The following is a 72,089-nucleotide window of genomic DNA, read 5'->3' on the forward strand; positions in this document are numbered from 1 at the left end:
AATGAATTTTTAAAGTTGTTACATTTGTAACAAGGGAAATAACTTGTGGCTAGTTCAATTGAGCAGTGACACATTTTTTGGCAGAAATCCCAGAAATCAATTAGGACTTAAAATCTAACCCTTTGAATACTGGTACATTGATGAGTATTTGCTAATTTTATTGAACTATGATTCATGCACATATTATCTAACTGTTGGAATCAACTCACGTTGGCTTCGGGCATCTGGGGAACACAGTGTGATTATTATGGTATACCCCATGTTTATGGATATCAGGTTATAACCTCAGTGAAAATATACGATCAAAGCAAATGTAAAGCAAATTTTTAGCCGTCATAAGGCATCAAATCACAAATGAGGATTTATTAAAATAAATCAAAAGCAGTGGTATGGGGATATCCAAGGCAATTTAGCAGTTTGTACATGGAGTGGTTGGATAAAATAACTGAATGTTTATTTAGGAAACCCTATCATCTGAGCTTTCATTGATTAACCTGAAAACTGGTGGACTTTGTGGAATCATGAATAAGTGGGTGTGTTAGTGTGTGTGCGTGCGTGTGTCTTTGGATATGTTAGTATATGTGTTAGTTTGAGTATCTAGGTATGTTTGTGTGGGTGTCTGGGACTGCATGTTAGGGACAAGTGTCTGTGTGTGTTAGTGCTGAGTTTCTAAATGTGCGTTTTAGTGTCTAGTTGTGTTGGTGTGAGTGCTTGTGTGTGTGTGTGTTAGTGTGAGTGTCCCTCCGAGGTTAGGCTTTGGACCCACCATTGGAGTGGTGGAGTGAAATTTAGCAAACATCGTCTCTCCATCCTCCTGGGCTGTATGAGATTTGACACTTCCCCATTATGCAACTTGGGGAAAAACTGAGGTTTCGGCCCTTGAAACCTCACAGTATTGGAAAAAAAAATTTGTAACAATAATAATTCCTCTCAACTTAACACAAAGCCTTAAATTAAGTCTTTTTGTAGATCTGATATATTCATCAGATCTACTTTCTACCTTTTTCTAAATGGCTAATAATTCAGCTAACACATTGTTCATGAAAAATGTAAAAAATCTCCGTTTTTTGTAAGTACCGTATATTAATATTGTACAGTCTAAAGAAAGAGAGAAAAAACATGTCATATCTTCATCTCTTTATGTTAAAGAAAATAAAGAAAATAATCACAAAGAATGGTAAAACCTAAAGCTAAAACAGCAATTTCATGCATCTGGGGTGGTATTGAGTTTCAGAATGTAAGCATACTGCCATCTAGTGGTTTGATGAAAAATAACCATTATCTAAAGGAACTAACATTTAAACACCGTTTAACGGCTAACTTAAATGCGCCAAACTATACAAAAATAAATTGAATTTTGGAGAAGTGGCAGGAGTGGAAGAAGAAATGTTAAGATTTGATAAATGTGCGTAAATCTAAAGTGACAACACGATAAAGGGACTTTAAATTATTTCTGAGGACTGAAAGGAAAAAGCGTCACAGGGTGCTGGGTTGTATAGCAAGAGACATTAGTAGTAGGAAGAGGGTGGCGTTCTGACACTTTACAGATCTCTGGTCAGACCTCACCTAGAGTATTACGTACAGGTCTGGAGACCCCAACTCCAGAAGGATACTGAAAGATTTCAGATGAACGATACTAAAATGGTAAATAGTTTGCAGGATACAAAAGACTAAGTGAAAGAGTAAGGGAAAGGAAAGACTAAGGGAACTCAATTTGTACGGCTTGAGGAAAGTAAGAGGGGAGATGTGATATGAAAATTTACATGAGGAAAATGTATTCAAGCAGGAGAATTGTTGGAAGAAGAGGTCATAATCTAAAACTAGAAGTTAAGAAGCTTAGATACAATGTAAAGGAGTTTTACCTTACTGAGATGGTGTAGATAAGTGAAACAGCCTTCCAGCCGATGTGGTAGCCATTACCAGGTTCAGGTTATGAAATGAAATATGCGATACATAATGCCCAGTGGCCCCAAAATAAAAACTATAACAGAAATATGCATATTCTCTCCATAATCATAATAAAGTCAAATAAACAAATGGTTGCTTAGATGCAATGATTAAGCAGGCGATTTACCTGTAGCATATACTCCACCTCAGGTGTATTATTCCCAAGAGCGCATACAGTGTTCTTCTCAAACGTAGCTGTATGACAATTCAGAAACCTAGATTTGGGACAATCATAACCTTTTCCTCACATTCATGAATGTATCAAATATCAGCCATTCCCTCGATAGAGGAGGAAACCTTACATGATGGATTATGCCTTTTCTTGTTTAGATTGTAAGCTCCTTGCAACAGGGATCCTAGCGATTGTATGAATGCATATTGTATGCATTGTATTACCTGTTCTATGATCTGTTTAATCACAGCCCTTTACTGTCGGGGCTACATCCACAAAAATAATATGATTTTGAATTCCCTGACTGCAGCTCCTTACATAAAGGGATTTGAATTTATCAGGTTTCGCTGATTTTCTTTCACAGCTTGCTCACGTAAGTACACAAAAATAATGTGTACTTTATAAACACAGAGGCTCAGTACGTATCGCAACACGGCACCGGCAGACTGAAGTTGTAAGCTGTTATAGCAACCAAATTTTTGTATTTTAAAAAATAAATAAAAAAATACAATTTGGTGAGTTCCCTTTACTAAAAAGAACTATGAAGCAGTTCTAATTTCCATCACCTCCTTTAATAGGGGCTTCATTTAACATACACGGGGTCTACATGATGGACTCCTTCCCACTCTCTCAATCTATAGCATTCTCCCTCATTATAAAACAATAGTGGGCACCCGTGTTTTATTTGTTATGATTATTGTTTAATGATAAGGGTGTCTACTCTCTTTGTAGTTTCCTTCGACATCCAATCTGAATGCAACACCTAGCAAAAAAGTCAAAAAAGAAAATAATAAAGCAGGAGGTTGACACGCGGTTGAGAAACAGTTTGGTTCCTGGGGCAACCCAGTCACATGGTGTCCTATATTAATGTATACATATATATATATATATATCAACACGCTATGATTAAGAGCTGACACAGCATAGAACTGTGCTAGAAGCCCGTTAAGCCAAATTCTTTATAACCCCCCTTCCTTGAATAGTGCAATGTGATCATTATGATGGTATACAAGAATTATGCGACCCAGATCTTATTGCAATAAAAACTTCATGTATAGAATAAAAAAACATAACTAATGTATAGTGCAGTTGGGTCACTTACACTTATGTCAATAAGTCCTAAAAAGTAAATTTACAATTTATCCGGTGACGTCACAGAACACTAAATAAATAAATACACAATAATGCTCAAAAAATGCCTTGCATTTAGATGCCACTTCAGATAAGAGTTTATTTTGAGGACTGGCACTTTTGAGATGATCTTAACAAGAAGTAAACAGTAGGCCTGTACATTCTGATTCATACGAGCTGCAAATGTACAGAATTTTGGTAAATTTGGCGATTCGTACAAAGATAATAGGGACATACCCATCCCCCATGAATAGGAGGAAAATAGGGAAAAGCTCAATTTTCAGCTGAAATTTGTAAAATGGTGGTGCTTGAAGTGACGTCTTCGCCCCGACCCCCCCCCCCCGAGTATTTTCTTAATTTAGAATGTTTCATAAGACTAGAATTTTATCTATACATTTTTACTGTGATTTGTATGGATACAAATTATATTTCATACCAAATTCCTTGAAAAAGTTTCATTACTGTTTTGGTCAAATTAAAAACCTTAACTAATTCTGTAAACATTTAGTTTCTCTTGCAAAATTGCTATGAATTTCGTATTTCCAAGAACAGGAATAAGGCATTCAATGTAGATGTATTAGTACATTCTATAGACTTCAATTGCTGTTCTTTTGATAGAAGCTGACCTGGCCGTAATGAATGGAGAGCTCTTGGCTTCTGATAAAAGATATTCGTAATCCTATTATGATAATAGCCGATGTTGAATAACAGAGTTTATGGCGGTTACAAATGTAACAAAGAGCCATAGACTAAGAACGTTAGCCTATGAATGAACAAAGATGCAGCATTTCAGTAAAAAGATCGGATTTCTAAGGTATCATCAAATATTCCATCCCATAGCACCCATTCTACTCCAAAAGGTTAATTGGGGACCTCCACTACAAAGCTTCAATTCAGCAACAACATCCAGATTTCTTTTCCTAGCAGACGCAGATCAAACCAACATTTCTGTCTTTTATTCTCTGTAGATTATATATTAGTCTCTGCAGTACTCAATTAAAAGTACTTTTTACTTTTGTTACTTTTATTTTATTTTTTGTAGATACTGGAGCATTATTTCCCTAAAAGAAATCGAACAATAGCATCCAGTGAAAGTCTACTAGAAGGCGTTACAATTTCATTCATAATCCCATTTTCTGCTGCTTTTATACAGAATATTGTGATTTTAATGGCTGTACAATGTTGTAATTCACTCACACCCAGATATCATTCTGCGCTGCTATAAAAAGGACACCGAATGAGGCATTTGGGTCCCAAAGAGGAGCTGTCCTTCCTAGATAGGGACACATTTTTAACTGTCCCTATAAGAGCTGCCAGTAGGATAACAGCGCTACGGAATTTGATGGCGCTATATAAAACAATAAATAATAATAATAAGTTCTGCACCATGTGGCTTTTTCACCTCTCGTGTAATACACCTTAACTCCCACTAGATTGTAAGCTCATTTGAGCAGGGCCCTCCTCACCTGTCAAGTTGTTTTTATATTTGTTATGTCCTGTTCACCCATTGTACAGTGATATGGAATATGACGGCTTTAAATAAAACAATACAAAATAATAATGTAGAGAAAAGTAATTTAGTTTTTCTCCTTAATGCTCCATGTCCCTTAAAAATTGTGTTTAAAAGTTTATTGAAATAATACAGTCCTTTCATTCCTCCGAAACTCCTTCCTTACATCACCGGCAGCCACCCCACCTGCCATTCATGCTCATGCTTTGAAACAGCAATGCTTCACAGATGCACATTACACAGTGATGGTCAGTGGGTGTGATTGATAGGTGTGATGAGAGTTATTAGATCAGCTCAAAGTTAACACTCTGTCTGTAATAGCAATGAAGACAGACAGGATTTTTAACATGAAAATGCAGCAAAACTGTTATTTAAAAAAGGAATCGGCTTATGTAATATTCATTCCATATTAGTACATAAAAAAAATTAAATATCCGCATACATTTGTTTTCTGACATAGGAAAACTCAGGGCCGTAGGCGGCCATTTATTTTGCCCATATGGAATAATGAATTTAAATGAAACAGTTGCCGCCATAGAAATTATATTTGAGTTTTACAATATAATTGTAGGCTGCAATATGTGGCCTGTGTCACATACAGCATACGACAAAAAAAAAAAGAATACATACAATGTATTATGGTTTGTTTAAGTTATTACACTTTTTATTTTTTGTTATTTGATTTTGTTGTATGCAAAAGCGATTTAGCTGATAGAGACCGTCCGTCTGCATTAAAAATAAATTCTCACATAACGAGTTTGTAATTACAAATCTATGGCTGTCTGTACATCAGCTTGCAAAGCAAATTTAAGATCTAATTGGCATGCACAGGGCCACAGTACTAAATAATATATAATATATATAGTTTTTAGTTTTTTCTCTCCAGTACTTTGTGATACAGCTCACAGCAGCGCCTTGTTTACCTGTATTGTAAGTAATTATTCCACTCGACATGTTTACGTAAGAATGAAAGATCTCGCATGATTATCTCATTTCTTTGATTCTTGATCATTTTACACGAATCCTTGTTCTCTTCCAGGAATTCAAATATTAACGAGAAAGGGGTTGTGCTTGAATTGGCCACGTGAGCCGGTGAACAGGTAGATGAATTGCTTTCAGCAAACAAAGGCTGATTTAATTTAAAGACCATCCTCCGGCTTTGAGTCTGTTTTTGCTCACTTTCCAGACAATCAGCAGGGGGGAAACTACCGGCTCTAAATCGAGGAGGAATAATGAATTGAACCAGAGCTTGTAGCTATCTCTGAAAGTTATACTGTAGGCAAAGTGCGCCTTACGGCAAAGAACACCTGAAGAATACCCTTCAGACTATGGTGGATCTTTTTCATCTGGCAATTATTTGTTTCCTAAGTGTTACCTTTAATTTCCCAGAATGAGGGGAGTAGAAAAGGCTTGCCTGGTAGGCGACAAAGCAACGAAGATGTATTCCTTAACTAAAAACAGGTAAGTATTTTTATGATTACCGATTGTAGATAGAGAAGCTGATTAAGATAAAGAAACACGGTGGAATGAAATCTAACAAAACTGGTAAATACTTTATATGTTCCAACAACTCAAATACTCCCTGAGTTAATATGTGGCCGAATACGCACGACAAAATTACTCAGAAATATATATATATATATATATTATCTGAGAATGAATATACGGCTGAATACGCACGACAAAATTACTCAGAAACAGAACATTTTATAGAGAATTAATCCATATATCTCATATATATATATATTATCCCTACAAAAAAGTACATTCATGCCAGGGGCACAGTGACACATGATTCTAGAACCACAATAAAATAAGGTGCTGATTGAAAATTAATAGTTTAACTTTTAGTTTATGGAATGCTGTTTTATTCAAGTGCTAATCATTTAAAAATAACAATCATGGAAATATTTATGGTGGAGACCCTTTTACGTAATAAAAAATACCCCGAGTGAGATCCAGAAAGAAGGAAAGATGAAGAGAAAAAGGACAGAGCTATAGTGGTGCCCAGCTATGTATTTCACTCATAACGTATTATAAATACAAACCTTATATAAATGTATATTATTATCATTATTATTATATTTTATTTATATAGCGCCAACAATTTACGCAGCTCTTCTTGCAACTCATATTTAAGGATTTGACAAAGCTAGAATTCAATTTGGTAAGGAATATATATCGATATTTGATATTTGATAAAGATTGCAATCTAGAGGGAATGGGATGAAGAAACATAAGGTATGGAGAAAGGGGATAGATAGTGTAGGTATGAGCTTTATTCTACTTTAACCAAACATGCTTTAAAGTCTCCTTGCACATTAAATGATGCATTACACAGGGCCAGCTCAGCCATCCATTGTGGACAATCTTGCTTATGTTGCCTCCTCATAATGAATAGTGAAAGAGAGAGTTAAAACCATAACTCTACTGCATACTTTAGGGAATAAAACCTATAAAGTCAAATAAACGGATGAGAACTCAAAGGTCTGATCTCCCCAACCGTCCCTCCTAGACTATGGAGAACTATGAGCAGAAGGCACAGACTTTGTGGTGTGCTGTACATGGCCCTACTCATTCTTAAATCACAAAGTACACATGTATACACACACACACACTATCTCTCTCCAACCACTAACCAGAGGCTCACTCCTGACACTCCAACACCATACAATGACACACACTCACATGTTAATGCTATAAAACTAACACACACTCACGTTAACACCATACACTAACCATACCATACACTAACACCATATGATGACACACATACACTCATGCTAACATAATACACTAGCCCCTACCCACACACACTAACACCAAATACTTACACACACATGCTAACCACACACACGCTAATACCATACACTAACACACATGCTCCACACACTAACTCACACTTACACATACAAAACCACACTCACTCTAAGACCATACACTTAAAGATACATGCATACACATATACCCACTCACTTTTAACATCGTACAGTTACACATATATACATGAACACACTTTACCACCATACAGTTGCACATACCTACTGTACATACACACCCAACCATACATGTACACACACACATATACACACACTCTCTAACATCTAACATACACACACTTACACATACATAGGCACACTTACTAACACCATACACTTAAACCTACATACATACACACTCACTGACTCAACAATACACAGAACTAACGCTCCCTCTCATGTTGGAGATGATGGAGGTGATGGCTCCCTTGAAATATATAGATACATACACAAAGTACAAGCTACTTTTCTGAATTTTAAGGCTGTGATTTAAATCAAATGTTCAGGTTGTAACTAGTTGTGTATACACCTCGATCAACTATACAGACCTCATTTGTATAGGGAAATTGCCAAGTTTTATAATAAATGAACAAAAAATGTTGTACTGTCACAAGTATAGCAATTATATCAGATGCAAATGGTCTTAAAAGTAAATAGGATAATAAAACCCATACCTTTGCGTACCAGAGTAACTATGTTTCTTCAATAATTAGGCTAAATCACGCTACCACTGCTCTGTCAAACAAACATTTTCTCAATAGATTTATTTGTACTTTTTACCATATACTGTCTTTCAAAAATCTAATTATAATAACGACCACAACTATACTGGAATGGCGTGTTTATCTATCCAAACACACAAGCTCTGACTTTGATGTTGATAGGACTCTTAGTACGGTAACGTCTTCCTATTTCAGTGTTCTCCTTAAGAATTCTCAGAACAGAACATATTTTATCTGGAAGCTATTAAGCAGATCTGCCCAACAATAAGATGTAATAAATTAACACTATGGTCTGTTGAAACCAATTAGAGCTCCCCCCCCCCTCATAATTGAAGACGTAATATGTTTGCGCGTTCGCATTTCCTAAACTCTAATAGTATGCATTATTCTTTTTTACATATCTGTAATTCTTAACGAGGGACTTCACAAGGCTTCACAATGTTAATTATTGACGCTGATTGACTTTCCATTGCTTCCTGATTACATTTAACGTTTGATTTATTCACCAGCATGTAAACCAGACATTTTGCTTTTTTGGAAGGATGCCTAGGTACTGCAGCAGCAAAGGACTTTCACACTATTGTCTTTCATTTCTTTTGTTGAATTAATATTGTTAATTCAGTTGGTAAAGTACATTGGAGAGTTATTACAGGGCCAAACGAATGGCTATTTAGAAGACAGATCCTGCCTTGATGTTCTGTAGAGACTTTATAAACAGGCTGAACTTAGGCAAAAGGTTTTTTTTTCCCCAATCAGAATCTTGGTTTATTCACCCATTGAATGTTCAATTTTTAATGATGATTTGCTCTGAAATGAATATTTAATTTGTTATAGCAGAAAACGTAGCAGAGGACATTGCTCGGTCACTAGAACAGTAATTAGGTACAGTATTTATTTACATGGCTTGGAGAAGTCAATCTGTATTATATGGTACAGGTTAATAAGGTGTGGCATGTAAAAAGTCTGGATTCTACTGTCTTTGAGAGCATCTGATTAGGGTTCATATTTTTGTCCCTCTATCGTGTTACGTTGTGCTTCCAGCGCTATCTTCCCAAAAACTGTTGTGATGCCTCTGGGTTGTGGTGCTGGATGCATGGAACAGTTTCCAGCAGAAGTTGTAGAGGTTGATACAGTTAGGAAACTAAAACGTGGATGGGATAGGCATATGGCAGATCTTAAATCTAAGACATGACCAAGGACAAAGTAAGGTTTGAGTTTTTATGGCAGGCAGAGAAAATGACTCGCAAGGCTCTAAAAAGTTATATATAAAGAGTAATTCTGGTGCAAAAATTATTATGAATCCATTAGCAGAAATTGCTTATGGCTACACAACAGTTTTGTCATTTTGTTCTCCTTTGCACCAGAACCGCTCCTCATACTGAAATCCTTTGTTTCTAGATGGGCCATCAACAATGGGACACCAATAGAGGCAGCAGATGGTGTAGTTAAGACAGTTATTTAAACCTTATGAAAACAAATTGCTAATTTGTCTGGTGAGAATATGTATTGTGCAACAAAATGTTAGTACATAAAATAGGCAGGGATGATTCTTGGCTTTTATGACTCCTAAGTAATTATTTATTTCAGGGATCCACCTCTACCACAAATGATTTAATTATACACAAGCTAGGGAAATCAATACATAAATGTAGTTGTTTTGTTATAACAAATCGATTGCATTGATAACATTTGATCTTTTAATGGAATCGCTATACATTAATGCAGGGGCCATGTGGTCACGATTTGTGCAAACTTGGGCACCTCCCAAGGGTGGTCCGCTGAGAGCTCTCCGTCTCCTGCTCCTTATAGGAGGGAGGAAGGGGCTGTGGATGAGACAAGGGCACCAAGCAGTCTTAAAAAGGGGCGGAAAATAAGTCCAACCTGGGCAGCGAATAAGCCAATTGGAGCAGGGAGTAGGAGTAACCTGGGTGGAGAGTGGGTTGAGACCAAATAATACCTCACTGCCCACAAATAGTTCTCAGGTTTTATGTGATTGCTGCACCTATGATTTAACTTATGGTCCTGCCTAAACACATCATCGCCTTTCACTGTGTAAAACGAATAACTATTTAGCATTGGAATCCAGATGTACCTTCACCTTCACCTCTAGAAAACAGCCTCAGTCCTTTCTTCACTGAACCTCTCTGCATGTCCTGAATGCCCATAACATTGCTTTCTCGTGTGAAACACAAACAGGGAGACACATCCTTGGGGAGAAAAACACATTTTCAACTCATTTAAAATTAATCTAAAAGCAAGTGTGTTTTTCTTTAAAATCTAAACACAGTCAAATAAATATGTTAGAACTGCAATATAAAGAAATGTACCTTTTGCTTTGTAATTATTCTCCAGGAGTTTCTTTAATAAAAAAATTGAAATCTCCCTTAATGGAAAAAGCATTCTAAATAAATATAGGTATATATTTCCATACATACAGAATATAAGTCTGTGTATTTCAGTAACTAGGAATACCACTTAATTGACATAGTAATAAATGCTACAGGTTTCGGCTATAAAATTCTTGATTGAATTATTATTATTAGAAATGTATGTGTTATGATGAGTATATTGGTTTGTTGCTCTTGAAATTACCCAAATGGTGTCAATATTTTAAATCTTTTACTTATTCATTGGTTTTTTTTTGTCTTATTTGTGCGTCTAGTGGAGAACTGGGTAATTTTAGTAAAGAGAAACTCCAGGAAGAAGAGAATCCTCATTTAAGTAACATTTACCATTGTCATAACAATAACACCAAAGCCTATGAGGCCAGACAGACGGAACAGAAACTTGCCAAGAAAAAACTCTACATAGCGGCAGCAATTTGTCTCACCTTTATAGGTGCAGAGATTACAGGTAAGCTTCCTGATATTATTTTGAGCATCGCTTTCCTTTTTTTGTTTGGTCCAACCAAGAATTCACCCCTTACCATATCTACAAATATGTTGAGCCCTCTCTTATGTTATTTTACCTATTATCTAGTCAAAGTTTATCTCCATCGATGATTATCTGGGTTAATATAACTTAATACATAATTATAAGCTTATTTATCTTTAGAGCCTATTTGTTCACCACAGATGCGTAGCTTCAGATTTAACCATGTTGATTTTCACCTTTACTGGACTATTCCCTATTTCTGTCCAAGTAGTAATGGAGACAAAAAAATATAAGAGTTTAGGATTGTCTAACTCTTGATCCAACAGTCAATGGCTGTGCTAATTTATACACAGTATCCATACACTAAAAAACCTTAATATTTCTTCTTCTGCAATTTGTCAAGTATAAAAAAAGCCTCCATGCTCCACAAGACCCAACATAGCCTAGAACATACAGTGTCTGTGGAACTTCTAGGGCAGTAAGCCAAATACATCCATTTTCTTGGAACCAAAAGGGTTAATCCTGTTAGTCAGTAGGAGCATTATATAATGTGTTTGGCCGCTCTCCACACATGAGCCCTATATGTAGTTTAAGGTTTAAACTGGGCTCCAGAGGGAAGATGTTAGAGACATGAGACCATGAGACAGGGATGCAGAGATGTTGACCCTGGTACCCTGGTCACAGGGGCAGTTCCTGCCTCTCCAGCAGTCATGCCACCACTTAGAGATACGTAATATTTAGTATTTAAATACATATTAATAAGATAAAGCAGCATTACAGGTCCCCCAAGTATGAAATCCTTGCAGCAGAGTTTGTGCGTGATGCTATCATAATTTAAAATGCAAACACCTACTTTGATACAATTTCTTTAAACAGGATCTAAATAATCATAAAAAAATTAATATACCAGCTAGCTAATTATACTTTTAAATTTACCACCATCAATCTAGGCATAAAAAAGTGATCCTTAATTAGTTCAACAGCAATATATCTTAGCAGAAAGGAAATAATAAAGGTAATTATATAAGAAGACAAAATCAACAATAAGCAGACCACAAGAATGAAGATAGAATCCAAATTGGGAAGGATGCAAATAGTGCATCATTTTTAAAAACACCCTAGGAAAATAAATATGTGGGAAGAATGACTAAGATAACTAACTGAAGTCGGTAAATATCAGAAAATAAAGAAATAATGAATTGCAGTAGAATTTAGAGACGATGGGAACTCATGAGGTTGGGCTCTCAAACCATTTCAACAAAATGGCTAGTAGCCTTATGCCTAACAACAAGACACGGTTCAAAGGTGACAATTTATTGTCGTCAATGATGAAATGATCTGCAGGATGCAATTTTGATCAACCTGACTCATTTGGAAAGATTATGGTCAGAGAAGGGCTTATTAGGTCAATTAAGGTACTGTATATTAAGGGACAGAGGGCCACCAAAAGTTCCTTACATTACATACATGGTAAGTGTCTGGATTTAACAACTAACTACTAACAAAACTACAAAAAAAACCAAAAAAACTTTGCTTTGACTCCAAACTATTTCATTATGGCCTACAGATACATTTTGTATGAATATTCTCTTCCATAAATTGTTGCCTTTTGATAAAGTGCTGCTCACCTTTGATTGCATAAGATTTTTCTGTTTACTTTGTTTGGAGGAGAAGACAGATAACATCAGGACATGACATTGAGTGATATGCTAATTCTGTCATGTTTTCCCACAGCTCTATGCTTTTAAACAGCCCCTTAGTTTTAAGCCAGACGTCTCAAAATATTTACTTTTATTGAAAAAAAAAATAATTGGAATTAGTTAATTATAAAAGCTGTGAAGAAATCAATCTGTCTTTGAATAAATTAAACTCTGTATTTTAAGTTGACTTTTTCTTTTTCTCAGTCACTTTGCTATTCTTCTATTCAAATCCTTTTCTTCTTTTATACACAATTATATGAACTTCGCTAAGCTTTGAAAAAGACAGAAGGTTTGGTTTAATATAAAAATCCAAATGAAATAAAATCTCATACTAGATGCCAGTACATGTCTAGATCAGAGGACATTACGTAGTTATATTCATACCTGGGAACTTCTGGGCTCTGGGTATGTCTGGTAGTTTGAGGGTTCTGCGCAGTATCTTAGCTGTTTGCACTCTTCTGGACATTGTGTTCCTGGGATCTGTTGGAGTCACTCTCCCAGCTTAGGAGTCACAGCCCCGAGTGCTCCTATGACCGCTGGGACCACTTTGGCCTTCACTCTCCACATCTTCTCTAGTTCTTCTTTAAGGCCCTGGTACTTATCCATACTACTTCTTTCTAATGTTGCTGTTCACTTGGCACCACTAGATCTATCACCATCGCTGTCTTCTTGTCTAGCGCCACAATGTCCGGTTGATTGGCCGGTACTAGCTTGTCCGTCTGGATCTGAAAGTCCCACAGGATTTTAGCCGTGCTATTCTCCACAACCATCTGTGGAATCTTCAATTTGGACTTGGGAGGGTATATTTTTTCCACCGTATAGATGTTCCTGTACACAATGCCAGGAACATCTGTACAGTCTATGTGCTAAACCCTCCACAGTATTGAGATCATGGAAGCCCCTGGTTTCAGATCTTGGGGCTCAACCCCTTGCTAGCTGTATCTTGGGAAAGAACTTCTGTGGTGTGTGCTCCTGGTTGTGACAATTGAAATGGGACATCTAAAATGTAAAATAAAAATACAAAGTACTCCCACAGTGCCTGACCGACTGGTTTCAATATTATTCAGTTGAATGTTTATATTTTTATATAGCGCTATCACATTTCGCTGTACAAAGGGTAGACAGGACATAACAAATAGTATAAAGCATAACAAGATGACATACAGAAACATCAGTTGAAGAGGGCCCTGCTCAAATGGGCTTACAATCTAGTGGGGGATACAGTGTATATACAGTATATATATTTTATATACATTCAATTTTGTTAAGGTTAAAATGTAGGATCATAGGTTAAACCGTTTAGTAGTGTACTGCAATTTTTTACCGCGCTTTAGATAAAGGGTTTTTGGCCGTGTCTATTAAAACATCATAAACATTGCTCAGGATAGACACAGCTACAGATAATCCGGTGGGGAGATGCTGGTTGGCTCTTTGTGGAGCGGAGATAATCCCGATGCGCACTTTCTGACGCTTTTAATCCTACTATTGTAATTCTATTCAACTGTAAAGGTAAGGAAGGAATTTAAAGTTTACGCTGGCACATAAAGAAAGAATGAAGAGTCTATAAGAAATAAAAATAACCATGTTGTATAACAAATAGTAGCTGAATAGTTATTTAAAAAGCTGTAGCGTGTCCCTGTGTAAACATTGGCGGCTCAGGGTCACGAGGGTTTCTGCTGATTGCTTGATTTTAACTAGTTTTATTGGAATTTCTCTTTTATATACCCTCCCAACTCCCTGCTCTGCTTAAAGGTACAGTCCACTCTATCACAAACACAAATCATCCACCAAATCCACACCAATGGGTGAGTAAAAAAAGGGCTAAATAATAAGCTTAACGCTTAATGCATTTCACACATAAGTGTTTAATCATAAGCTTAACGCGTTTCACACATAAATCTTTAATCATAAGGTTAATGCATATCACACATAGGTAATCATGAGCTTAGCGCTTAACGCGTTTCACACATAACTGCTTAATCATAACCCTAACGCTTAACGCGTTTCACACATAAATCTTTAATCATAAGGTTAATGCATATCACACATAGGTAATCATGAGCTTAGCGCTTAACGCGTTTCACACATAACTGCTTAATCATAACCCTAACGCTTAACGCGTTTCACACATACGTGTTTAATCATAAAGCGTGTGCAGTTTTTGTCATGTTGTTGATTTGGTGGATGATTTGTGAATGCGCAGTGTTGCTGGCCCATTGGATTTGTGTATTGGTTTGGAGGGTCTGATTCCACCCGGAGGACATTTCTGTGGGCCTGCTGTCCGAGCTTAAGTGGGAGCGAGCTGGCGTACGTAGACCACAGGAGTCTGGAGTCTTTAAGTTGTTTACAGTCAACTCTAAATAAATAAATGGAAAAACATGTCAGATATTGACTCATTTTCTATGACCAGCTCATCAACTACTAGCGCCGTACAAGCCACAAGCAGCCATGGTTGGCCTCGCCAAGTCAGAAGATGGCCACATGGATTATCTGGAATAAAACTGCCAACACGCTCAGCCAGTCAGCAGGGGTGGCCTGAAATCTGCGGCTCTTCAGAATGACTGTTACACCTAGCCATAGACAACTGATTACGGCCCACCCTGGAGTCACGGACTCTCGAATCATTCTGCAATCTTGTTCTGCAATCTTTTCTTGTGCCGTGGAAATGACAGATTCAAGTAAATCTCTGGCTGCTTCGCAGACTCTCTGCTATAAATTAAGATGCTTTTCCTGGCATTTCCTCCGCTGTATGCACTTTATTTTTCATTTCAGGGGGTTATATCGCTGGCAGTCTCGCCGTGGTAACAGATGCGGCTCATCTTTTAGTGGATTTGTCTAGTTTTCTCATCAGTCTCTGCTCTCTGTGGTTGTCGTCTAAGCCTGCGACAAGGAAGCTCACTTTTGGGTGGTATAGAGCAGGTAACACATTATTGTCATTTGACACAAGACTACACAACACTCCGTCTTCGGAATTCTGCCTTTACATAGTGCTGAAAACAATTCTATCAATTCTTCACGTTATTATATTTAACAAGATATAAGATTATTTGAAGGCAAATCTCGTTCAACTCCCATTGTATTAAATATTTTTAGCTACAAATATCATTGATATATTATTATTATTATTATATTTTATTTATAAAGCGCCAACATATTATAAAGATATTATTATCTATATTATATATTATTATATATATAAAGAGCAAGGATTTTTCTGAATCCAATACATAACACAGAAGACACAATCCAACTCAATCTTTTGTTTTTTTTGGATAACAACATTTCATAGTGTGATTTAATAGTTGAATTTTTTGACAGTTTACCCACGTTCACTCAACGATGAGTAGAGATGGGATAGAATTCCCTCTTTCCAAACCAAAATGGCATTTTTACAATAGTTTAGGATATTAAGGGTAACGGCAGTTTTTACTTCTTACGTGTGCATGGTGTGCGCACGTTTATACACAAATACGCACACAAATATCTTACAAAATTATTCATTTAAAGTGGGCTGAAATTCTAAAAAAAAAAAGCTTAGCATTCCTCAGATGAATTTACCAGGCAAAATATACCAAATAGTACCTACGTCTTCTTGTGAGATATCAATGTGCGGCGAAAATCATAAAAAATGAATATCTAACTAATTTCTCATTCCTAGAAATTGTTGGTGCCTTAATTTCTATGTTCACTATCTGGTTGGTCACCGGAGTATTATTATATCTGGCGTGTGAGAGAATAATGCATCCCGATTACAAGATTGATGGAACAGTTATGCTACTGACCTCAGTCTGTGCGTTAGTGGCTAATTTAATGTAAGTATAAACGATTTTGGGTTGTTTCAGGTTTGTCATAATTGGAGTTATGTATAACCGAGTGTCTGTAAGTCTGAATAAAAGTTTTTTTTATTGGACACATGATGTATAATTCCCACTTCCTATCACGAGACAGGGTCAGACGAAATAAGCTACTTAGCAGAGAAAGCTTTTACTTCTAAAACGCAGATTCACAGAGAAAAGAGAAGGTAACCTGATGTTTCCTGAGCCCTTCATTGTGTTTTCTTTCTAGCCTAGCCCTGATTTTACACCACAGCGGACATGGTCACAGCCACATGGGAAGTCAACAAACTCAACATGAACATATGGGGTCTGACTACAAGCCTCAGACTAACGCAAGTATACGGGCAGCGTTCATACACGTCATCGGGGACCTGTTTCAGAGTATCAGCGTGCTAATCAGTGCTCTTATAATATACTTCAAGGTGAGCATTAAAGTCCATGCCATTCATGTTGACCCAAATGTTAAAGATTCCAATTATAGACTAGGCCCTCCATGGCGATCAACAAAAAGATCTTTCAATGATGACTTCAAATGAAGCATCGTATCAATATAAGGGAGACATCAGTATATATTTTGGTATGGATCCATACAGTAACAGGGGCACAGAGATCATTGCTAATGAATCACAACATATTCCGTTCACCATTTCTGTTTTAAATTTGGCTACAGGGCTAGGAAGCCTCAGCGTGTAAATAAGCTTTTTTATGAGACCTTTACGACCAAAATTCCATTCCCCTGGAGTCTCCCAATGTTTAACTATTACACGGTGCTATCTTTTCTGCCCTCAAAACAAATATATTGTATAACATGAAGGTTTTTTTGCTTTGTAGCCACAATACAAGATAGCCGATTCCATCTGCACCTTTATATTTTCTGCTTTCGTTCTGGCGACCACCATCACAGTCCTAAGGGATGTTTTGGTTATCTTAATGGAAGGTACGTATCACCTTAATGATGCTGCTGCTGCCTTGGTAATACGTGTCACAATTAATTACTTTCTACAAAATGATGCTGCGTGACAATCTACAGCGTTCCCCCCCACCAAAAAAAAAACGTAACGCGGGAGAGAGTAAATATAAGGGAATTAACTTCCTTTGGGCCATTAGAAGGAGCATTTTAAACATTTTAAACAATTAACTCGTTTTATTCATTCCTCTGAAGGTTTCATCACATTAGACAACAGGCGCTTTTTTCAGTTTCTATGGCAACAGCCTATCAGTACCTACTTCTGTGTCACATGACAGCTAAGTGTTCCTGGCTAAAATTATGAGCCAACATTCTATATTATTAAAGATTTCTTTCTGTGAACGGTTTAGACATTTATGACATTGTATGAGGAATGATGTTTGTACTGCTGCATTTAGTTACCAAATTATATTTAATTTAGCAGAGTAGGTGGAACAGCATCTTTAAATACAATTTAAACACACAGGCCTTAAACGCAAAATTTTGTCCTTTTTTTAACTTGTTATATTCAACAATTGAATGCTAATTAATAAATGCAATTATTCCCTGTGAAACGTCCCTTTAAACAAATAAGATCTACATCTAAAGACCTCATTTGTGTTCAGATTGTGTCTTTCTGTTCCATACGCTGTCCGAAGAGGCACCTATGTAATATAATACTGTCCCTTTAAATATTCCGCTAGGTATAAGAGAAAACTGAGATATTGTTTTCCTTGACGACGTATCTCGAGTATTTCTGACTATTGTTCAATATTGCCAGTAGAAAAGTCTGAATCAAAAAAACCCCAATAGGTGTGTTTATTTAATTCTAGAACCACCAGCACTTTCTTATTAAAGGATTCTCCTTCATATCGCGGTATAAACAGGTAATTTACTTGTAGCTAGAGGCGCACACAATGGGGTTATATCATGCAGGGTTTTCATTTTACACAAAGAATGCACAACATATCCAATTTGGTTACAATGCGGCTCTGCCTCGGAATTATAGCTATCGTTTTTGGGACCAACAAAGGCTTTGCAACAGTCTTATTGTTCCTAATAACAGAGATCCACTTCTATTTTCTGACAGTGTTTTATTAATGAAATGATGGCATTCCTGTTAAAAGCCCTCCTTCGTTTCTCGTAGGTACTCCACGGGGCTTTAATTATGGTGCGTTGAAACAGAGCATTCTGGCGGTGGAAGGGGTTAAATCAGTTCACAGCCTGCATCTTTGGGCTTTAACAATGAACCAAGTAATTCTTTCAGTCCATGTTGCCACAGGTCAGTAAATGTATGAGTGCATGGAACAAAAGTTCAATTGTTACACAATAAAGACCGCTTTATGTTCTTTGACATGAATGCTTACCTGTCATTCCATCATACAGCAGCCTTCATCAAAATATGCTTCCACGCTGCAACCAGCATCTCAGCTTGGGGATTTTTCTATCAGAAAATACAATGACCCAAGTTTTGAGTGACCTATCTGTCACTGCGGAAAAATAAAACCCCTATTGCTTGCAAACCATCACTCATGTATTCTGTACGTAAGAGGCTTTTAGGAGTCTGAAAAAAAGTAACCCCTTAGCTTACAGCGAGGCACCGTCTGGCCGCGGCAAAAACAGAAAGTTTATTTTCAAACCCAAACTATAGAAGACAGTGATACTCTAAAAAGAGTGTCCGTCTGACACTTAGACTGTACATTTAATGAGATCAAACATCTCTTTAAGGTTTATCTCACTTTTAAAAAAATAATTATGCCATTTTTTTCTACCAAGTTGCCTCTGAATTTGTTTAAAAAATCTAGAAAAGGGCATTTTTGTTTGGTTAAAAAAAATGTAAATGGCTGACTGGCACCTAGCTAAGATCCCAAAGTGAACAGATGGGGGGGCTGTGGATTGAAGTGGTCTTATCACTATAGCAAGCCACCAATCAGCAGGATGATTGTTGCAATGGCGATTACTCCCCTTTTAGAGCTAGGCAATAATAATAATTTATAGGGTATTTCTATGTTTCGCACAAAAAGTCTCTGAAGCCTGGCAGAGAAAAGTGAGACAATGTAGTAAATGACTCCTTGGGACAGCCATGTAAAACTTTGAGTACGTTTTCTGCTTCAAGTAACAAAAACCTACGTGGCTAGATGCACAATTTCTACTTCCCTTAGTATAAGCCCCGAACTCGATCTAGGAATGTGTAGTAGTCCATGTGTTTGCTGACCAGAGTTTTTAGGAATTTGTAGGTTATCAGGAACGCTCCTGACAATTTTTTATGTTTTTTATGTTTTTTTTTTACAGAAAAATCAAATGATTTCAGTAGAATATTGAAGGAAGTTACACAAAGTGTCTTCGACTATTTTCCATTTCACTCGGTCACCATTCAAGTAGAACCGGTGGAGGAACAGATCCACGACTGCATGTTCTGCTACGAGCCAGATGAATGAATCAATGACTTTCTATCCAACCTCCAACATCAAATGAGAAATCATATACAAAATATACAATTTTCCAGATCAGGGGAACTTTTGTGCAAATGAAACCTGGTCATTCTGATATAATATATCTCACAATGTCACTTGCCAGTTTTGGGAAGGATGTTGACCTTGAGAGAAGCTTTGACCATAAGTGGAATTTGCGCAGAGAACTACCTGCTGTTTAGCTTTGACATTCTTTGAATGCAAACCTACAGTAATGGGTAGCTAGGCGTCCATGTTTGTGGTTGGCATGAAGGCACTTTTATCTTAGATATCAAGTTTTCAGTAACTGTCACACACTCCATTTACAAAGATGGTTGGAAGGCTTCAACACAATCACCAAAGGACATTTTCACTGGAATGAAACATCCTGCTGTCTGAGGTCTTTGGATTGTGACCTGTGAAGCGGGGCTGTTGTTTGTGCTACAAAGCTATATATAATGCTATAGAATCGCCACATTCCTGAATGTATTTTTCTTTCTTCTAAATCCACATCACGTTTCATATCATTCTATGTTACCTATTTACTTCCTACCTTTGCCTCACTGATGTTTTTATGTCACCTCCCTCTATTCTACCTCTTCATCCCACCATCACTATCCCACATTCCAATTTGTCATCTTTTTCTTTGCCTTTATCCAACTTCCTTCCTCCCTCCCACAAATCTGTTTTCATCTTCCGTTTCCTTACCTTTATCCAACTGCCTGTCTCCAATAATTTCTTCCATCTTTATTGTCCTTTCCATCTACGTCTCTCTCACTCAAATAAATATATATCTGTTTCCCATCTTAAATGATATCCCCCTTCCTTACTTAATTTATCCCCCATCTGTATATTCACATATGTTTTATTCAGCCCCTCTGTATAACATTGAGAAATCTATTGTTTACCACAAGGCGGTATGGCAAGGACTTAACATCAAAGTCAAGTAGATTGGGATACGATCATAGAGCTTAATTACATACACATAGATTCTGAAAACAGAACACGAGGCTATTTAATTCTACAACCTTCCTTCTAATTTATTTTTAACTTTCATGTCCTACTTACATAAACTCTTTCACCCTCGTGGCTGGTCTGGGAATGAAAAGCAGTCCTGGATATATTTTACTGCGTGGTCCAGCTCTTGCGTCCACACTCAACACCCCTTATACATACCTTCCTGAGCCGCACTATTTGCCATCTAAATAGCTATAAATAGTTATTTATAAAATTATATTAAATTGTTCCAGGATATCAACAAAAAGCCTTCCTGTGCCATATTTGCCCCCCGAAACAGTTGGCATGTGCCATTTTTGCCCACAAACAGGCGGGCTGTCCCATCTTTGCACCCTCAACCACACACAAACACTCACACATCCATATCCATGCTAACACACACACAATTCACTCATTCATTCACCTGCATTTACCTTACCTGCAACGTTTACTATGTGAGCAACCTCTTTTTTATTGCCCCGGGGAAGCGGGAAAGCTGTGCAAACTTGCAACCCCTACAACCGTTGTTACGCCGCTGTCCTCATTAATAACATTCTTTCCTCGGCTGGCAAATGCATTGCTCAGCGATCAGAGCCTTGGATCTTACTAGATTCATGCCACAGCATTCACCTCCGTTTCATTATTGCTCCTACTCATGTTTCTACGTTGTTCCTTTCTAAATTATCTTCACGTCAACCTTTAATTTATACAAATGAATTCCCATCTTGGAGCTTCTTTCCACGAACTTACCTTTTTAATTATGCCATCTTCTCTTTGTTTGTTTAATCTCCCCATCTGTTTCTTCCTACTGCTACACACCAACCATTAATCGCTTTCATGTACCAAACCCATCGAACTCCATTTCATTCCTCAACATACTTATTTTCATCCAGTGATATTACCTTGTTGGACCATGTTTTACAAGAAACAATAATACACAATATATTATTATGTACTAGTCTATTATGCTAGAGGGTAAATGATAATCCCACAGCCACCCAAAAATCATCTATACTATTTTTCAGTTTTACCATATGTTAAATTTTGCCTTTTATAGTCTTATTTTTCCTTTTTAGTTCTTTCCTAACTCAATTTTTCCGACATCCAAGCTGCCTATCAAGTTCTTGTTGTATGTGCATATTACAAAGCTCACAATACACCGTGTTTTGCAAGATAAACAAGTATTTTCAGAAACACATTTGCACTTTATATACAGATGAGGTATTCAAAAAGATCACATTTTCTAAAATATTATGTTTTTTGCAGTCCATTACAGAAAACAAACCACCGTAATGGCGTCCATAGCAAAAACATATACGAGGAACTCACTTTATATGCATACCTGCAAACTTCCGGGTTGTGGTTATCCACAGATTGACTTTAGTGAGCGTGGGCTGGAAGGCAAATGGGTGAGGAGTCGTTGTGGCCAAATGCCATTGCCCTTCCCTGACTCTGAGACCCAGGGAAGCAGAGCTTCTCCAAGAGACTCCTAGGGAGTTACCAAGTACGGTTATACGTATACATGGGGACAGCCATTTCAACTTCCTGCTCTTAGGATTTGAATGATTATTCCTCCCCATTAACAAAACCCCATTCTATAGGTAGTTTTAATAAATTGATTTACTGATGCGAAACACTGTCCTGGAATAATTTTCCCTTTAATAGTGAATAAGGTAGAACATGCTAAGACACATAGCACATTTCCATATAGTGTTTTGCTCTGACAGTCATAGGATATAATACTGGGGTACTGTAATACTACCGTATTATACTACCGTATTATTCTACTATAACAGACCGTACCGAATTTCTGTGCATTGTACTAATATTATAAATATAAAAGGATTTGATGATCATCCAAATTATTCTGCTTTGATAACCTGAGTATTCCAGCGATGTTTTGTTCTGATGGCATCGTAATATAAAAGACTACGTTAACTGACAAGCACAGCGTTTAATAACTGGATTTGTACTAATTAAGTACCTGTTATGTACAATTGACTTTGTATGTGAAATAGTTTGAAAATTACTACTAACTTATTAAGATATAACACTTTTTTTTTACTAATCCTATTAGAATTTTGTGATTTTCCTGTTTTTTTTTAAAAATGTTTATTTTTTAATGTTTAAAATTCAAAGCATACAAAAAAGTAAATGAAATACAATTTAAAAAAAAGTTGTGCTGGGTCTTATAATTTTGCGGAGTGCCGATTTTAAGGATATCCTTGTATATGCCTAATTAAAGGGGAACCGCCACTGAATATAGCACTAAACAGCATCTATCACTTGTATTCATATTTTGTATTATTTAATCCTTTTAAATTCAAGTCTGGATAAGGATCATACAAACTTTGGACTCTACCTGCATTATTTTAGCATGTTGCACATGAGCCTCTGGTGTTATTATTATTAATTATTGTTTTATATAGCACCACCATATTCCGTAGCGCTGTACAATGGGTTGACAGGACATAACAAGTAGTATGTAACATAACAATTTGACTTACAGAAACAAGAGGTAAGGAGGGCCCGGCTCAAATGAGCTTACAATTTAAAAAATATTTACCAACTATAAAGCTATTTACACATTATATTACATTATATTTTTAGATGCAATAAAAAAAAAAAAAAGATGCAACATTTTAAACCATGTGATGAGACAGAAAGATAGCAGCTCCCATATACCTCACATACAGTAGTAACTTTTATATTATACAACAAAAAGATGATTAATATGTTGTAAATGAATATAAGATGGAGTTCAGAGAGTTGCTGTTAATGCAAAGATCTCCAACTGGACAAAGGTGGTAAGTGTAGCTGCTTTGGGTTCTGTCCTAGACCGACTGTTATTTAATGCCTTTATTAATGATCCTGCTGTAGATAAGTACAATGTTTGGAGATTATACAAAATTAGTTAAGGTAATACAGTATGAAATTAATGTTATTTACCTTTACGCCAGGCCCGGACTGGGACAAAAAATAGGCCCGGGCATTTAAGCCTGAGCAGCCCATTTTTATTTATTTATCTATTGTTAAAGCCCACCCTTCATGTACCATCTTTGCATTTCCCCAAATCACTTAAACATTCATGATAGACACAAACACTCACTCACTCATTCACACAAATAATTAGCACATATTCATTAATGCAGTCTCACAAATCATTCAAGCAATTTATCCACACATGAATTCATTCACACTACCCCCTCTCCCCAGCCCCTTCTTATCTGCCCCTTCTATGTTCCCCCTTATCACTATGTACCCCCTTCCCCATTTCTCAATATGTACCCCCTCTCACTATCTATCCCCTCTACCCCTTTCTATCTAACCCCTCTCCCCCCTCTGCCCCTTCTCACTGCACCCCCCTCCCTTACCCTACTTACCTTGGTGCCGGAGTAAGCAGCAACTGCGACCGGGTCCGCCACTCTAAGGGGCCGGGCAGCCCCCACCAGGGCCGGCCTTAGGGGTGCGCGGCCGCACAGGACTTAAATTAAAACATTGGGGGGTTTTTTTGGTTTTTTTTAACTTTATTTAACATCCTCCATGTTAAATAAAGTTAAACAAACTTTATTTAACATGAAGGATGTTAAATAAAGTAAACAAAAAAAACCTCTGATGTTTTAATTTAAGCCCTGTGCGGCCGCACACCCCTAAGGCCGGCCCTGGTTGGGGCTGCCCGGCCCCCTAGAGTGGCGGACACGGTCGCAGTTGCTGCGGGCTTAAGGAGCAGGTGCCCGGTGGGCCCGATGGCTTTACACAGATTTGGTCAAATTGGAGGACTGACCAACTAAGAGATGGATAGGATTTAACGTTCACAAATGCAAAGTTATGCATTATGGGGAAAAATAATGTTAAAATTATACCTTAAATGGGGTGTGTTGGAGTAATCATTAAATGAGGACTTGAGAGTAATTGTAGACAATAAAAGTCAACAGTGTTCAATTTCAGTCAGCTACTACAAGGTCCAGAAAGATATTATCATATATAGAGGGACTGACTATTGACTCACATGAAAAAACATATGCTCGCCTAGAATATGCAGAACAAGTCTGGGCATCTGTTGTTCTTTAAAAAACGACATTATGGAGCTCTAAAAGGGACAGAGGTGGCTACAAAGTTAATAAGGGGAATAGAACACCTTGGTTATGAAGAAAAGCTAGAGAAGTTGAATTTATTTACACTAGAAAAAAGTCATCTTTATAGGAGATACGATATCATAAAGCCAATACATACGGGGACAATACCAGCCGCTCTCCGATGACCTGTTTACTAATACTACTGAGTAACGGGCCATCCATTCAGACTCGAAGAAATACATTTTCATCTAAAGCAGCGAAAAGGGTTCTTTATAGAAAGGACAATAAAGATGTGGAGTCCACTAGCTACATAGATGCCTTTGAATATGAGATGGAGGACTTTTAGCAAAAAAGAATATACATGGAGATATTTGTTTATAAGGACAGAATTCCTTGGGATCCCACGGAGAAATTAGATGCAATTTTGGAATCAAGAATAAGTTTTTCCCCTTTTTGAGGAATGATTGGAAATCGCTTCAATGTGGGGTTTTTGCCTTTTGGATTAACAACAAAGGATGAACTTGATGATCTTTTTTAAATCTAAATTACCTAATGTCCTAATTTTTCTGCAAACAATTTGCTGGACTGCTTAGGCCTACAGGATCCAAACAGATATCAGTAAAAAAACTTTACTCTTCCCTAATAAGACACCAGACACAAATATGTGGGCAAGGGCTTGGCCACAGCTTTTCTGAACAAATATTCACCGCCAGGCCAACTTGAGGACATTAACCACCTGCCAGCTGATGGCTGATGTAGCACAGGAGGCAGTTACACCCAACGAATACACCAAGAGCTTCAAACCAATGTCCGCAGTTACGGATACCATATTGTAGCAGCCTCTCGCAGACCCTGACGGACCTTGCACATGCGCGAGCCACTCCTATGATAGCCGACCAATTACTCCTGTGGCAGTATACGCATGTGCAGGCCATTTCTCTGCCTGGGGCCTATTTTAGGGCTCCTTAGCTGTCCACTAACTGCTTGTCAAAGAGATTCATAGCTTGTTCTCTGGACTCTGCATGTGTTTCAGTTATCCTGTTTGTTCTGGTTCTGACCTCGGCTACGTCTCACGGCTATCCTGACTTCACCTGTCCTCGACCTCGGCTACGTCTCACGGCTATCCTGACTTCACCTATCCTCGACCTCGGCTATGTCTCACGGCTATCCTGACTTCACCTATCCTCGACCTCGGCTACGTCTCACGTCTACCCTGACTTCGCCAATCCTTGACCTCGGCTTCGTTTGTGGACTGCTGTACCCGTGTCCCAGACGCCTGTTCTGGTTCGTGTCTGGGTTCTGCACTGTGGATCCCCAGCTACTGATCCTGACTGTTCCTGACCATTACACCATATAGTCCTCTTAGGCGCTGTCAAGGGTGACCACAAACCGCAGCTGTGACAAAACTGAATATTAATCCATGTTAATCACCAGAGGTGCCACTCCGGGCACGAGAGTGGGAAAGCTTCAGATGTTCCCCCTGCCTGATTCTGGTTGAAAAGGAAGTAAGAAGGTGCCACCTCTGTTTATATACCTGCTTGATACAAAGTTGTAAACAAGGCCAATGAATAAGGGGAACACAAAGCATTCCTGCATAGGCCAGCATTCATATCCCCTTCCCCATTGGTGCAGGGGGCTCATTCTTTACCTTACAAAGTACTTTAAAGTACATTCTTTGTATTCTTTCTCTAGTGTCGGGGCTGTAAACTGTCCCTTTAAGCAAAGTGCCTTCCTGTGCAATTGGTTTGATCTCAGCTATTATATAGGTCTATTATATAAAAGCACATTCGAAAGTAACTTCCAGAGAGAAGCTTAGGCACTGAATCAAGAACATGTTACTTTTATTAATGGCCACTATAACTAGAAAAGTCCCGGAACAGAGATGGAACGTATCAGCTAAATCATTATACTGTCACCATCACAAGGTCAAAACAAAATTGCCTTAAAAATATCTGATATTGGACACCAAAGCATCGCCAAAGTCATTAGTCAGCTTGATTTACTCTAGGTCAACAATTCTTTTTAGTTAACAGCAAAGCAGTATCTAAAGTATCTAATTTAACTCAGCATATCGCCCGTGCAGGTGTTTTATCTAAATAGATTTAGTGAACTGTGCTTTGTAGATCAGATGATCTGTTCTTTGTTGAGGTCTGTCTGTACATTTTTAAAGGGAGCGTTGAAGCAAAAATGACGGTCACAGTTCGCGTGAAAATATGCCATTTGTAGTGAGCAAAATGAAAGCTGTTTCTACCTGACATTATTTTTTTTAATTTATTTTTCCCCAGAAAACAAAGCTGTCCCTGATAGCTGAATCCTCTTATGTTTGGATCAATCCTATATGTTTGAATCCTATATGTTTGGATCAAGAGAAATAGAAATATATGTGACAGTATAAAAAACACTTTTAATAAAATCACAACTGTCAGTCTAAGACAAAAAACTAGAATATATATATATATATATATCTTATATATATATATTATCAAATATATTTTTAGATGACATGACAATTTTAAAACATGTGATGCAACAGAAAGATAGCAGCTCCCATTTACCTCACAAGGTAATGTTTATATTATTCAAAACAAACAAAAACATGTTACTATGTTGGAAATGAATATAAGACAGAGTTTTTCTTCTTCATGATCTTCTATCTTTTATCTTCTTCCTTTCCCTCTTCTCTTCTATATTGAATCTGCTATCTTCAATTTTTTATCTTTGTCTGCATCTCCACGGACATAACATTACCTGTCATCATTTTGACCTAAGTTGAACTCAGGGCGATATGGTGGCGCAACCGGTGACATCCTCTCCCCAATACTCCAATCGCTGCCAGTTTGGGGAAGTTCCCGCAGGGTTATGTCTGTGGAGATGCAGACGAAGATAAAAGATAGCAGATTGACACCACTAGACACCAGGGAGTCTGGAGCACGCAGGTAAGTCTGGGGGGACAGAGTGGCATTTCAGTGGGGCAGAGTAGCATATAGAGGGGTATAAGGCATATCTGGGGGGCAGAGTAGCATATTTGGAGGGGCACAATGGCCAGCCTGGGGACAAGCTGTGCATAACTGGGAGTCAGATGTGCATAACTGGGGGGCAAGTTGGCAAATAAAGGAAATAAAAACAAGAAATGCATTTTTCCCAAACATGGTTTTCATTAAATATGAAAAATAGTTTACATGTAAATTAATATTTACTGGTAAAACTTTTTTCCTACAGGGTATAATCAAATTTTGGGGGGTCGTCTTATAATCAGGGTCGTCTTATACCGCAATGCTAAGCACAGCAGTCCTATAAGGCCTTGTGGGTCAGAATTAAACAGATCACCTATAATTGCTTTCTCAACAACTGAAGAACAATGGCCTGGCAGATTACAAAAAAAGTTTCATGCAGAAGCGCCTTGCAGGGCACGGGGAGGTTGGGAAACATTATATTTTAATAGCTATCCACTTAGCAACATACTAAATGAAGAAATGTGTAAGCACTAGGTTACTGTACATCTGTTCCATGTTCAATTATAAGAAAGCTACTTATGCTCCACCGAGCAGCCAGAAGAAACTGATTGACATTTAACTCATGCCAGACTATTGTCCTTGGTTAATGGCCCATTGAAACGTGATGCAGGACAATCATAATAAAGAGTCTTTGACCTCAGGTAACAACGTTCTAGAACAGGTTTTTTTTTTCGTTTTGGTTTTTATTTAGAATAATGACTACAGCATAATCCGTAAAATCCAAAGAATACAAAGAAAACCTAGTGGCATTTAATAGAAGACATGTCTTCAAGCTCATGGACACTCAAGGAATGATCAACACTATTCCTAAATAATTTAGATAATGCTATTAAAAAGAGTCATTAAAAAATAATAGGGTACAGTGTTTCCAATCGTCTTAATATCACCCAGTTGTGTTTATGAGCTCACTAGCGCCCCCAGTGAGCTGCCAACCAGCTAAAGATAATCCTCATATATTAATCAGCATTCTATTATTAACAAGTAAAATGGTTTGATAATGTATCATTTTCCCTGGGATCACGTAATTGTTTCAATGATATTTAAAATCCAATTATCATTATGCTACAAATTTTATAGGCTACATGTAAAACTGCAAGTAGACACTCGCAATTGCCCCTGTTGCCAGTCCCCCTGAAATGGGCCACATTTTAGATGCAGTGTTAACCAAACAAAAAATAAAGTTTTTATTCTGTTTCAGTAATGAAGCAAAATGAGGGATTTAGAGGAGAAAGGGTCCATAATAGGCACTAGCCCAGTGGGAAGCAAGTGGGCAGAGATAAGTGCAAGCTACTCTGAATACATGACTTTACAAAGGTGAGATAGTGTATGACTATAAGAATGAATGTGTATGACTAGAAGAATGAAAGAGTGTATGGTGTTAGAGTGGCTGTGAATTAGTAAGTGGTGTTAGGGTGTGTGTGTGTGTGGGGGCATGTGTTTGTAAATGTATGGTGCTAGAGTATGTGTGCTAGATCAAGTTTGTGTTTTAATGTGTTTGTGTCTTTGTTTTGCTGTGTGTGTGGGGGGTTTGTGAGTTTTAGCTGCCAGTAACCCTGGTTTGACTGTAACTCCGTTATCTTTAGCCAGCCAGAAGATTGCTTACAATATTGGTAGCTGGCATTTAACCACAGTTGGAATCAGAAAATCCTTTGACTATTTGTACACGATTGTAGTCAGTTGTAGGAGTTGTAGTCAGCCAAAAACAGCTAGAAAACCTCAGGTAGCCCAAACTTGTCAAAAGACATGTTACCTTACAATAAATCAAAAGGCTTTATACCCACTTTACTGAATCAAAATTGAAGAGATAGATCAATTCTGCACTGTGAAAAACTGTTTCCCCTTAAGCACATAACTCAATAACTAATTATATTTGTATTTACAGTCTCATTTTATTCAGTTATTTAATCTCCCACATTATTTAATACTTGATTTGCTTTTTTTTTGTGAATCGGTGTTAAATCACACAAGATACTTTGCTGAAAGTGAATATTTCATTTTGTTTGTTTATTTTAAGCAATATAATCTAAATCTGAACCTCAGGAAATCAATAACTCATTTTTAGGACATTCCGAGTGTATCATACACATCAGATAAACCATCATTTACTGAGCCTGTGAGCTAATATCTGAGACAGAACATCACAATGGGGAGCGTTTGTACAGGCAGCAGATTCTGTACGAGTGTCTGTGTGTTTGTTTTCTTGCTGCAAATCAGTAGGAGATAAGCTTTAGTTTAGCAGAAACCAATCTCTTGATTACGCACAAATTATGTACTAATATATCCCATCTGCGGTTCTTTAATTACAATCGTGACACCGTGCCCCCCTCCCTCGACAAAACAAGAAGGTTTAAGAATTTTTTTCCTAGAGAACTAGTAGCTTCAAATCAACTCGGCAAGACTATAAAACTGAAAGATTTTTTACATTTTCTCATTGAATCAGACCAATGTTTATTTAGTGACATATTCTAGCCAAGGCCTGGGGCGGCATGTCTAAGAGAGCGGAAGCCCCTCTTCTGTATGACAGTTGCCCTTTTGGCTTCCTGTAGTGCCACTGTGGAACAGTGATGTCCTCAGCCGGTCCACTTATACTTCCCCCTGGCTTCCTGCTTCCTTAAAAGGCAGAGCACCAGGATATGATGTCATATCCCGGCACTCCGCAGAAAAGACGGCAGCAAGGATGGTGGCACTAAATATGACCTTAGTCACCTTATAAAGTAATGGAATGATCCTGCTGATGATCATTTCTTCACTCTATGGAGCTTGGCGAGGCTCTTTGTGACCCTGATGCTCGTACAGTAACTAAGGGTGATAGTGAAAGGAATAGAGCCATAGCTTGCTACCAGGACTACCAAGGCAGTTAATTGGTAAATGAAATAACCATTGACTAAATGACATTGCATTGATTTCAACAGAGACACAATGAAATATTTTTGTAGATGACGTGAATGACATCCATTACAAAGCAGCCCATGGTGCCAGGTAGGGCCCATGGAAAAATTGAGGCAATGGCATTGGCCACAGCAAGCATAATACTACCAGATTATTCAATCTGGCCTTCTTATGTTGTGAATTAGGAACGAGATGTATGAGGGGAGGGAGGGACTGGTTCCCAGCCTAAGGCCCACTTAAACATGAAATTCCAGTGCCAGTCAGGGTTACCATTGTGGACAGCCAGGCAGCATGTATGGCAGCATTTGTATTGTCTGTGCCTAGGACAGACCTCTTTTCATGCATCATCCCAGAGCTAACATCGTTGTCTCAGATTCCTGCACAATAAACTTTGTCAGGTCCATAATTTCCTATCCAGGCTTTTCTTTGCTATCTAATTTCTGTAACAAAAATATACAGCACATGTCACAAATGCACTGTTATCATAGCCAAATCCTCTAAAGCCACTCAAAAAAACGAAAGCTTTTATAAATTATTGATTGCATGTCAACAAGTGCATCTTCACATCACATAATATTTGAATGAGTCCAGATATAACATTACTTAGTATCGCACATAATTAGATACATCCAGAAGTGGTGCTCATTGAAGACCTGCAATGTCACTGTTTGACATCATAATGACATGGTAACCTACGCCGCTAATTGCTCCAAGGGCTCTGACTCTAACTGGAGAGGGTGAAGTGCTCTGCTATATATATATATATATATAATAAGTCCTGTTACTGCTCGTGTCTCTCTGATTCTTACTCACCATATCCTATTTTATAAAAAAAACATAGGGCATAGATCTACCCAACTATACCCAAAATGAAGAGAACACATAAGGTTTTCGTAATAGAGCCAATGCTGCTCTTTCATACGGTAGATACCGGTCCACCAGTGCCATCCACTGTGTAATTGCCCTCTACCCTTTACCAGCCCTCCCCTTTATCGAATTTGAGGTAAATTTAAATCAATATGATCATTCATTCTAATCTGTAGTTACTATGAAAGGCAGATACGGACTGGTCATCAGGCTTCTGGGGAACATCCTGGTGGCCGCCATTGCTCCATATGCTCACCTGGATATGGCCAGCCACAATGCTCACAAGATACATGAGCATAAAAACGTAATGTGCAGCCCCTCATATCCAGCCTTGGGCTGTGCTTATGTCTTTTGGCAGCTACCAGCGTTAGTGTCATGGCCTTTTTGCCATCCCCAGACGGGGAGTTTTGTTTGTTTCAACTATAGTTTTAACAACAACCTTCCAGTTCAAGTCAATTCTGTATTTACCATAAAACAGACTACATAAAAGTGACTAGAGCACCATGTTTTATGGATGCTACATGAGGCGAAGGGAAGGGACTTCAGTGGTGTCTTCACCCACACCAGCCCATGCTTTATCTTGATTAAGTCCCAATTCCTCACCATAACCGTCTTCTGTTCACCACCAATTTACTTACTACAATTAAAGGTTAGCCCTGTCCCTTCAAATTATCCATTGTAAGGTCAGACAGCTCACATCCAAATAATTTGTCATCAGCATTCTTTCGGTGATTTAGCAAACTGAAATAACGCCATCTTGGATCCCACAGAACCTTCTTGGCCTGTCCATCTTTTAAATGAAGTCATATTCCAGTTGTGTCCTCACAAGAAGCACACCAGAGCAGAGGGAGAGGAGAGAAAAAACTATGTCATATAAATGATGTGTCCTCTAACGGATGCCGCTAGATTCCAAGAGAAATAATATCCTGTGGTACTTGAAGCAGCGTTTTGTAATTACTGTTTTACAATAAACCTCACGCTTTTTTCAAAAAACAATGGAGAGTGTGTTATTGTTTGTAACGACTGTGTTTGAGGTGATACTTTGTTTCCTGAAAGCCATGCAACGATAATAAGTTACAGATTTGTATGCGATTTCTTCAAGAACCACGGGTAATTATCGCTCTCGGGCAACGTCTGCTTGTCAGGTGCGTGCTTTTGTATAAACTGATTAATGGCTTCAGGTGTGATTTGAGTTTATCCATGGATTTAGTTATTTTCCTCCACTGGAATAAGGCTCCTCCTGGCTGGAGAGGACCATCCTTTTACGTAAAGGAATCTATGCCAGGGTTGTGATGATTTATTACACTCTTAATCCCAACTTCCAAATGTTTATTTTTGAAAAATTACTACAATACAAAAAGTACGTATTACAGGACGTGATAATATTTAATAATTTAAATAACATAAAAATAGCAAGAATGTTAATTTCTCCACTCTCAGGGACATTAAACTGCAGCAAGACAGCACCAAATAAAACATAGGGGGATATGTAAAAAAACATGTTTAAAAGTGGTCTACCCCAGCAACGAATGGAATGGTCCAATACGTTTGACCATTCTATTGGTTGCTATGGCGACAAGGTAATTTTTCAAGTTTTGCACCAGAATCCCATTTTAAGCCCAATATTTTCCCTGAACTCAGCTGTGGATAAGCTTCCCGTAATAGCTTCCCATGCATAATATTTTTCACCGTCCCCTATTGTAACAGCGCTACTGAACCTGCTGGCGCTATAAAAAAAAACGAATGGAATGTAACGTAAATTTTAATTCACGTATTTGTGTTTCCTATAGGCACAGACTCGGAGCGCATTCATTTTCGGATACAATTATGTTGGTGTAGATGCACCTGCTGGAAGCGTTCATCATAACACGTTCCCGGAAGTGCACGCTATTTCGCCAGCAGATGTTTGTCCTGTATGTCTCAATTTATTTCTAGATGCCTCCAGTGATTGAATCAACCTCATCTGTTTTGGTATTTGTTTTATATTTGAGAGTGAGACATTCACACTAACACACACACAGACACTAATACATAAACACATTCACACTAACACACACACACAGACACTAATACATAAACACATTCACACTAACACACACACAGACACTAATACATAAAGCCATTCACACTAACACACACACACACAGCAACCCTAACATACATGCACCCACACTAACATATCCAGGCACCTATAGTAACACAACCAGACACTCACACTAACACACGTGCAGATCCTCACATTACCACACACTCCCAGATAAAACACACCAACACATACACACCCAGCGATACACACTACCACACCCAGGCACACACACTAATATGCGCAGGTACCCACACTAGCACAACCACTCATACTAACAGATACACACATAAACTCCCACTAACAACCCCCCACCCAACACACTAGGCACACACACTAACATACACGACACACTCAAAGACACATACACCCAGACATACACACTAACGCACACCACTAACACATCCAGACTTGCACGAACACACCCAGGTAACCACACTAACACGACCAGACTCAGAAACCCACACAGAAAATTACACTAACAAACACACACTAACATACTGAGAGACACACACAAACACACCCAGACACATGCACACTAACATACACATCCAGGAGCACACACCAACATACCCAGACACACACACTCAGATATACACACTAACAAACACACACTAATGCACACACACAGACACACAAACTAACACACCTAGACAGTAACACACCCACACACCCGGACACTTACACTAATACAACCAGACACTCAACCTTACACACACTCAGACTCACTAACACAGCCAGACACATGCACAGGTACCCACACTAGCACAGCCACTCATACTAACACACACATACACAGGCGCTAATGACCTACTCTCACACACAGGCAGACCCACTGGCTAAGCTGGGTCTGGCAAGTAGGTATAAGTTAGTGCGTGTTTAGGCTCGTCAGTCTGGGCCAGCAGAGGATCACCGGAAAGAGCTCCAATAGGAGCTATGCTTTCTTTTTATGATCTTGTTTTGGGGATGGTTTGTGTTATGCACACTAGAAAACAAATCACTCAGTTTGCTGCAAGTCGTGTTCCTGGGCCTTATTGCCCTAGAGGACTGTGCTTAAGAGCCCTAAATGTGACATTTATCACCCTCAGATAAACGTGCTTTGTCACACAACACACATACATACACTAACATACCCAGACACACACTAACAAACTCAGACACACACACTAACATACCCAGATACTTACACACCCAGACACCTAGGCACACTAACACAACCAGACACTAGCACGCTACTTACTTAGCTCTGTGAAGTCTCATCCTTTTTTCCCATTGTGTGCGAGCTGCTGCGCTACTATTGCATAAAGAAGTAAGTCAGGGAGTTGCGACTTATCTTGTTAATCCTGGTGAAACCAGTGCGGGTTGCAACCCTAGTGGCAACGCTATGTTTCTATGCATAGCTGTATGGAGTTCATGCTTCCCTTTCAAGCATTAGATTATACGCTCATGAAATCTTTTTATTCTCTTCCTAAATTGTACCATAAGTGTGACTTTGTTAATCTAATTGAGGAATGCATCACGGTGTTAAAGCTAATTAAACTCAATTTATTTCTGGAGTATAATTTTGTTTTAAAGTGTCATTTGAAGGGCCAGAACTCTTAATTAAATTGGATTCATTTGAATGTAAAGGCAGACTAATAGATGACCACAAGATAATTATAATACTATTTTTATCAGAGCTCAAAAACATTCAATGTAAGCAGGTCTACTTTTAAAAATCTTTGTAAGAATTTCTTACAGTCAGACTCCTGACATTAATGTATTCAGTAGAACTTTATATAGATGGCAGCTGAAAGGAAATTAGCCCAACATGTAACCATAAAGTTACGAACCTTATAAAAGTCTTGGAGAATTCTTCATAAGCATAGTCACACATTGCTGCGCTCTACCTTGCATTATATCACACATTTTTTTTATTGAAATATTTATTTTCAATTACTACATTAAACTTTATCATAGAATTCTACTGTGAATTTACCGCAAAAGCATCGTCGGCAAAAATATTCATAAGATCAGGAACATGTTCTAGGTCGTGCAACGCAGAGCGGCACATATGGTTTAGCACATTGGAAACGGAGCTAGGGAAATGGGGAGGTAGTGTGACTGGGGTGGGTGAAGGTAAATTAAGAGTTGGGGAGAGCAGGCCAGGAGAGGAGAAGAACTAGTCCTCCTTTAGGCCACAGCCTCCATCAGACTGCTGCCCTGCTTCGTCTCGCCCAGCGCTGAAGGGGTTAAACGCTGGCGTCTCGGCCGAAGGAAGCACCATTCGGCGGGTGAACGCTGTCGGGGGACAGGCCGGTTTCGTCACAGGCTACTAAAATGTTGAATAGTTTTCAGGATAAAAATGATCAGGATCCGGCACCGGAAGTTGTATTGCGTAGACGTCCCCCGCCGACCCCGCAAGACACCCGGGAGTCTGCTCCGGTAAGTCCGCGGGGGGTGCAGAGGTAAAACGCATCCGCACGATGCGCTTAGACAACCTCCCGTGCCGGCACCCCCCCCCCCGTGGGAAGTGCTGCCAGGGGAGGCTGTCTGAGCGTATCGGGGAGTAGGATGCAGGTCCCCTGCACCGCTGCGGGGGATCTGTATCCTAACCCCGCTGCCTGCCCGGCGCCCGGGACTGCATGTCCCGGGCGTCGGGCGCTAGACCCCGAATATAGGCCGCACCCCCACTTTAAAGTCTTAAAGTGGGGGAAAAAAGTGCGGCCTATATTCGAGCCAATACGGTATATCGTTGCCCCCCCCCCTCCCTGCCTGCATCTTCGCTCCATAAGACGCGGCTGATTTTTCATCCTACTTTGGGAGGAAAAAAACTGCGTCTTATGGAGCGAAAAATACGGTATATATCACCAATACACTGTATATATCAAACTGATGCGACCTAAAAATCCATATCGCAGGTGCCCAAATACACTCAGTCGATAGATGATCCTCATATAGAATCTCACTGATTTGTCTCAGAACCACAAACTTTCAAAAAAAACAAAATGAGAACTTGCTGCATAAATACATTTTTCTACAATATTTCTTATACCACATAGTCATTTAAAGTTTTGTGTCCCTGCATTTGTTTTATCCGGAACATTTGAAAATATAATTAGGGATAAGATGATGATATGACAGAGCCGCTCAGCATAAAACATATTCTGACAACACCCAACTCTATTAGACAGATATAAAAGTAGAGCTTATCTCCGAGGACACAATTAGGCAATGTGCATCCGAAGACATTTCTTCCTGGTAACTGTTATGGAGATAAACATTTCTTGCACGGTTCCAATGTTTCTACTAAAGGAATTATCTTTGCAAAAGGATATTTAAGCCCAAGGCTGTTATTCCGTCCCGCAGTACGCACCCTCACCTCCAGGTATCGTGCGAAATATGGAATGTTTTGCATTCATAAATATGGCCGCATGCAGAGTAGGAATAGTATAACGCAGAAATAGAATTGCGAGTTTCTGTCCCCTCATCATTTTCTAGATTAAACTAAGTGTTGAAATATTATATATATATATATATATATATATATATATATATTTATATGAAGTTGCCCTTAAAAATTTAATTACAATGTACATTTTTTATCCTATGCTTTTATGGAGAATTTCTTAGCACCTAGCGAGTGTTTTAAATTCAGTTGTATACGTGATAACAAATTAGATGATGCTAGAACAATTACGCGCATCTAGATCAGTTATGCTCATAAATCCGGTCAGTTTCTGATCTACATGGATCTTAACCCTTTCATGACGAATGACAGATCAGGTATGTCGTAAATAAATGGCCCTACAGGAACTGTGATGGTTTTCTGGTATGTCATTAGTTAAAATTGCTTGCACATTGGCAACATTGGAACACAGGAGTGATGGGAGTGATAAAGGGCCATTGGAACACACAGGAGTGATGGGAGTGATAACGGGCCTCTGTACGCTTATGAAGAGATTCCATTAAAAATCAGCCGTTTCCAGGTACAATAGTCATTTACAACATTAACCCCGTCTGCGCTGGATTTCTGATCCATTTCATGATTTTTTTTTTTCCTTTTCTTTTTTAAGAGCCCGAAGTGCGTGCTCCTGGGTGCTACACTCTGTGCCGTAAGGCAGCAGAAGCCAGATACGATTCTGGGTTCCCACACGGAGAACCCAGACAAATTCCTCCCCCCCCATGGGAGGGTCGGATCTTGAGTCAACCCAAAGGGTAAGACTCCATTGCTGGGCTTATTTGAAGAGAGGAAAGGGGCGATAGGCACCCAATCCTCCTCCAGCAAAATCCAGCTTCACTGCGTCTAAAAGGAACAGTGTCCAACACAAAGGTGCCAAAAAACATGTGCCAACTCAAAGTGGGGGCCTCGCCATGAATTTCGAAAACCGTGAAATCAATAAGAGAAAATAATTAATGGGCACTCGTGAAATCACAAAGTGATGAATAAATTAGAAAAAAATAATTTAAGGGCGGCCAGATTCAAAAATAAATTCTTCTCCCCAAGACCTGATGGTTCAGGGGGAAAAGTAAGTGCAAAGCAACCGCCAGTGCGACCGTGCGCTCACCATGTGCAGCGGCGTGCAATACCGCACATGGTGACTCCAGCATTACTGCCGGGGCAAATCAACACCTCTGGCTCCATTGCATTCCCAACCCTAAGGCCAGAGGATCAGCATACTCCCCCCCCCGGTCCAAAGGGGAACTACACTTGATCTTAGCCAAAAGGCCGAGAAGCCATTAACATGATATTTTCATGTGCTTTTCTTTAAAAAAACAGTAAAACTTCTAAGTGATCCCAAACTATATATATATATATATATATAATCAGAACAAAACATAATATACATATATTACCCTAAGGAGTTATCTGTTTATATTAATTTTATGTGGTTAAATATTAATATTTTTTATGTGGTGGGTGGTTAGTTCGTTAAGTAGCTTTAGGATTAGGTAGGGGGTTACAAATAAAAACCTACAAAAAACTGTGTTAACTTTTCATTCTGGGGAGAACGCCCAGGCATTATATAAAACACTTGCTGTTCAGTCTGAGATCTGTACTTTCTTCTCCGTCACAAGGCATGCTATATACTATGGCCTTTAATTATGTCATACTTCAATCAATGAATTTATTACGTAACACTTGCAACTCACAAAAAAACCAGTTTGGATTTATGTAACGTATATAAATATATGATTCAAAATGCCACACAGATAAAAAAACAGGTGTTTTGTTTCCGTTATGTAGTTCTATGATGGTCTCATGTGAAGCATTTAGCGCTGTGGGCATTGCCACATGTTCATAGAATTATAGAAGTCAATACAAACGCGGGTGGGTCTTTTCTTTTGACTTTTTTCATAGTTTTTTCGGGGATCAACAAATTGTTGACCTTTAAAGATATTAACAGTCAGACTTCAAACGGATTTGAGACACCAGGAGAAAGAGCGCTAGAGCGGGTTCTTAGGTACTCGTGTTTGAGATCTTCCTGCTAACCACCTTAGACGGCAGAGAATTAAAAGCACTCAAAATGTATCTATCTATATAATCTATCTATCTATATAATCTATCTATCTATCTATCTATCTATCTATCTATCTACCTATCTACCTATCATCTATCTATCTCTCTAGAATATTTTCTAAAAGTGGGGTGGCTTGGGATTCCCAATACATCAGTCACTGGGAAAGAGTTGCTGACCCATGCAAATGTCTATTAAAGGCGTTACTTTTGGGCTTTCTTAGATATTTAACCCTTTATTTACATGGGTAGACAGGCACTTTAAGTAACACGTAGATCTTCTTGGTTCACTCCCTTAAACATGAAACTGAACAAAAAAAAATAATCTGCTTTCATGTTGAAACGCAGGATAAAAGATCTGGATAGCCAATAAAGAAAAATGAAATAGTATAGAAATTGCATATTTATCAATGTTTTTTTTCTGGTAGTGCTATGTCACCTGGGAAAATAGCACTTTCCAAATCACATATTGTTGTAGCAGAAAAGCCAATCAACCAATGGCACTGCAGCTGCTGTGGGCTATTTTGGCCGGCTTAGCATGACAGGAGTCTTTGTCCAAAATTGCTAACGGAAATGAGTCTGCCTCTTCTCAGGACAAAACACATATAAACTCATAACAATATCTAGAAGAATTAATTCAAATGAATGTAAGCAAATATAACCCTAAAAAAACATAAATATTGGAAAGACTAAATGTTTGTTTTATGCTTTGGTTTATAACCTTGCTTCCTCTTTTTTCTAGTACTTTTTTATTGCGTCCTTGGCCATATTTCATGTTTAGTTTGCCTCCTTGTATGCGTTCTTCCTATTCTTCAATCACAAGGGTACCTGGACAGATTATGATTGTTCCGTTGAATGTATTGACGTAGAAATTCCTTTACGTGGCATGAAGCCTTGGAAATAACATCAGAAGCTTTGCATGACTTGTTAGAGCACCTGTTCTCGTAGTATGTTCTCCAGCAGTTTGATCCTATAAATCTGGCAAATGTCTTCAATAACGGCAAAAAAAGGTCCAGGAATAGCCCCGGCCGTCGGGCCAAGAATTCCTAGCCAGATGAATGCGGGAACGCGGGTATCACACGGCGATCCTTCATATACTTTGGATCAGCTTTTTCACTTACTGCTTTGTAAAGCTGGCACGTTCTTGACATCAATTTAATGCCAATCACCTTCCCGCCTATACTGAATTTAATGGTTCATGAAATGACGGTGCATCCCAGCGGTATAAATTCAAATTGTAACGTTGTTACAATTATATTACAATTACAATTATATTATAAATGAATACCTGTTTACGCTCTCTTATTACGCTCTCTTATTATTTCTATTTTGTTCTTCATTCTTCGGTGGTGCGAACGGTCGTAATTTTGCAAATTTCATGTGAATGCATTCCTAATTAATATAATAATCGCTTGAACATCCCAGTGGCTTAATTCCTACTATTTTTGGAATTTTATTACAAATGTATGCCCATTGTATCTAGAAATTAGAAGAACAGTGATTTTATATTTGTTACAGTGGGGAAAAAATACCAATATTTCTAGGGTTATATTTGGGGCGGTTTTGTAAAAAAAAAAAAAAAAAAAGGGGGGGGTTGGTTCTGACTTCACCTTTGATATAGACGTGTCTTAAGGAACATGTCAACTTGTGGCTAAAAGGGATTTCTATGTGCGGAGATGCTTGGTTCTCCCCTCTCTCCTAGTCGGACAGTTAAAAGGGAAGATCACTGATCTCCCCAACTGGCCCATTAACACTATGAGTAAAAATAATTGTCAGGGATCCTGTCAGGACACTCGGTGCCGGATCAGGTAGGAGTCTCAAGGCAGAGGCAGGTTCAGAACATGGCTGTAGGCAGGCTGATGTGTCCAGTTCAGGGCTGTGCTCTACTTTAGCTTTTCTCTTGGGCGCCATCTTTAGGTGTTCAGAGAGAGCAGGATAAAAACAGGCAGGAAACTGGAAGCCCTCTGGCAGGGCAGACGGCTAGGAAGCAGCCGGACAGGTAGGTACGTCTGGGACACGCCATGGTCTGGTACACAAATCAGGTTTGTTGATTCATACACAGAAAACAAATCAGATGCAGAAGCGCGTAGGTCAGTATACAGGGCCCGGAACACAATGCTCTAGCAATGAGGCCAGGCTGATGCCTGGTTTATATTGAGCCTTAATTGACCAAATGAGGGGCAGGTGTTTCAAGAGCATTAGGGAACAGCATGGTCCAAGGAGAGGCAGAAGGAGTAGAGGAAAGGTGGTTCACCTAGATTCCACGAGGTTGCAGGTTCAAATCCCTGTGGTTCCTGACAGATCCTCAAAGATGACAGCTAATGAGGACAGCGTAATTTTACATTGAAACAGAACTTAAGGAGAATCGAAAGTAACTCAAATCCATGAAACTTCCCCTTTAACTAAAATTACAAACACCAACAGCCTCACTAGAACAACAGCTGGCAATGCACTGTGATTAATATCCATTAAATATCATTTGTAACATCTCGGAATACACGTGGTTGGCATCAGGGATCTGATCATACATTTGCAAATATGTACAAAGCTAAACAAATACATTGAAGAATATTCAGTTAAAAGAGAAAACAGATGAAAGTTTTGGAACACAAAGTGATTCCAAGTAATCCTCGTGAGTTTCACTTACGTTAACCTACGTCTCTAAATGGTTATGTAGCAATTCCTGATATTCTGTCAGTTGAAAGTGTTCCTGAGAGGCGTTCATTTTGGTAGGATTGATTTATCCTGTATCCTTTGGCAAGACATTAAAGTGTTTGGGTTTTTTTTTTCTGAACAAAGGTGCTTTTTTTGAAACATATAGCCGGACCAGAGAAAACATGGATTGTCTATCAAAGACAACGCGGCTGTAATTTGGCAGAAAGAAAGATGTCGGAGAATACTACTTTTTTCACAGCTTTTTGGGCATTTCTTTTAAAGGAAAAGATACTAAACATAAATGTCAATTACACTTGACATTAAAGATAACAAATGTTGGGGTCCCTTTACTAACGAGAGCTGTGATTTAATTTCCTTGAGTTCACTATTAATTATAAAGGTCCAACCCTAGTGAATGGCCCTGTAAAATGCCTAGTTAAATCCGTGAGATTTCTAACTAAGAATAGACTATATAAATAATATACAATAACATTGTTTTGCAACATGACTAACTGAATCCAGTCTTCTAGACGCAGACAAACCCACTGCTAACGGCACCTCCTTCTGGCTGCGAATCGCGTAGACGTCTACCCGCTGCCTGGACAACACACCGGGAGTCAGAAGCACCAACAGCGGAGGTTACCAGACAGGAGGATCCAGCTCCCCTGCAGCGCTGCGGGGGATCTGGATCTTAGTCTCATAGTCAGACTTTTATTTGAGGTCTGATTATAAGATGACTCCACCTCCTTCCGGCTGCAGCAGAAGGAGACGTCAACCCGCTGCCCCGGCAATACAGCAGGAAATTGGAAGCACCGGTAAGTGTGTGTGTGCGTGTGTGTTAAATGGGGGCATAGGGCATTTCTGGAATGCCTTATACCCCTATATGCCACTCTGGCATATAGCATTTTGGCATTTAGGGGGTTAAAAGGCATATTATGGGGCAGAGTGGCATATAGGGGTATAAGGCATTTCTGGAGGCAGAGTGCTCTATACAATGCCTTTTAACTCACTTAATGCCACTCTGCCTCCTGGAATGCCTTATACCTCCCTATATGCCACTCTGCCCCATAATATGCATTTTAACCCCCTAAATGCCAGAATGGGATATAGGGGTATAAGGCATTTCTGGAGGCAGAGTGGCACATAGGGGGTCAAAAGGCATACCATGGGGCACAGTGGCATATAGAGGGTTAAAAGGCATATCATGGGCCACAGTGCCATATTGGTGTGGCAAGCCTGGGGGCAGATGTGCGTAACTGGAGAACAGGTTGGAAAATACAAGGAAATAAAAACAAAAAAAATATTTTTCTCAATCATAGCTTTTATTTAAAAAAATAGTTTACATGAATTAACATTAACAAGCCTGAATATGAGACGACCCTATAGGAAAAAAGTTTTACCAGTAAATGTTAATTCATCTAAACTATTTATTTTTTTTTAATAAAAGCTATGATTGAGAAAAATATTTTGGTTTTATTTTCTTCTATTTTCCAACCTGCCCCCAGTTAAGCACATCTGCCCCAGAAATGCCTTATACCCCCTATATGCCACTGTGCCCCATGATATGCCTTTTAACCCTCTAAATGCCACTGTGCCCCATGATATGCCTTTTAACCCTATATAACACTGTGCCCCATGATATGCCTTTTGACCCCCTATGTGCCACTCTGCCTCCAGAAATGCCTTATGCCCCCCATTTAACCCTCCCCCCCCAAACTTACCAGTGCTTCTGATTTCCCTGTCATGTAGCCGGGGCAGTGTGTAGATCCCACGCACTTACGCTGCAGCAGGAAGGAGGTGTGGCTAGCAGCGGGTGTTGTCTGCGTCCATCGCGCAGACCTTCCCCGACTGTCAGAGATCAGAGTTCCCCGCACCGATGCGGCACCGGCACCGGTGCGGTTAACTCTGATCTCTGACAGCCGGGGAAGGTCTGCGCGATGGACGCAGACAACCCCCGCTGCTAGCCACACCTACTTCCTGCTGCAGCGGAAGTTGTCTACGTGAATCGCGTAGACATGTACACGCTGCCCCAGCTACACACCGGGGACTCAGAAGTACCGGTAAGTGGGGCGGGGGGGGGGGGAGACAGGAGGATCCAGGTCCCTTGCAACTGCGGGGGATCTGGATCTTAGTCGTCTCATAGTCAGACCTATTTGAGGTCTGATTATAAGATGACCCCGATCATAAGACGAGGGCTATTTTTCAGAGCATTTGCTTATAATCGAGCAAATACGGTATTTAAAATGCATCCAAGTTAAGTGCACACCATCAGATGAGGGTTAGGAAATTAGCACTTTTTTCTAGGACTTATCATGAAATCTGAATGTTTTTTAGCAAGAAGGTTTTGCCTGTCCATTACCCGTGTTTTAAATCCGTTAATATGTGACCATGATCTTTTAAAACTGTATCTGTACTGAAAACTGACCATATTCAAAGATTCTAAATACTGCCAAAAATTTCTGAAAGTGGTTCAGCATCATTTATACTTACTGTACCTACTGAGACAACATAAATGTGTGTAACCAACACAATTAATCCCATTAGTGGCGCAACAGCTGGTGATTCCAGGCAGATAATGAGCCTTGAAAAGGTGATAATTTGGGGAAAGATTACATTTTCTTATTATATGCATCTGGGTCTTTAAACTCGGGTCATTTGTAGTAAGAGAAACAATCTGGTGTTGCACTTAATGTCACTGACTGTCAACATGCAACAAGAAAAACACGTCTCCATTATTAATAATTAGCTACAACTAATGGCGCACAAGTTAATAACATACTTGATTCTAGAATATTGTTCAATACACAGTAATTCTGAACACTCACATGGCTAGCTGGGAAATATATTCTTGTGAAGAAAAAAATATATATTTTAAGAAAAAAAAAATAGATCAATTATTTATTTGTAATATATTAAAATAGTAAAAAAAAAATGCATGGACTTCTGCAGCAGTGAGGAAGAAACACTAAATGATCTGACAATACAATATATTCTACATGACCAAAAGTATGAGGACACCTGTCTATAACACATATATGACCTTGTTTGATATTGCATTCCGAAACCATGGGGAATTACCGTATTTGCTCAATTATAAGACGACCCTGATTATAAGACGACCCCCCAAATCTGAATATTACTGTATTTGCTCGAATATAAGACGAGGTTTTTTTCAGAGCAAATGCTCTGAAAAATACCCCTCGTCTTCTAATCGGCGTCGTCTTCTAATCAGACCTCAAATAGAGGTCTGATTATGAGACTAAGATCCAGATCCCCCGCACCGCTGCAGGGGACCTGGATCCTCCTGTCTCCCCCCCACACACACTTACCGGTGCTTCCTGCTGTATTGCCGGGGCAGCGGGTTGACGTCTACGCGATCCGCGTAGACAACGTCCGCTGCAGCCGGAAGGAGGTGTGGCTAGCAAAGGGGGTTGTCTGCGTCCGTCGCGGATACCTTCCCCGACTGTCAGAGATCAGAGTTCCTCCGATCTCTGACAGCCGGGGAAGGTATCCGCGACGGACGCAGACAAACCCCCGCTGCCAACTCCACCTCCTTCCGGCTGCAGCAGAAGGAGACGTCAACCCGCTGCCCCGGCAATACAGCAGGAAATTGGAAGCACCGGTAAGTGTGTGTGTGCGTGTGTGTTAAATGGGGGCATAGGGCATTTTTGGAATGCCTTATACCCCTATATGCCACTCTGGCATATAGCATTTTGGCATTTAGGGGGTTAAAAGGCATATTATGGGGCAGAGTGGCATATAGGGGTATAAGGCATTTCTGGAGGCAGAGTGCTCTATACAATGCCTTTTAACTCACTTAATGCCACTCTGCCTCCTGGAATGCCTTATACCTCCCTATATGCCACTCTGCCCCATAATATGCATTTTAACCCCCTAAATGCCAGAATGGGATATAGGGGTATAAGGCATTTCTGGAGGCAGAGTGGCACATAGGGGGTCAAAAGGCATACCATGGGGCACAGTGGCATATAGAGGGTTAAAAGGCATATCATGGGCCACAGTGCCATATTGGTGTGGCAAGCCTGGGGGCAGATGTGCGTAACTGGAGAACAGGTTGGAAAATACAAGGAAATAAAAACAAAAAAAATATTTTTCTCAATCATAGCTTTTATTTAAAAAAATAGTTTACATGAATTAACATTAACAAGCCTGAATATGAGACGACCCTATAGGAAAAAAGTTTTACCAGTAAATGTTAATTCATCTAAACTATTTATTTTTTTTTAATAAAAGCTATGATTGAGAAAAATATTTTGGTTTTATTTTCTTCTATTTTCCAACCTGCCCCCAGTTAAGCACATCTGCCCCAGAAATGCCTTATACCCCCTATATGCCACTGTGCCCCATGATATGCCTTTTAACCCTCTAAATGCCACTGTGCCCCATGATATGCCTTTTAACCCTATATAACACTGTGCCCCATGATATGCCTTTTGACCCCCTATGTGCCACTCTGCCTCCAGAAATGCCTTATGCCCCCCATTTAACCCTCCCCCCCCCCAAACTTACCGGTGCTTCTTATTTCCCTGTCATGTAGCCGGGGCAGCGTGTAGATCCCACGCACTTACGCTGCAGCAGGAAGGAGGTGTGGCTAGCAGCGGGTGTTGTCTGCGTCCATCGCGCAGACCTTCCCCGACTGTCAGAGATCAGAGTTCCCCGCACCGATGCGGCACCGGCACCGGTGCGGTTAACTCTGATCTCTGACAGCCGGGGAAGGTCTGCGCGATGGACGCAGACAACCCCCGCTGCTAGCCACACCTACTTCCTGGTGCAGTGAATCGCGTAGACATGTACACGCTGCCCCAGCTACACACCAGGGACTCAGAAGTACCGGTAAGTGGGGCGGGGGGGGGAGACAGGAGGATCCAGGTCCCTTGCAGCTGCGGGGGATCTGGATCTTAGTCGTCTCATAGTCAGACCTATTTGAGGTCTGATTATAAGATGACCCCGATTATAAGACGATGGGTATTTTTCAGAGCATTTGCTCTGAAAAAAACCTCGTCTTATAATCGAGCAAATACTGTATTATGTAGTTTGTACCCCTTTGCAGCTATAACAGCTTCCACTCTTCTGAGAAGGTTTTCTGCAAGATTTTTGAGTGTAACTGTGGGAATTTTTGGCCATTCATCCAGTAGAGCATTTGTGAGATCAGGCACTGATTTTGGATGAGAAGGCCTGGCTCTCAATCTCCGCTCCAGTTCATCCCAGAGGTGTTCGATGGCATTGAGGTCAGGGCTCAGTCAAGCTGGAACAAGAAAGGGCCCTCTCCAAACTGTTCCCACAAAGTTGGATGCAGAGCATTGTCCAAAATGTCTTTGTAAGGGTAACATTACCCTTCACTGGAACTAAGGGGGCCAAACCATGAAAAAAAGCCTAGATTATTATCCCTTCACCACCATACTTTATAGTTCTCCTGGCATGCACCAAATCTAGATTTGTCCATCAGACTTCCAGATAGTGAAGTGTGGTTCATTACTCTTGAGGACACGTTTCCACTGCTCCATAGTCCTGTGGCGATGTGCTTCACATGACTCCAGCCGGCACTTGGCATGGCATATAGCGATCTTCAGCTTGTGTGCAGCTGCTCGGCCATGAAAATCCATTTCTTGAAGCACCTGACGCACAGCGCTTGTGCTGATTTGAGCGATGCTGCAGAGGACAGGCCCTACTCTGTGAGTGCGAGTGGTCAACATTTGCTACATTTGAAGTTACTGAGAGCATCAGTATGACCCATTCTACTGCCAGTATTCGTCTATGTATATGCGTATGTCTATGTGCTTGATTTTATACACAATGACTGTGGCTAAACTCAATAATTAGGAGGGATGTCCACATACTTTTTGTCAAATAGTGTATATAAAAATAATCTTGGTCAGTTAGTCTATAACTAGCCAAAATCTGAGGGGTTAATCACATAAATCAGTGTTTCTATTTGAACTCTCTAACTTCATTATGAAATATGTACTAGGATGGCCCTGCATAATGCATAGTTAAATCAGCGAGATGGTTTTCACGAAATTCAACTGCAGTAAATTTGTTATTTTGGGCCAGACATAACATGGAGAGTCTTGCTGTTGCATGCAGAATTCAGCATCATATCGTGCTCTGCTATCTTACCTACATTTTTAGGCAGATGGTTATCTGGAATCTAAGATGAGACCAAGGACTGATTAAGGTCTGAGTCTTTACATCGGGAGAATGGGCAGACTATTTGGATCTAATGCTTCTTATCTCCTTTCAGATTTTATGTTTCTTCTTAATTATTCAAGACTTCTGAACAAACGTGTGCTGCTTTACTAAATGGAAATTTTCACCTAATATATATGTATATATATATATATTTATTAAATTTAGTAAATACACACATGAAAGACTTCCTTTGTGGGACAGTTATTTAATTGGTTTGTGTGTTGCCTATTGCATTTTATTTTATTATATTAATTTGATATTTTATTTGCTAGTATCCCTTCCCCAGATGTACTTTGTAGCTGAGCAGCTGTTTACCATCGAGACAGGTCAAGTGGCTTTAATAATAGCATGGCTAGCTCCCATCAGGGGACCTAAACATTGTCTCGACAGAAACTCAGCTTGACTGATATAATAGTTTCACCGTTAACGAAGAGAAAATCTCAGACACAAAGGAGCAACTAAAATGGATAACAGAACCAAGGAAAATCTAACTAGTATGGTTTATTCTAAGTTCATAACGAGGGAAACATCCAAGGCTAGTTTCCTAGTGTTCTGATGTGTGTATGTATGTATGTATGTATATATATTTATATAGGACTGAGCCGAAGGTCATTGGTACCTGAGTGCCAAAAAAATGTTTGGTGCACCCCCAGGTGGGTGTAGCAATATTGCTAATACCTCAGCTTAATAAGCATAACCTCTCTAACCACACTCATTTTCTATGGCAACCACTCCAACTCTTTCGGCCCCCCGACTTTACCATGTAACATGTCACTCACTTCCCACACTGCCTGCCTTGCCCCCAAACAGTTCAACGGTGCCATCATTTTGGGCAGACTAGATGGACCGAATGGTTCTTATCTGCCATTACTTTCTATGTTTCTATCTTTGTCCCCAAACAGATTGTTAGTGCCATCTTTGCCTCCAAACAGCATGACACTAAATGTGTCAGTGACATCCGGTGCTCTAACTGCGGAACTAGAGGGGTAAAGCTGTAGCTAGCTCCTTTAGGACCGAGGCAACAACAGAAAATTGTGCCCCCCTCTATATCTATACAGAGGTTATTTTAAGTAAAGTAGATAGATAAACAAGAAAATCCATGATATTAGAACTGCAGAAAGTTAGAAATTGTAGTAAAACAAGTTACCCAAAACTCAGTGATTTATTCATATGTTGACACTTGAGGGGGGTACAATATAACTCCCATTAATATATACTGACCATAATGGTGTATACAACAACTTCCATCAACACAACCACAACAGTATAACTCCTGTCATTCTATAGAGATCCAGACAGTGCTGGGTCCGAGGCTTTGCGCTCCCACCACTGCAGTCAGGGCAGCCCCGAGGTGGGTGGCAGCACAGAGCGGGGGAGGCAGAGGGGTGCCGAACGGTTGCTGACAGCTTTTTCATGAGCTACCGCTTGGCACCCTTCTCTCTCCGCCGCTCCCTGTCGCCTAGGTGCCATGCACTCCCTGCACCCGCCTCTGCGCGGCCCTGGATTTATATATACTGTATTTTTTAATACAACATAGTAAAGCATTAAAGAGACTTATAACTGAGGAAGTGTTAAACCAACATTTCTCATTTTATTAAGGTTAAAAAAATAATTAGAAAGAGTGCTAGTTTAATACTAGCAATAATGCTGTGATATGGCAGCTGTTATCAAGGCGCGATTTGAACCTTGACAGTCAATACAGTGATTCAGGGGGGAAAGCTTTGACTGAAAAATACAGCGTGAATAAAACATCAACCTGCGAGCTTATCCCTCCAGACCCACACTGTGAATTTACGGAAGGAGCAGTAACATCATATCGGGTTTTTTTTAAAGCCCCTTTCCTCGCAAAGGCAATCCCGGTGGGCTAGCAGACTACCATGCCAAAGGCACAAGCAAGGAGCCATTACATGTAAACATGTGCAAAGACCAGAAGCCTCCTTGCCAGCTTTTATAATTTATAACTAATGAGCATTTTATTTTAGGTTTTTTGCTTTTCCTATAATGTGAGTGTTTTTGAGAGACTGCTTTCAAGAGTAACACAAAAATAATACTCCCAGTGGACCAAGAGTAAATGTAGGCACATTAGCTGTCAAAACCTCAGAGGCCACCTCATCAGCATCTGATGTTTTCTTACGTTCTTACATTATCCAACATTTTATTTAAAAAGGGCCAGCAGATTCTGTAGCGCTATTACAATGGGGAAAGTGGAAATGATTGGAAAATTGACATCAGCGACAATGAGATCAGATTTTTCCTTAGATCAACAAGCACTAAATAAATTTTACATTCCTATACTATCATACATGTTCTGCTTCATTTAAAAAAAAGTATCCAGGCCCCTTTTAAAGGCATCTAATGTATTTTCTAGCACTACCTCTTCAGGCAGTGAATTCCATACTTTTATTGCCCTTACTGTAAAAAATCTCCTCCGCTGTTGTAGACTAAATCTAAATCTTAGCGTGGAACCTATTAATGAACAGAGCCATTAAAGACCCATACATATTTATATAACATTATCATATCCCCTCAAAGATGCCATTTCTCTAATGACGTAAATGCGGCTACGGGTGGATATGCGCAGCTGCACGGCACGTTTTTATGCTCATGCACCATGTGGCCGGGCATACGGAGCCCCTGGCCGAACACATCAGCACCCAGCGGCCGGTGGGGACAAGCGCATGGGGCTGTCAACCAGATGGCTAGTCCAGGCCTGCGGAGAAGGAATTTAAACATGCATGGAAAAAAAGTATAACGTTATCCGAAATCTAAGATGGGACCAAGACTGAGTCTTTACAGCAGAAAAAATAGGCAGACTAGATTAGGCACAAATGGTTCTTATCTGCCAACAAGTTCTATGTTTCTACCATGGTTTCATAGGGCTTTTGTCGTTGTGTGTATATGTGAAGAGGGCTGTCTGCATATTTTTGTTGTACATTGATGGAGGCGTAGGATAGAATTTTGAGTCATCTTTTATATGAATGTATAAAAAATGGGTTTTGCTCTTCAATCATAATCCTTTAGCAAAACAACAGAAAGGGATCTGTATCTGCATTCGCAACCTCTCCTTTACTGTGATCCTGTGAATCTGAACCGTTATCGTGCGAGATAGGAAGCAGTATTCCATCTAAAACATACCGAGGAAACCACTGTACTTTACCACTGGATATCTGCAAGAATTAGGGACCTTGAGATGTATTCGCTGATGTTGTTTTAAATAAGGATCTGTGTGTTCTCCTGCCGAGAAATGGAAATGAAATGAAGTATAGGTTTCTGCAATCTCTACAAGAACACATTGCCTCACAAAAAGCAGAAGGAAGAACGATTATTCGCGTGAGCCTTCACTGCACCGTTTTTTATTTTTATCATCTGTAAATGTACCCGACAATCAACAGAAAGCAGAAGTGAGCTGTGTTTGGAGAGATTTGGTAAATGTGGGGATGGTTTGATGTTTTGCTTGTTTTTTAGCAGTAGAGTGATACTGCCATCTAGTGGACGGAACATGAAGACCTCGCTGTAAAAAGTGTTTCAAACCGTGTTTGACCCAGGCAATGCTCTAAAAAGCTGCATAACTATACATAGTGGGTGCAAACCCAGATAGTAAAGGGTGATGGCCCACGGCACATATACATGTATCATGCAGGGCAGCAGGTATTATAATCGCTGCAGTTAGCTGAATGTACTAGCCTCCGCTGACTGCGCCTGGGGTAGCAGGTCTGGGGTGCGGCATTACAATGCAGTCAAAAGTCAAACAGGCGACCTTATGGGGTGTCAACTGGGAACATTGATCCTTCTCTGCTTTCGGGACTAATGTGCTATGATAACCAGTAACTTTATAGCAAAACACTCGACAATTGTGCTTTAATTCCAGATATAGGGTATATCCACTTTGTAAACCTATTGGATTATAACCCTGTAAAGCCTACCCCCTTTCCACAGCGATTCATTTGTCACAATAATAATCATAAGATAATTTGTTATCTTTATTTAAAATGCGGTTTTTTTCTCGCATATACAGACACCACCTGCTGGTGTTGGTTGTTGATGCAGCTTAACTCTTTCCATTCTAGAGTGTTGCAAACGACATGGAAAAAAGTTTAAATCCAAGTTACAATTTTAGAAGTAACGTTCATTCTATAAAATTATGGTTGCCCTATTACTATTTTAACGGGTTAGGAGTGCATCACATAAATTGATTTTACGTAATGTAGCACACTGAGATTAAGAAGGCATGTCTCTTATTACCACCTAATGTCTGTGTTTCACGGCAAGTAGATAACACAGAAGAAGAAAATACAAATTTCAAACGAAAAGCTAAATACTTGTTTGGTGACTGTCAGGAAAAAATTGTATGGAAGGCGAATATACGGCAGCCCCAGTCTGCTTTAAAAATGCAGCACTGATGCTAAAAATATATAAGCCCTATTAATATTTATTTATATATATATATATATATATATATATATATATATATACATACATACATACATACATGCCTGTATGACTATGGTACTTCTTATACTACTCCACTTACCATACCTCCCCTCTATTGCATGGTAGACTGTAAAGCACTGTATGGATAGAAATACACATACATATAGATGAACTTGTTCTCAGGGTTTAGGCTGAAGCATTGCTGGGCTTTTGATAAAGAACACACGTAAATTTTGTCCTTGCCTACGCTACTCAATGCTTTTTTTAATAACTCTAAAAAATCATCAGGATGTGATACGTGCACAATGTATCGAAAGCTGTGTTTTTAAAAAAAAAAGAGTACCTGTATCCCTTCTGCCGGGGAACATGTGTCAAGGGGAACCAGTTTTCCCTTTCCATTTGCTGCCAAAATGATCTTTTAACGTAAGCAGTCCATTTGGGCATCTAAGTGTACGCTGTATACACCGGAGCATCGTACACATATATTTAAAAAATATAGTACTGTGCAAAGATTTTAGGCAGATGTGGAAAAAATACTCTAACACCTTAAAGACCGGGACGTACCTGGTACTTCCTGGTCAAAGGTCACCGGCAGACCGGGACGTACCAGGTAAGTCATCGATGATGCGCGATCCAGCGTCCCCAGCGATCCGTAGCAGCCACTCCCCCTCAATTCCGTGCAAGGGATCGCTTTGAAGCGAATCACGAGTTTAAATATTTTTAAAAAAATGCGGTCTTCAAGGGAAGACGCAGTTTTCAAAAGTCGGTCCTGAAGGGGTTAAAGAAATAACGCCTTTAAAAAATAGATATGTTAATAGTTAATTTTTATCATTTAACAAAATGCAAAACTAGTGAACAGAAGAAAAAATCTCATCAATATTTAGAGCAACCACCTCTTGCCTTCAAAGCAGCATCAATTCATTCAATAACTCTGCAGGTAGGTTTTCCAAACATCTTGGAGAACTAACCATAGTTCTTCTGTGGATTTAGGCGCCTCGGTTGCTTCTGTCTCTTTGTGTAATGCCAGACAGACTCGATGATGTTGAGAACAGGGCTCTGTGGGGGCCAAATCATCAGTTATAGGACTCCTTATTCTTCATGCTGAAGATAGTCCTTAATGACTTTGGCTGTATGTTTTGGGGTCGTTGTCATGCTGCAGCATAAATTTGGGGCCAACCAGATGCCTCCCTGATGGTATTGCATGTTGGATAAGTATCTGCCTGTCTGAACTATATTTTCAGAAATGCAGCCCCAAACTTGCAAGGAAGCTCCGTCGCGCCTCACTGTTGCCTCTTGTACCACTTTCCAGCCCTTCAGTGAACAAACTGCCTTCTGCACAGCCAGATATTTCAAATTGTGACTCATCAATAAAGAGCACCAGCTGTCATTTCTCCAGTTCCTGTGTTTTCATGAATAGTTGAGTCATTTTTGCCTCATTTCCATGTAGGATGTATGGCTTTTTTGGCCAGAAGTCTTCCATGAGGACCACTTCTGACCAGACTTCTCCGGACAGTAGTTGGGTGTACCAAGGTCCCACTGTTTTCTGCTAATGCTGAGCTGATGTCACTGCTGGATATCTTCTGATTGTGAAGGGAAGTAAGCATGATGTTTCTTTTATCGGCCACACTAGGTTTTTGTGGCCGACCATTGCGTCTACAGTCCTCAACATTGCCCGTTTCTACGTTCTTCTTCAAAAATCCTTGGACAGATCATCTGGAAACCCCTGTCTGTCCTGAAATTTCTGCCTGGGGGAGAGACCTTGCTTATGCAGTATAACTACCTTGTGTCTTGTTGCTGTGCTCAGTCTTACCATGGTGTATGACTTTGACTTTGGCTATTGCTCACCCAATTTTATTCCTCCTACACAGCTGTTTCTGTTAAATGATTAACAATTATTGATTGTTTCTCAACCTATATGTTAATTTGATGACCAGCACCTGTTTGGTGCCTAAAACATTTGCACATTACTATATTTGTGCCAAAATTTAGGTAAAAATATTACCAGCCCTTTAAGTTGTACTTTTTCCTTTGGCTGAATGTTTATGCCATTCTACTACTATCTGTTAAAGCTTTATGGTAAATGTAGAGCTTCTTTACAGAATGTAAGTAAGGATGGTACTCTGATATGATAAGATAAGGTTTACATTGGGTACGGTGACCATATCCCACAAAAACACATGTGTAATAAATCTAAGTTTCTATCTCAGACAACACAAATTTATGGTTGCAAATCCTAAATTAAGGGATGTTATATTATACATTCCACCGAACACACTGTATACACGCACTGTATACTTTCTACTCTTTTGCCTAAATAAACCATTTGAAAAGGCAGATTTAATTTTAAAAAGCTGGGTTTCCTTTAACCATGAAAGTTAAGTGTTTACTGCAGTTTTGTTTACATGCTTTAAAATATTATTTTTAATCTAAATATATAATCAGAAGTATAGTTTAATATGATTGTATCTTAATTATTATTATTATTATTATTATTTCAATATTAATATGATTAAAAATTGAAGTATTAAGGAATAGTTTTGTTAGATGCTGAGACATTAATAAAGAATACTTGATAATCCCGAATATAATTTAATGAAGGTGATGAAAACTAGTAAAGGGGGAAAATCCTTAAAACCCTCTATAACGATTTCAATCCTTTTAAAGAACTTTCAGATCAGAGTTCTAAAATCTGTATTGGATTATGGACGAAAACACAGCAAGGCTGTTTTCGAAACATACCACAAATATAAATATTTTAAAAGGAAATAACACTACCATGAAATATTGATTTGCTTTGAAAAGGTGAATCGAGGTAAAAGAACATCTTGAAGGCAGTGGAAGACAGAGATAAAAAATAAGAGTGGCTGAACACACAAAAAGTCACATTATAAACCAAGACTATAAAAGAGTTGTGTTACAGGCAGAAGTTGTGTTTGAACAAAAAGGCCGCTATCTTCTATCTTGCCATGTTCTTAGTTAGGCCTCCCTGTTGATCAGCCATGGTGGAGCTCAAACCTTGATCTTGCTTTCATTATCTCTGTCTCTGTGGTAGCTTTTTCTATCTCTATATTTTGACAAGTAAAAGCAAAGGTTTGACTCTGGCTTCTTTGGAGTATAAACAAATGTCTAAAACTTTTTTTAAAAAAACGACTTGTTCTAAAATTAAAGATCACCCCTAATGCAATTGAGTAAATTTTTAGTCGTACCAAGGCTACTGAGTCTCTAGATTGAGTGTAAAGTTATAAAATAGTAGCTGTTAAGATGTTAAATAGAAAAAATTTAAGAAACATACAGTTGAGGGCGGAAGTCTACATACACCTACGGTGAAGACATTCAAACTCCACACATTTCATGTTACCGTGCGGTTCTTTTGGCAAGTCAACTAAGGCATCTACTCTGTTCACATCAAAGGTCATTTTGAAACAATAGATTACAGAATTCTTTGAGCTTTAATTCACTATATCAGAATTCCGATGGATCACAAGTTTACATACACCAAGTTTACTGTGTCTTTAAATAGTCTGGAAGATTCTAGAAATTGATATGACTTTTTGGATATTCTTATTGGCCAAGTGTTATAATTAGGAGTTCATTGGCACCTGTGGTTGTATTTAAGGGTATATCTGTAGAGCCAGGGCCTTTTCGCCACTGGTACCATGGGAAAATCTAAGCAACCAAGCCAAGACCTTAGAAAAAAAAGGTTGTGGACTTCCTCGAGGAGCAATTTCCAAAGAACTGTGGGTACCACAATCAACTGTACAAACAATTGTATGCAAACATAACAAGCTTGGGACTACATAGACGCTGCATCCTGAAGCAATACCTCCATCAGCTAGAAAGCTAAAACTTGGTTGCAACTGGGTCCTCCAGCAGGACAATGATCCTAAATGTACCTACAAAGTATTGGAGCGGCCATCACAAAGACCTGACCTGAATCCCATAGAAAATTTGTGGATTGAACTGAATATAGTTATCAAAATTTGTAAGGCATTGTAGTTGTCAGCAGGTAGAGTGCCAAGAGCGCTAAAGCCTGGCCTCATTTGTACCCTTGCGATTTCAGGCCATGATCCGGAGATCTGTAGAAGCGGTGGTCTCCAGGAAAAATCCCAGCTATGGTTAGAAACATACCTTGTCTATATAGGTGCTACTAAAATCTTAAATGTATATGAGAGCTGAGTTGGCCAAATTCTGCAGAACCCCCCTATGGTAAATATTCATTTTTTCTAAATATTTTAAAGAATGCATACTAAATTACTTAAATACAAAATAATCAAATACACATTCTTCTTTGGTGAGGATGCCTAGGACATTAAACTGCCCCTTTAATATGAATGTGCCGATGAGGCACAGAGACGCTGCGATCTCACAGTGTGATCGGTGCAGGGGGATCGTGGGGAGGGGAGTGAGAAACCATCTCTCTCACTCCCCCTCCTGTCCTGAAAGAGAAAAGCAGAAAAAAAAAAAGTTAATTCATTTAAAAAATAATATTTAATAAATCATTAAAATAATAATATATATAATACAAAAAAATTTATAATGTGAGCTGTGATGTCATTGTGACATCACTGGCATGTTCAGGAGGTCCCTAGGAGGACCTCTAACCATTTCTGTGTAAAAATAATATATAAAAAAAAATGTAAAAAAAAAAAAAAAAAAAAAAAATATATTAAAAAAGATAATAAAGGCCTGGGGGGCAAGTCAAGTGAAGTGGCCCGTTGTGCCACGAATCAGCCCACCATACATGCCCATCTTTTCCTGAACGCATATTCATTATAAAAATACAAATATGATTCAACATAAGTAAATTTAATAGCAACAAAGAATGGTAAAAAAAAAGCAAAACCTAATGTCCCCCTGATGCTCAGCCAGTTAAATGCCCCCATGATACTGGCTGAGGATTATGGGAAGTATAGTACACAGCAGCAGGGAAATTGTAAAGGCTAATATGAGTACCCTACCAGGATCATACCCTAAAGTGGGCTGATTGGGGACAGAGCTGACACTGAAGAGCTGAATGGGGACAGCAATGACATGGAGGGCTGATTGGGGACAGAAGTGACACTGGGGACACACTTACACACACACACACACACATACCTATGTTTTTGTTTTTAACGAATACAAAAAAAAATATACAGCTTGTACAAAAATAAATTGATTTACTAACCTTCTACTTCCATTTTTGGGGGGTTTCATCTAGACCTCCATCCTCTGGTAGCAACAGACTGTTTTCTATGTATACAGGATGTCAGTGACCTGACATCCGGTGCTCCAGCAGTCTGAGTGCGAGGGGGCGGAGCTTTCACCCCTCACGCTGCTCCCGTCACTATGCGGCCATCAGACTGCTGGAAAACTGATCTAAACGGCTGCTGGGTGCTGATGCCGCCGGCCGGAGCTACTTTAATACTTTAAAAAAAAAATAATAATATGGCAAGCCGGATCTGCTATTAAATGAAAAAAAAAAGTATTCAAGTAGCTTCCTGCCGTATTAAATTGCCCCCCTGCCCAGCCTGCCCCTGCCCATGTTCCTAGAACCTAGTAAAGTATAATACATTTTAGCTTTTCCTGTGTGGTCAGGGGAATTTTCCATTCTGTTTGTTTGGGGTTTTTTTGGAGCTCTACTTTAACCTGCTGCTCATAATTATTTCATATTAATGGGTTTTATTATAATTATTTATTGGTTTATATAGTGCTTTTTGTGGCTACATGCACTATACACAAACACATACATGCACACATACACTATACACACATACTACATACATTACATACTGTACATACATATGAATCACATACACACATACACAGTACCTATTTGAAGCTAGGAATAAAGTCTGGCTCCTTCACACTGCCCTCAGTTGATTGCTCTGTGATGTGGCTTCTTATCCAGTTTCTTGCCCTGTGTGTGAAGACTGACAAACTGTCCCGGCTAGAGGTTATTTGGAAAACTGATCTAAACGGCCGCTGGGTGCTGATGCCGCCGGCCGGAGCTACTTTAATACTTTAAAAAAAAAAATGTAATATGGCAAGCCGGATCGGCTATTAAATTAAAAAAAAAAGTATTAAAGTAGCTCCAGCCGGTGGCATCAGCACACATTGGCCGTTTAGATCAGTTTTCCAAAAAAATAAAAAAAAATATATTAAAAAAGATAATAAAGGCCTGGGGGGCAAGTCAAGTGAAGTGGCCCGTTGTGCCACGAATCAGCCCACCATACATGCCCATCTTTTCCTGAATGCATATTCATTATAAAAATACAAATATGATTCAACATTCAGCAGTCTGATGGCCGCCTAGTGATGGGAGCAGCGTGAGGGGTGAAAGCTCCGCCCCCTCGCACTCACCTTTCACCCCTCACGCTGCTCCCATCACTACGCGGCCATCAAACCGCTGGAAAACTGATCTAAGCGGCCGCTGCGTGCTGATGCCACCGGCTGGAGCTACTTTAATCCTTTTTTAATTTATTTAATATGCCGGATCAGCTTGCCATATTAAAAATAAAGTATTAAAGTAGAGTCGGCCGGCAGCATCAGCACCCAGCGGCCGTTTAGATTCGATTTCCAACAATCTGATTGTTCACCCCTCACGCTGCTCCCATCACTAGGCGGCCATCGCACACGGCCGCTGGGTGCTGATACCGCCGGCCGGCACTGCTTTAATCCTTTTTTTTTCATTTAATAGCCGATCCGGCTTGCCATATGAAATTTAAAAAAAAAGTATTAAAGTAGCGCCGGCCGGCGGCATCAGCACCCAGCGGCCGTTTTAGATTAGATTTCGGGCGGCCTGGGGGGCAATTGCCCCCCGGCCCAGCCCGCCCCTGCTTAACACGCACTTTTGATACTGTGGATCTATGGACTAGAGAGGCAGGAACGTAGCAGGGTCATGTAACACTCTTCACAGTTAAACTTAAAAACACATCTCTATTGGGAATCCATTAGGTGGCATCCAGTCCCAACCCGGAGACTTTTAAACTAAAGTGATTAGCCTCCATAACCCACCTGTGCAGCTCCTGCCTGTGCAATACACACAGACTCCCCACCCTTGTTTGGAGGCTTTAACCCCTTGGTGCCTTCTTAGGGGGAAGGCTTTATGCACTCCACCACAGTGTACATGTGTGTGAGCCTGAATGTGTGTGGGTTAAATGTGTCAGCATGAATGTGCATATCTAAGTGTGTGTGAGCATGGATGTGTATGTATAAGTGTTTGCGTGTGAGTATGGATGTGTATGTGTGAGAGCATGAATGTGTATGTATTAGCATGGATGTGAAGTGTGGGTATGAATGTGACAAGGAGTATATGTTAACATAAATGTGAAGGTTGTAAGTGAGTATATCTGTGTACATGTGTGTTGGTGTGAGTGTGTAAGTCTGTGCAAATGTGAGAGTGGGTGTAAAAATCTGTGCCAGTGTGTATGTGAGTTATTGGGGGACAAGGGGGGGGTACCAAAATATAGGACCAAGCGGACAAAGAAAGAAGACAGAAGAAAGACAACAGAAGAGTTAGAGAAAAAGCAGAGCAGAGTTTTAATTCAACAGGGCTGGCAGTAATCATACCTGGGTTTGTCTAGTGAAACAGAACCCAATTATCAATTAAATTTGGTTATTTGGTGGATTTATTATTTAAGGGGGTAATTACTTGTCCGCATACAGCCTGGTAGGATTGTATAGCTTGTTTTCTTCTATACATGAAATCATCATTTAAAAACTGAATTTTGTGGTTACTTGGATTATATTTGTCTAATATTAAAATAAATGTGATAATCTGAAACATTTCAGTGTGGCAAATATGCAAAAATTAAAGTAACCGTGAGAAATGGATGTTAATGGTCCCAAAACGTCAGCTTGTCACATGATTTGATTAAAAGTGGAGTTAAAGTAAGTCCAGTGAGTTGTTTTTCATATATATATATAGACAATATAACTAGAGATATAATAGTTATACATACATTCATACAGAAAGTCCATGTCCCACAGCACTTACACTAGAGGTACGGAGTGCATTCAGTCTAGAATAGGAGTGCGAGTGCAGATAATGGTCGCCTGACCACAGAACCCTACGCTGATCTGAGTCGCATGATAAATAGTATGGATTGATGGTATTGAATAGCTCATTTGTTTTTCTAAGAGACAGCTTTGTTTATGCACACGGACTTAATCAGGACCTTGGTGTAATGTTCTAATGCATGTTTCAGGCAATAACCAATACATCACATCTAACAGAGAACATCCAATTCATTAGCAGGCACCAACTATTTATAACAATCTGTCACTTGCCAATCTAAAAATTATAAATCCAGGCTAACATCAACTCAGCTCCCATAGCCGCTTCATTGCTCAAGATGAAGGGGGTTTGTTTGTGAAGAAGTACAGAGAAGTCAGATCGTAAGATTGTTTGGTCTCCTGCTGACAAACACAAGGATTAAAAACATATTTTTTATGAACTTGTGTTAAAGCTATGAAATAGAAAAATGAACAGATTGATAGAATATTTATACTAGCATTCAAAAAAAATGTGTCCATTAAAATAACATGTATCAGAAATCCAGCGCAGACAGGGTTAATGTTGTTAACGACAAAAAACAATGACACTTATTGACAAACAAAACAAACACATTATAGGTAGTTTTAATGAATAGATGTAGTTAAGATGCGATAGGTTAAGAAATCATTAATCATTACCGAATTGACTAGTTGGATAATATCACAAGAATTCCACTACTATTCCGCACTGATATTATTATTATTATTATCTTTTATTTCAAACGGAGCTCGGCTCAGAAGCTGATTTTACAACAAAGGAGAGCAAATTACCAGAGCCCAAACCCAACGCTGCAAATATATACATAATAATCATGAGGCTTTAGCATTGTATTCTGTATTCTGGCCAAAAGCACACAAGCTCACCGGCCACGTCAAGGCTGGACTTCCACACCAAGTGATTATCTGTGTATTACCTGTGCCTTACTCAATGAATCATTAATGGAGACCTCAAAACTTCAGAGAGAGGGGCGATGAATGTCCACCATCGGTGAATATTAGGCATGCGTTTCCACAGAACCAAGGTGATGGGTACTTCATTATGAATACCAAGAGATACGATTTCTGAACGTTGTTCTCTCAGTGCCGAGGTTGGTCTCCATAGCTTAAGGGACTCAAAAAACAGTCTAATGTGACCTCTTACTTGGATTGGGGCCTAAGAGCTACTTCGCCCATTCAGAAGTGAAAAGTAAATATTAACAGCAAAGCATTGAGAACGCCTGCTGGAAATGGATAAATAAAAAAATAACAAATGCAGTTGTTTGACAACTCTGGTGTGAACTGAAGCATTATAATGGCTGCTTGTTTTAGTTGAAGATATAGCATGTAACCATTAAATGTTCATGACCTATAACAGATAAAATAACAGAGCTCCGAAAGTTTCATTATTTAACTTGCTGTTTAGTTCGGCGAAATAAATAATATCACAGGGAGATCTCAATGAAACCACGTTCACTGGCAAAACCTTCCTCACCTTAGCCACCCATGCTGTGGCCCTCCAGATGACCAACAAAACCTTTGAGAAATAAATGAAAGTACAAAGGTTTAGTCCAGCGGCTCCAAGAACCATACCTGATTACATAGCATCTGGTACATCTTGTGATTTCCTGGTGGTGTTTACCCTTGCCCTCCACCCCAGGTTGCCCACTCCCTACCCTCCATCCTCCATTGTGAGCTATCTCTGATTCCTACCTCCCATAAGGAGCAGGAGATACCCAGGCCTGACATTTCCAGTTACAATAATATATGTAAATGGCCTAAACCAAAATTCAATCAGATCATGCGGATCCGACTTACCTCCCTAACTTGATATAATAGATTATGACGACACTTCAGATGTGTCATTTCCCCTAGATTGCTCTTCTTGTCCATTCACGATATATTGGCTTTCAATGTATCCTTCATTCCACATGCCTTGAAAAATTAAAATGTATATGAACACGTATTCACCTTCTCATGGTGAACACACTATGCAAAATTCATTGTTACCTTGCTCGGATGTGACTGTGACAGATGATGAGATTGAAGCTCGAACTTTAATTCCATCGCGTTACATTATTCATTCTGTTCAAAACGTTCTCCCTCCGCCGCAAAAAAAAAAAGTGATGCTTGATTTATTCTTCGGAATCCATAGTTTATTAAGCCTGGGATTGCAAAGAGAATGTTTTAGTGTTTGAAAGATGAATACAGTGTTTGAAAACATGAATGACAGAATACAGCGTTTCCAGGGGAAAAGGAGAAAGAAACGATAAAATAAAAAAGATAACTGTTATAGTAAAAGAAAAAAAGTTTTATTAAGATAAAGTGTAAATAATAAACCATTAAACTTGAAGGCAAGTAGTTTAATGATTTTTTATTGAGATGCCTGTGCTCAAGCCAGGATATCCAAAAACTGGTCTATTTGTGGCCATCAAGGACATATGTGTTTAATGGTATTCTGCTTCTTGGTGGCGGGTGGTCAACACAGCCTGCAGGGGTTAAACCACCCATAGGATCTGCTGATGAATGGTCAATTTACAAAATGATTTATTTTTTCTAGGACTTAATGCTTTGTTACATTCCAATGCAATACACTTCTTCAGGCCAACATAAAACCACAGAGGTCTCTCCTTCAGATGGATCTTTACCTATCTTTCCCTATGTTGGCCCAATAAAAGGTATCGTGACTAAAGACGTATATTCTTTTGGACCAATATGGCTATATCCATTGGATTACATTCCAAACAGCTGTTGTAAGCTTTGTTATGTATAACGTGCCAACTTATGCAGAGTTAAATTATTATTAACTCATTACAACATTGGCATGTCTTTTTGTGATGACCTGCTTCTTGTGTTTTTTCCATGTCTTTCCAGGTTTTTCCTGGTTAAAAAATGTTTTGCCCCCATTATGATGAACAGGAAATATTCACTGAAATGGACAGAGGCAGACATTTCAGTAATTGCCCCACCAATGACTCCCTTCAGCTTTGCCATGCACACTGCCTACAGCTGATTGCGAAACCAAGGATGTAGTTCTGCAATTTAACCACTAGATGGTGCTAACGGATCCCTTAACTTTCAGTATGCAGCCGTATATGTTCCATGCCTCAATCATGTCAGATTTTTAATAACTATAATTTTAATTGGATCTGTGTGAAGTCAAGATACCAAGCAGCAAGTGCGGTAGATTGATAGCCAGATATACTGATGAAATGAGTCATCGGATGCAGATAAGTCTTGGTGTAATAAGCGTTGGATCTGAGCAAATTCAGAACTTGTGATTTCATAAACTAAATCGGATGCTGTTTTTGTGACAAGCCTAGGACACCATGGCAACGAATAATGCTCGTGTCCATAAAGGAAACAGACATACATTTGTATTGCATGATGATGTCGTGGAAAGAAAGAAAATGTGTGTTTTACAGATAAAAAAATATATAAAGTTACTGAGAAAGTTTGTGAAAAGTTTGTACAATCAGAAAATAGTTTGGCGAATTCAAAAAAGAAAACTAGAAATGTAACTTTTTTAAATTCACACAGATGATCACCAAATCCTTGAAGTAAAACAGTATTTTATTTTATTATTATTATTATTATATTATTATTTATATTATTAGTCAGTGCCTAAAAACCTTTCTTTAATGTAAATTGGGGTTCCTTTGTGTTTCTTGAAAGCCTTGCGTAGTTTTTTTTTAATTATTATATGAATTTGTAGATTAGTGGAAATGAACTTTTATTGGATATTCCATAAAAAATGTATTTAAACCGGGGGCACAACAAAAAAAAATGAAATAACAATAAACAGAGTGGGTACTTAAGAGCGAGTAAAAAAGCTTCATAGCCCCCTGGAGCAGCAGATCGGGTGAGTATGGGGTGATACTCAGCCCGGGCAAATGCCAATGTGCCAGATGGCAAGTCCGTGCCTAGATTACTGTGGGTACATGGATACAAAGTTACTTAGTGTTTCCTAAGCACAAAGTAGCTTACCATGTTGCCATTAAGATATATAAAGCTATCAGAAGGATGTATACAATATTAGGTGACCAATTGCCCACTCTATTGGGTTTGAATAGTATGTTCATCACAAGTTGTTAAGTCCATTTCCTTACTTGATTATTTGGTTTCCCATATGTGAGAACATTGAGTAAAAAATTATGTTTTATTCTTTTTTCTACATAGTGAAATGATGTCATGGGATACAATGTGTGGCTTGCCTAAAACTTAGCACCAATAAAGTTCCGGTGCTTATAAATAAATCTCTCTGGACTAAAAACACGCTCTCTCCAGGTCCATAAAACTGAGATCCAACTTGAAAGGCAAAGGGTTAACCAATATAACACAGCGAAGCAGCTAATGGTAAGGTCACCTAAACATGATGCTCAAATAGTGCTACATAAAACACACAACGCTAACTCAAATGTACGACCAGTACCAGAATGACATTTTTTTCTTTTATTTTTCTTGTATAAATTACTTTTATTAATAAACGTAATAAAATTACACTTTTCTTATGCTTTCTGTTCACCGTAAAAGTCTTCATAGATTTATAGCTGCCAAATCATCAGGAGGAACTCCCCAAAGCCGAGGCAGTATGTTCCTAATGATCTGATGGGATGCAGGTGCTCGTCGCCAGTGACTTGATAGCGGCGTTACTGGATGATCCACGATCAAGAAGCTGCACTTATGAGACGTGCTCTCTCTCGAAAGGCACCAGCTGTTTTCACTTTAACTTTATTTGGTGTTATTATTAACTGATTTCTCAAACAAAATTTACTCTGTGATGCTAATCGCTTGTTTTTTTTTTAATCCACTAAATGGATGAGGAACAGTAAGCTGTTTTAAAACTTCTATTTATATTGTTTGAAGAACAACAGGGAATACTTATGAAAAGCAATTCTGAAGCAAAGTTTGAAAAATTGGTCACCATAGCAACCATTGGAATGGTTCAATCAGCACGAACTTTCCAATGGTTACTATGGTGATAAAAAGTCAGTGTTGGCTCTAGGTCCCCTGCCTGGCATCAAAACAATGTCAGAATGGTCCTCTGGAACGGTTCAGGAACGTGTGGACATTGGGAGTGTGTTTATCCTCCTAAAGCACTGTTCCGTAGAAGCTCAATTGAACCCAACTGAGGTCCATCATCCCTAGACTACCACATGATGAAAAGTTCAAAAACTGAAACGATTGTTTCTTTACGTCCTTACAAAAATCTAAATTATGATAAGTTCAAAATGTATCAATATGTTTCAATGTCTGTCTTTCTATATATCTTAGAGGTGTTGAGAGAAACAGAGAACTTGACAGCAGATGAGAACCCGTGAGTGCCTTGTTCTGTGGAGATTTACTGTATATACACACATACTAACTTTGGTCTTTCTACCTTGATCGTTAAATGTTAGGGAGCTTGAATGAAGGCCCCAATTTTGATTGAATATCTTAATCTCATTTATCTAAATACCTGCCTACTCTTCCCTGGTAGGGTCTCCTTCAGCCACTTCTCCTGCAAAAGATTGGCGATTTTTTGAAGGTCAGGGACCGGCACACGTAAAGTCAGGTGACAGAAGGAATAAATTAAACATTTATACATCCTACATAGTAAAAGGGGCAGCACTTTACATGTTCCCGTCAGTAACAATTGAGATTTGTATATGTGTTCTTGAGCATGCTAGGGGATGATCAAAAAGGCATAACAAGCATGGCCGTCTCTAGCCAGAGTTAAAGGGGCAAGGACCTAAAATCCATTTTCCACATAGATAGGGGACGGATAACCCAGCGAGAATTATACAAGAATAACAACTGTCACAAAACCGGACATATGAAACTCCCTTTGTTGACTGAACACTGAACCAAGGTTATAGTAGAGCCTACATCCAAATTACTGGCCAGTCACTAAGTAAATTCATTTCCATGTTATGTCGAACAAGGTGTAAGGTTCTGCAGGGTCGTATATCCGTTAATAAAATCTATATCCCTGATGGCCTTGTTTGTGTTTACCTTTATTGTCAATTCCATAGGAAGCCTTTTTTTCCCATCAGTGATCACGCTCTCCCATGCTCTCCATTACAAATTCTATTTCCAGCATCCCGGTGAATTGAATAATAACCCTGATTAATTAATGAATCCCTGGTGCTTATTGGTTTTATTGATTCTCATTAATTTATGAATTGCTGCAACTTATTGATCAGTTGGGTCATCATGACTAATTTATAAATTGCTTGATCCAACATCCGAATTGATTTTGGAACAGGCATCTAATAAACTACAGCATTGATTTTTTGTGTGTGTTGTTTTGAATAGCAATCAGTGTCATTACACAGAAAGAAAACAAATATGTCGACTTCGCCCCATGTCCCGATAACATTTATGTATACTGTAACGGAATGGGGCGCTTGTGCCTCACATCCCTGATTATGGGATGGGTAGCAGCTCTGATTCTCAGAGTAAAGGGGCTCCTCTGGGGAAAAGGGTCTCCCAAAGAACTTTATTGGGGGATTGTGCTTAGTTTTTATAGTCACTTCACCGGGGTAATGGAAATTGACAAACACAGGAAATGGGAAAGGATTAACATAATTAACACAAAACTAGCAAGGGATTATGCAGACATCAGCACCATAATTCAACAATGGTGAATACACAACAGAGGTGAATGGGTTAGGGAAGTAACACTTAACCATAGACTAGATGGTCATTCTTATTACACATGAAATGGAAACAACAGGATGAATATACAAAATATTACAATTTAACCCCTGTAAATCAATGCCAAATCTCAGTGCCAATAACCCATAAAATGGGAGTTCAGCATCTGTTATATACATGATGTTTAAGGCGAAATACCCTTATACCTAGGGATGGGTGAATTATTCACCTAACTTGAGAAAAGTTATTGTTTCCTGTGTAGGGATATTTATGTATATACTGTATATATGCATTCATAGCTGTAAAATGTAAATTCATATAAATCAAGAGCCACATTCATAGCTGCAGACAATGATGTGAAAATGCAGCTGAAGATCATTAGTACATATTAATTATTAGCATATATCATTGATGCAGACCTTCTTTCTGTAGCAATTATGCAGAGAAATACTTGGGTGGATTTTATATATGGCAACAGCACAGAGCATCCTAGGAATGGTTCTAGGAAATGCCAAGAGGGCTAACTTAATTATTTATGGACTCGCCTAATAGAGGAGCCGCCAATAGATGCAGAGGGATCCACGGAAAGCGAGAAGCAGTTCTATACTTTGTTTTTCTCTGCGGATACATTTGCTTTATTTTGCAACAGGGTGGAGCCTTGGAGCACACCCTCGCCCCTGATTGGAGGAATTAAAGAGAAGTTCCTCCCTATCGCAGAAGTACTACACCAGGTCAGAGAGAGTGAATGAGAGAGAGTGAATTAGAGAGAGAATGGCAACAATGTTCCTTTCCAAATTAAAAAAAAACCCTACCAATTTTGTCCAAACCAAAAATTGGTTGTTTGAAAACGAATGGGCCAAAACCGGAATGAATCATTTGTCCAAATTGTTTTTGGTCCATTGCACAAGCCTATTACATGCATATCCCTTACAACCACGGGATAATAACTAAAAGAAGTTCTCCTTTAAGAGTAACCAATAAACATTTAATTAAAAATAGGTCTTTTTCATTCCCCGGTAGTTCAGTGTAGTTTACATAGACCTGCGCAGGCATGGAAAAGAACAAAGCTGTTAATAATGCAGAAAGATTTATCAGTTTTACAACATAATAAAATAATAATATGGCAATGTACTAGTAATATACCCAGCATTTAAAAAAAACCTGTTTTATTGGCTAAATTATTCAACATGAATTTGCTTGCATAGGTCTGCATATACTAAATTTTTTTGCATTATTAGCTTTTATACGATCAAAAGATTCTGCAGATGATACATAAGAAATTTAAACAATCAGGGCGTGGAGGGCCCTAGTTTGACCACACAATCTCAATTGAAAATGATTTTCTGTTATACCTACAAAACATACAGTGAATAAAGATAAGGAAAGAAAAAATCTACTGGGTGGGCTAAATTGTAGAAGCTGTACTAATAGTTCATTTTATTTTCCTACTGGGACTGCAGCTAAAGGCTTTTTTTTAATTTAATAATTGATTATTTTAAAATTAGAAGACATTTAGACATTTTTTAAATACTGTCCCTGAGTTATGCTTTGGTAATACACTTTCCCTAGCAAAGCCTCATATTTTCTAGAGCACAAAATAAATTACTGCCATTAATAATTAGTCGGGTCAAAGCAGGGGGTTGTGCACGTGCGGGGCTGCGTGTCCAAGTGGTCCTTCATCAGCTGCATGCTCTCTGCCAACAGATTTTTGTTCGGGTTGTTTCGCCAATCAAAGATATATATTTTCAATTGTCCAGATGGAGTGATTCTATCTTCCACGGTATAGGCATAGTCAGCAGAAATGTATAATATGAACCCTGTTACAGTCATAAATACTACCAGCAGCAGTAGCACTACTAGTCAACATCCTGGCCTTGGTAAGGGTCAAATGTTCTCCATCCCACCTACCAATGTAAGGTACAATTTTAGTTACCAACAACTGAATGAGTGGTGGGACCAAAGGTGATTCTAAACTCTTTTATTAGACAATAAAATGTGCAAATTAAGTAACCGGAAGCGCCACAGTTTTGGTGGGAGTTCGTGTCAGGTTATGTCCGCGGAGATACGGATGAAGATAGAAGATGGGAAAAAAAGAAGATAAAGAAGAAAAGATGAAGAACAAGAAGATGCGGAAGTGGAAGCAAAAGCAGAAGTGGTCGGCAGAGAAGATAGGGAAACATTTAGAGAATGTGAGAGAGAGAGAGTGAATGAGAGTATGAGAGAGAGTGAGAGTATGAGTAAGAGTGTGACAGAGTGTGAGTGATAGATCAGACGGATTTCGTACCAAAATTGTCTAACTTTGTTGCGAGATTCAGTCCTATAATATGTGCTGGATGAGTCTGTCTGCAAGTGCCTGCTCAATGCCCTAGTGCTGCCACCACTCTATCACATTCTATACTCTGAGGGATTAGTTCGTCAAAATGGCCAATTTTGAGGGGAAATTCGGCCCCATGGGATGCGGTTGGATGTGTTTACCCATTATTATAGTACAAAGCAAAATCTAGTCTTTAAAAATTTTGCTCCAAATGTATTTTCCAAAAGAAAAAAGGCCTTCCCAATTTCATCCGATTTCTCTAAATTGATTTTGCGCGCCATGCACAAGTCTACTTAATATATTTTTCTGGTATAATATATACTATATTTTATATTATTTATTCAAAAAAATAAGCCTCTTCAGAACTGGAGAACTCAATAATGTAAATAAACCAGTATAGTTCTAGAAGCATTTTCCCTATTATTTAGAAAATTCAGACCCTAGAGAAAGAGTTATTTTGCACCATTTAAATTTTTTCAAGGTCATTTTAATTCTCAGGATACAACTTCCTATGGTCAAGTGATACTGACTGGTTTAAAGGTTTGTTTCCATAGCAAAAGAAAACGTATTGTTTTTTTCAAGTGTTTACCATTTTTGTGTAAAAAAAAAAAAAAAATTTACCGAGATCACATAAACAAATAAGACTAAATTGTAAAGAAGGGAAGTTTATTTTAAAAGGAGAAAACCTGTTAGAACAAGAGGTCATAATATAAAACTAGAGGGTCAGAGGCTTAGATGTAATGTAAGGACAAATTAGGCTCACAGTATGGACTTGCATTGTTTAAGTAAGTGGCCAGTTTGTGCAGCAGAAGAGTTGTAGGAGAAAGCAAGATAAGCCAGAAATTGTTTTAATTTTGTAAGCTTGGAGATCTCACTCAGTGAACATCATGCCATATGTATTCATACTTATAGCGGCAGTTCCTGGGTCCAAATCACCCTGACTTAAGTGTGAGCAAGTGGCCTCTCTGGAAGTTCAGATTGGAGAATTATTTAAAAGTTGAGTTACTTAACAGAAAATTGTATTAAGCTGGTCAGAAAGAGCAAAAAAATTAAAGAAACCGCTGTGGTACTCCGCAGGTGTGGCCAAACTAACAAGAAGTTAGCAGTTAGTAAATACAACAAAACCCAAAGTGAGAAAGATAGACATTTCTGTAAGATTAGGCAGAAAAAGGCAAAGCGAGTTATAAGAGCTGCCAAATCACAGGCAGAAGAGAATTGCCCTGTCACTAAAAAAGGGAGATAAAACGTTTTTTTAGATATATAAATGAGAAAAGGAAAGCAAAACAAGGATTAGTTAGATTAAAAACGAAAAGAAGGAATGTATGTAGAAGAGGATAAAGGTCTAGCTGACTGCCTCAATGAATATTTCTGTTCAGTTTTTACAAATTAAAATGAAGGAATGGGACCTCAGTTGGGAACAAAGACATTTGACATGTGAGTTTATTGAGTCTACTTCAGTTGTCTAAGGTAAAGACAAATAAGTTGATGGGGCCTGATGGGATACACCCAAAGTTATTAAAAGAGCTTGGGGGTGTACTAGCAAAACCATTAACTGATATATTTAATGAATTATTGTTAATGGGAGTAGTCCAAAAAGATTGGAAATGAGCGAATGTTGAGCCCATTCGCAAGAAAGGCAGTAGGGAGGAGTCGGGCAACTACAGGCCAGTAAGTCTTACATCTGCAGTGGGAATATTAATAGAAACAATGTTAAAGGAAAGGATTGTTGAACATCTGAAGTCACATGGGTTTCAAGATCAAAAACAACATGGGATTATATTTTAGAAAGATCATGCCAAACTAATCTTAATCGGTTTTTTTGATTGGGTAATTGATGAAGGTGGTGCCGTAGACATTATGTATCTGGATTTCAGTAAGGCTTTTGATTCTGTCCCACATAGAATACTTCAATCTCTGAGTTTAGATCTCAATGTTGTTGAATGGATTAAGGAGTGGCTGAGTGACAGACAACAGAAGATTGTAGTCAATGAAGTATATTCGGAGCAAGGTCTTGTTACCAGTGGGGTACCTCAGGGATCTGTACTTGGACCCCCCTGGTAATGCAAGCAGAATGCTTGGTTATATAGGGAGAGGTATTAGCAGTAGAAAGAGAGAAGAGCTCATGCCGTTGTACAGAGCACCGGTGATTGTTTTGTATTGTGTACAGTACTGGAGAGCGGATCTCCAGAAGGATATAGATATGTTGGAGAAAGTTCACAGAAGGGCTACTAAAATGCTTCATGGATTACAGGATAAAACTTACCGGAAAGGTTAAAGGATCTTAACATTTATATATAC

General features: G+C 39.0%; 1 protein-coding gene and 1 non-coding gene across 2 annotated transcripts; one reads left to right on the forward strand and one right to left on the reverse strand.

Moving 5' to 3' along the window:
* Positions 1-6,150: 6,150 nt before the first annotated feature.
* LOC149305642 (proton-coupled zinc antiporter SLC30A8-like) lies at positions 6,151-20,095 on the forward strand. Its single transcript, XM_089477421.1, has 8 exons — positions 6,151-6,221; positions 10,964-11,154; positions 15,648-15,794; positions 16,534-16,687; positions 16,941-17,133; positions 17,543-17,648; positions 18,805-18,939; positions 19,950-20,095. Exons 1-8 carry the CDS (start codon positions 6,151-6,153, stop codon positions 20,093-20,095), a joined length of 1,143 nt encoding a protein of 380 aa, XP_089333547.1.
* An 18,473-nt stretch (positions 20,096-38,568) lies between these two features.
* LOC149305643 (U2 spliceosomal RNA) lies at positions 38,569-38,752 on the reverse strand. Its single transcript, XR_016271755.1, has one exon. It is a non-coding gene; the product is annotated as a U2 spliceosomal RNA (small nuclear RNA).
* Positions 38,753-72,089: the final 33,337 nt, after the last annotated feature.

Source organism: Sceloporus occidentalis, unplaced genomic scaffold (assembly GCF_023333645.1).
Source record: "Sceloporus occidentalis isolate IW3139 unplaced genomic scaffold, rSceOcc1.0.p SCAF_11, whole genome shotgun sequence".
NCBI lineage: Eukaryota > Metazoa > Chordata > Lepidosauria > Squamata > Phrynosomatidae > Sceloporus > Sceloporus occidentalis.

Bases quoted from the DNA above. Each gene is read 5' to 3' on its own strand.
- LOC149305642 (XM_089477421.1), top strand. From the start codon at position 6,151: ATGAGGGGAGTAGAAAAGGCTTGCCTGGTAGGCGACAAAGCAACGAAG. The intron at 15,795-16,533 runs GTAACACATTAT...TCTCATTCCTAG, and splicing joins TTTTGGGTGGTATAGAGCAG to AAATTGTTGGTGCCTTAATT. The intron at 16,688-16,940 runs GTAAGTATAAAC...TTTTCTTTCTAG, and splicing joins GCGTTAGTGGCTAATTTAAT to CCTAGCCCTGATTTTACACC.